The sequence below is a fragment of the Onychostruthus taczanowskii genome, unplaced genomic scaffold, assembly GCF_017590055.1.
Source record: "Onychostruthus taczanowskii isolate IOZ18803 unplaced genomic scaffold, ASM1759005v1 scaffold43, whole genome shotgun sequence".
NCBI classification, from domain to species: Eukaryota; Metazoa; Chordata; class Aves; order Passeriformes; family Passeridae; genus Onychostruthus; species Onychostruthus taczanowskii.
In genome coordinates this window covers 6893961-6966049 of record NW_024501792.1, presented here as the reverse complement: position 1 = coordinate 6966049, position 72089 = coordinate 6893961, and the positions used below count along the sequence as shown (strand labels likewise).

General features: G+C 43.5%; 1 protein-coding gene across 1 annotated transcript; it reads right to left on the bottom strand.

Annotated features, from left to right (window-relative positions):
- Positions 1 to 25325: 25325 nt before the first annotated feature.
- Positions 25326 to 58354, bottom strand: BARX2 (BARX homeobox 2). The gene is made up of 4 exons (XM_041413889.1): positions 58009 to 58354; positions 29833 to 30130; positions 27382 to 27466; positions 25326 to 26618 (listed from the first exon to the last, which is right to left on the bottom strand). The coding sequence occupies exons 1-4, from the start codon at positions 58217 to 58219 to the stop codon at positions 26364 to 26366; spliced, it is 849 nt and encodes a 282-aa protein (XP_041269823.1). The 5' UTR covers positions 58220 to 58354; the 3' UTR covers positions 25326 to 26363.
- Positions 58355 to 72089: the final 13735 nt, after the last annotated feature.

Genomic DNA, 72089 nt, shown 5'->3' with positions numbered 1-72089 from the left:
AGGATTTCTCCCCAGTATCCCATCTAACCCTGCCCTCTGTCAGTGTAAGCCATTCCCCCTTGTCCGTCCCTCCAGGCACTTGTCCAAAGTCTGTTTCCACATCTCTTGGATCCCCTTCAGGCCCTGGAAGGGGCTGTCTAAGTTTTCCCTGCAGCTTTCTCTTTTCCAGGCTGGACAATCCTTGTGCCAGCAGCTCCACATCACCCTGCTGTTTGGGGCTGCATAGCTGAATTCAGCTTTGCAGGAGGGGTCTCCCCAGAGCAGATGAGCAGAATCCCCCCCTCACGTGCTGCCCCTGCTGTGGGATGATTTCAAGTCATGGTTGGATTTCTGGGGTCACGTGAAGTCTCTCACTCTCCAACACCCCATTTCTTCATGTTGCTTTCAAAATCTGCCCGTTTCCTTACATGTTATAAATCACCTATTTTCTTCCAGACTGCCCCTCCTGCCACTCCCAGGGCTGGGAAACCCACCACCAACACAGACACTGACACTGTGAGGACGGGCAGAGCCAGCGCCCCTTCCCTCCCTTCTTCCCTCCTTTCCTCTCTCCCTCCCTCCCAAGACTAATCTCTCATGACCTGCTGGTACATTTTAGCAGGTGATGGATCCAGGGACAGATAATTCTGCTTTCTGTTTAATTAATCCAGCGTTACAAGAGCAATGAGAGTCTAATGCCCAGTCTTAATCCCCCTGCAATAACATTGCATTCCGCCTTCCAAGGCAGGGCCACTTGTGGGGTGCAGCTAGGGGATTTGGGATCACAGGGGCTACTGGTTCCTAGTGCCATTCCTACTGCTCATGCTTTATTAGACATAATTTGATATGCTACCCACCCCATACACCCGATCTAAGCCCAAAATATTATTTTACAACATTAATTAAAAAGCATTGACACTGAATGCTTGGTTCACATGCTCCAATGTGATTTACGGGTTGTGTTTAATTACCTGACAACTGTGATTTACCACATCTACCTGGTAGGTACCATGTGGATTTAAATCAATTCATGTTTGGTGGCTTTAATGTACCTTGCTGGGAAAGGAGGGAGCACTAAACCCCAGACACATGAAAGAAAAAAAAAGATATTTCAGGCATCTAAACTGCAAACAAGATAATGTGACCTGGGCAGAGTCCCACAGCAGCTGTTTGTGGAACATTGCTTCATTAAGGATCTTGGTGACTTTTCATGGAAGGTTTAACTAATTAGTTGAGGAGGCCCTCAATAAACGAGACACCAAGTTATGTTTAGCTTTAATTACACAGAGCCCTGTTCAGTTGCTCAAAGTCAGGCATGTGCTTAAGTGTTTTGCTGAATTAGGGTCAGTGTGAATACACAACTCCTGTAAGCATCTAGGAAGCTGTGCTGACATTGATTTTATGAACGCAGATTTGCAGCTGGGGAAAAAAATGTCCCAAAAAATAATGAAGAAAGAAAGCAGCTGGAGCCTTAGCTGAGAAGGGGCACTGTGAGAGGCACCTCCTGTTTTTGATCCCAGTCACTTTAGCAGGATAACATTCACATTTGGGGAGAGGGGCAGCTCGATCTGGCATATGCCCTGGTGCAGTAAGATTTCCTGTTCCAGGAAGAGAAGGTTACTGCAGAGGGCCTCGGAGGGTGGAGAATTTTGCCAGGTGTCCTCTTACCAGCTTGGTCCCATCACAGTCCTTCTCTTTGTCCCTCTCTTTCCCCTTCCCCGCTTTCCCCACCACAGGCTCTATGTTCTCACACTCACATTCTCTCCTGCTCCTATTTCCACCTCCAGTCCAGCCCCCTCCTTCCAGCACAGCAATTTTAAGTGCACAGCTCTCTTACCCCAAACTCCAACTACTCCTTCCAGTTTAGCCTCCTCCATCCCACACTGCAAATAGTAATTTGCTCCTTCTGATTTTCACCCATCACTTTCCTTCCCTGGGAGCCCTGGGAGCTGGTCAGACACAACCAGCCTCCTAACTCTGTCCTTTCTACACACAGCTGCAGGGATACCCTGTATACTTATCTTTTACACAGGCACTGTGTCCTAAACCCAGCCAGGACACAGGGAATGGGTTCTCCTCACCACTGCAGATAAATCTTCTCTTCCTTGTCACTCCTCCACCCACCGCCAAAGGACCCCTGTGCTGAACTGATCCATTCCTCCCTCCAGCACTAAGTCCATAACCCATTCCCAGTCCCTCTCATATTTATTCTCATGTTCCATTCTTTTGACCCATATCTATCCTGGATTTTCCTTTTAAGTGATCTTCCCAGCTCCTCACCTTACTTTTACCTTTAACATCTCTCCTTTACCTTCTCTGCTTGATTTTTCCCAATTATTTCACCCCAGTCCAAGCACACCCTAATTTATAACCCTTGTCCTTCCCAGCTCCCACCCATCCCTAGTTCCTTCTCTTTAAAAACCTCCTTAAACACACCTTTGGCAATTGCTGCCCCATCTCCTCTCTTCCCTCCTCTGCCATTTACCCTCCTCTTCAGGACACAAAGTATTTCAAACCCATTAAATCAACATTTCCCAAAACAAAGAGGGCCAGTATTCAGGTGGAAAATTTCTTTAAAAAATAAACATCTTTGCTGTCCGGATGAACACGTGTTACCCAATTGTTTCCCAGCTACTCTGTTTATGTAACCTTGAAGCTATTTCGTACAATCCTCTAGTTCTGACATATCAAGATTTGTTATGAACTAACATTTTAAAGTCAAAATATCTCAAGGTACAAGAGCTTGTTACAGATCTCTCAGACAATCTGTACAGAGAGAAGTAACATTTATAATTTGTATTTTTTTAAGAGAAAAGGCTTTTCCTGAGTTACCTTCTCTTCAACTCTTGAGTAAAGCAGACCGACTCCCTTTCCAATTTGATGTCCTTTAGGAAGTTGAAAATATACACATGGATACACACACATTGTCTTTCTAACTGGCATTTCTGTGTGAATAAAGGGCTTTAAGCCAAAACCAATCAGATAAAATCTTTCAGGAACTTTTACAATGTCACATACTTGTGCAAATCACCAGCGTGTTTATAGCAACAGGCACCACAACAGAGCTCTGTGCTCAGTCAGAGCAGGCAACCTCCTCCATCTGTTCTGTGCCTGTATTTACATGAGGCACCGGGCAAGACATCACCTGGCACAGCCCCGAGGAGCTCAGAAGGGTGGGGAAGTCATTGTTCTTTACTCACCCCCCACCCTGAGACCCCAAACAGGCCATGGGCACATCTGCAGGAACAGATGGAGTGGCACGGCTGTCACACAAACCAAACATGATGGTTTAGGACAAGAGGAAATGGCCTCAAGTTGTGCCAGGAGAGGTTCTGGTAACATATTAGGAAACATTTCTTTCCCAGAAGGGCTGTCCTGCCCTGGCACAGCTGTCCAGGGCAGTGGTGGACTCACCATCCTTGGAGTGAATTAAAGCTGAGTGGATGCAGCATTTGGGGGACATCATTTAGTGGTGGGATTGGCAGTGCTGGGGAATGGTTGAGCTTGATGATCCCAGAGATTTTTCCAACTAAATAATTCCATGATTCTATGCATTGAATCCTCTTGTAGCAAACCGCTGAGCTGCTGCACCAATTTTTCCCTCTCTCTATGAAGGAGAGTAAACAAGACTTAATCATGTCACTGAAGGTGCTGTGAACTGTCAAAGACCTGGAAATCTTGGAGCGTAAGATCCAGCCCCAGAAGGAAATATTACTATGCATGATGGTGTGTAACTATCTTGGTGAGGAGTTGCCCAATGCTGGTATGGAGAAATTTTCTTTCAGGTTGTGTTAAGATAAAGGAGAAAAAGACACTTTTGGAATGTGAATGTTCCTACCGAAGTAATTATTCCAGAATAGCTAATCTGATAAAATAACCAAAACCAGACAACTTCTGTGTCCTGGACAGATGGAGTTTCATAATTTTTGGGGATTCCCAGGCATGTTGTTGGCTGTTTTGCCAGACAGCACCTAAAGTGGTGGTTTTCCACCAAGCTGGGCCAGACAGAAGCATAAATAACATCTATGAGGATGAGATGGAAGTGATTAATTTGAATTCTCTTTCACAGAAAATAGGCTGGAAGGATACAGCAAAACATTTTAACCATAAACACCTTCCTACCACCAGTGGGAATTTTACCCAATACACTGATTTTTTCAAGGGATAAATGACCTGCTTTAATGTTTCTGTTTGTCGATGGAAATTACTTTCCAAGAAGCTGCATAGAGTCTATTTTTTTCTCAAAGGACAAGTCCTTTCCCTTTTGCACCTTTCAGCAAGGCAGAAGGCGGAACCTTCACCTGCCAGGGGTGAGTGCTGCCAATGCAGATATCTATCAACAGGTAAAATGAGTCCCTAGGCAGTGCAGGCTGATGGGAGCTCAGCTCCAGGCTTTAAAATGGGATGGAAAAGTGTCCAGATTGCATGGGGGAGCCTGGGAAAGACAAGCGTGATTTATTGCATTAAATCACACAAATAAAGGTAAGCGAGTGACTCAGGCATGTGCTTGCCTTCACAGGGGTCAGCACAGTAGAGAGGCACATCCCTCTCCCACCTGGTGGAAAACCGCCCCAGGGGATCCTCCCAGGATCCAGTTGCTGATCTGGGGAACATCACTTTAAGCCAATGTATTTCACTTCCAGTCCCCTGGGATTCCAAATGAGCCATCAAAGGGGTGAAAAGGGAAGCTCCACCCAAGTTTGTATTTTGCAGGATGAGGCACTGTATGAACTGACAGTGAAATTGCCCGAGGTGCAGTGAGGGCAGATACAGAGCCCACATGAGCCCTGAGTTTTGATTAATTACCCCAGCAGAATTTTCTGTCTCTTGCCATTGAATTAACTGCATGTACTGGATGGAGGAGATGCTCCTGGCCAAGAGGGAAGATGAGAAAGAACCCTCCCCTGCCCCCCAGCCTGCAAACTCCTCTCCTACTTGAAAATCCTTTGCAAAAAAAATTTTGAAGGGTTCTGCCAAATAAGCAATAACTGGCTGGGGATGGACTATGAAGCTGCAGAAGTGCCATTAAAAGGAGAAATTATTCACTCCATCACCTCTGGGAGCAGTGCTGTCCCAGTGTAGGAGGAGACAAGAAAGCACCAAGACCCCGTTGCCAAACCCCGCTCTCCTTACTCAGAGGAAATTTTCAAATTGCCACCCACACAAATTCAACCCCCTGTGACTCACTGCCACAGAGAATGAGATCAGCTTTAAAGCGACCAGAACTTGAACACAATAAAGGTTTCTCCCAAGTTCTTCATTCATAGACGGCACCTTTTCCAGGTTTTCCCACCTTCTGCATGAGGTAGAAATGTTCTGATTTCTTTATTTCTTCACTTCTCCCAGGAAACAAGGCTCTCAGGAGATCCCATGACTCTTAGAGTCAGGGATTTCTGGATGAACACTTATTCTGAACATACAGCAAAAAGAATCTCAGAGCTGGCAGAGGCCTTATGTTGTGGGACCATTGCCGAGTGGGAACAAGAGCTCTGGGCTATGATCAGCTCCAGCTCGGGATGCTTCACTCATTTCTGGCTCTCCTCCCCCTGCTCCACTCCCAGCTCAAACCCGATGGCAGAGGACAGAGAAAGGATTTAACACCTGAATCAACCTCCTACCAGCTGCTGTTGTAGAGCAGGATCAGGCTATTAATCATGGAGCCTTCTGGATTAGGAACTAGAAAACAATTCCCAGAGGGATTTTGAAGCTCAGCTTCAAGCTTAGGGTCTCTCAATCCCTGTCTTGTTAGTTGGGTTGTAGGTTTGGGGTTTTTTTACATTACCCCTTTGGGCTCAGGGTTCTAATTACTTTTCATTCCTTTTTTTTTAATGATAATATTTGAGTGACAGATCTTTTATTAAAACATTGTTATCAGAAAGCATCTGGGAGTGGGCAGGGCTAGAGCTCCACTCAGGGTTTCCATGCCTCAGGGAAGCTCTTCCTGGCTCTCACGAGGCCTCTGAAGAACAGAGGTTTGGTGTGCAGGATTGGGGAACGAGACAGAAAGACATGGTTGCCCCAAAAGTTTGGCAGGAAAATGAATGTCCATCACACCAGAGAGGGAAGTGGTGAGGCAAAGGAAAGATTCTTTAAGAGCTTCTTCCCATCCCTTCTTCTTGGCAGGAGAGCTGTGGTCAAGAAGGACATGCTGATGCTGTATTCACCTTATTCCTTGTCCATGTGGTGACCACCCACACAGCAAAGAGCTGTATCCTCTCCTCCTGATCCCATGCTCCAGGCACCTGACCAAAACTGGGAGTGGTCATGTCTTGGAGCCGTCTTTTGGAGCATGGCTTTGCAGGAGTAATTTTTCCATGCTTCCCTCTCTCCTCCTGCTTTATCCACTGAGACCATGAGCTCCCTAGAACAAGAAACCTGCAGTGGTCCATCACTCCTGGTACCAAGTTAATGCCATCATGGCATCTTCTGACACAGACACTGCACAGAAAATTCTGTGGAATACATTCCATGGGAGGTCAAATCAGTTGCTCATGGATCTGAAGCAAAATGAAGTTTTACCCATCAGTCTTTTTATTTTCTTCCTCCTCCCTAAATGCATAATTCTTCCATTTTTCTTTAAAGATCATTCTAACATGAGACTTGAAGAACTGGGACCAGAACCTGAAATAACCTGAGGTTGTTATTGGGTTGCTGCATGTCTTCTTCACCTCTCCCATCTTCCATGGCACATTCTGGCTGCAATTTCCAAGAAACTGTGCAAGAAGGAGCCATCCACTCTTCCCAGCTGGCCTTGCCCAGGGGTTTTGGGATGGTGTGATCAAGTGCCCAACACCAACTGCTCTGTGCCAGAGTACACACTTGACATGGCCCCACATTCCAGCCCTCTCAAACTGATGTGGTTTCTGTCCAGATAAGCCAATATACACCAAATGCCTGTGGGAAAAGGTTAAAAAACACTAATGTGCTCTCTCTTGCCTATTCATGAAGCAATTCCAATTATTTAATGGATTAAATGAGCCTGAAAGCCACAAGGAGGCCCTGTGAAAGGAAAGGAGACAGCACATCACAGCTGGAGGTATTTGGTGGGTCAGGTTTTGGCAGAGGGGCATCACCAGCATCCAGGGTTGGCCGTGCCATCCCTCTACTTCTCTTCTGCTGGAGTGGAAGAAAGTTGGAAAGAGGGGAACTTCTGATTTTTTGATTTGGCTGCTGTGAGTCTCACTTTTCCTGAAAGTGGATGCAGGGTCTGGTTAAGGCATGGGACTAAGCCTCTTTCCTGAAGGCCACCTATCTTTCAGGAGATCATTTTCTTGGGGAAGCCAATGTGCATCCTTAGCAATGAAAGATATAAGCAGAAAAATTCCACCTGACATGCAGGGACCTTGCTGCAGTCCTGAGGCCGTGTCCACCCCCAGCAGCTGCCAGCCATCAGCTCCATCCCACTTTCTTGCTCTTCAGTGTGTGTTTTCAAACAGTTTTTTTCCAAAACAAAAATTATTATCAGGGCTTTTTCTTCCTTCATTTTGCTTGGCTGGGTCACCTCTGTTTATTGCTCATTCCCCTGTTTATCTCTGCTCCCATCTGGGGACAGGTTCCTTGAGTGGGGAGTTCTGGACAGGCAGGATGTGGCACTGCTTTTCAAGGCTCCATCTGAGACCCAGATGGTGGGAAAAATTCAGCTAATACACCCAATTTTCTGTGAAGTTCCTTTATTATCATTATTATTATTACTACTAGTATTAATATTACTTTTATTAATACTGTTGTTCTCTTGTACTGAAATACCCACTTCAGGATTTTTTCCCAACAGAAATACCATGTCTATTTTTGAGGAGAACCTGTGGACTAAGCAAGCAGTGGGGCAAAAACCACTTAAAAATTTCAGTGTGAGGTGAAGCAGTTGGATGGGAAGGAGCTGGGAGCAAGGTGGTACAAAGGTGCTTAGGCTTTGAACTTGAATGAGAGATGTCAGGGGAGAAATACAAATAGAAAGGGAGAGAAAAAAAAAAAAAAAAAAAAGAAGATAAGCACTTTTCCTGCACCCTTGTTAGCCCATAAAACCAGAGAAGCAGAGTCATGTACACCACATGTGCCAAGGGAAAGGGGAGGAGAGAAAAACTGACAGCATCGCTGGCTTGACGAGATCTTCAGTAAAAAAAAACAAATTACTTTTTGTGCTGTCTGGGGAGAAACTCTTCCATCATCTTCCTGAATTTCCACCTTTGGCAACAGCTAAATAGCCTTACATATCTACCATCAAGACACTAACAACCATGCCATAAATCTTAACCCCAAACTATCATTATTTGCTGGAGAAAATGAATGCTTTGCTCTGCACATGAAAAAAAGAGTAAGGCTTCTGAAAGAGGAGACCTTCTTTCAGGCTGAGTGTTCTCCCTGGGCTCTTTCCTACTTGTTGGTGAGGATGAACACTTCTTGCATGCTCAGGTCTTAGAAATATCTGTGGAAATGTGCTATTTTCTATCTCTTAAAACTGTTATTATCTTTATATTATCTGTTGCTTGCAACAGTGAGTCAGTCTGGGAAACACTGGACGGTCAAGTCTCAGCCATTCATCTGCAAAATGGAGTTAAGGAATAAACATTGGAGATTCTTGGGGTCCCATCAATTACAATAATTGGGGTTAAAAAATTTGATACAGTCAGAAAAAGTGCCCAGAGCTTTTGCTTTCCCCCTCTGCCCCATGGAAGACACAGCCCAGGTAGAGGTGGGAGCCAGTCCCCAGTGCTGGCTCTGGGGCAACTGGAATGTGATTTAATTCCTCCCCTCTCATTACCACTTCCTGAGCCCGGGTGCCTACAAGCCCTCAGGGACAGCAGGGGATGAGGGGAAACATTAGTTTCTTAACAAATTCTTATGTCATCTTCTTGACAGCACCTTTAAGCACTGGATGACACTCAGGAATGATGTGGCTTAACCTCAAGGGTTCAAGAGAGGGAGCATTTCCCTTTGCCAAGGAGCAGCAGTAATCGCTGGAGAAGAAATCCATTCCAGCTCTCCGTCAGTAGCCACGGAGTGCTTCACCCACGTGTCAGGGACACAGCTGGGGCTCCTGTGCCACCTGCCTTGGGCAGCTGTGCTACCTCTGGAGTACCACTGATGTTAGAAGGGTGTCAGGATGGTTGGTCTCCATGAGCTTTTCCAACCTTAATGATTCCCTGATTCTCTGTGTGTGTATGAAGGAGATATCATACATTCCCCAAAGTTAGTATCTTTCCATGGAGGTGATGTGATGGACTGTGGGCACTCCCTTAACCTTCTGCAAACAGGAAAGCAAAGGGGTTAAAGCACAAGGAAGGTGAGCTTAAGTGGGGGGACTCTGGGGAACCAACATTCCAGTGGGATGAAGGTTGTCAGGCTGGAGGAGCTGGATGCAAAGGCTTTCCCCAGCACTCCCTTTATACACTTATTATCTGGAGATGAATAAAAAGCCACAGTATTATTAAATCCCAGAGATTAAAGGTTTAACATGACCAAAAAGAAGAAGCCTGGAGAGCATTAATTAATGTTTATATGCGGTTTCTATCTTCTCTTCTCTTTTTCTTTCACCCTTTGGCTGCCTCAAAAGATAATAGATGGGAAGAGCTTCTTCTGCCAAGGCCATGCTTCACCAGTTAAGACTCTTCTTTTTCCACTCTAGAATATTTGTAACAATTCAATTCACAGGCTCGTGATTCATGGGGTTTTCCCAGTGTTTATCTGCAATTACAGGTCCCATTGTTCCCCAGCACCAGACTTTCTTGAAGGTATATTCTCCACACAATGATTTCCAGCCCTGTCCCTCAGCCTGGGAAACCCACGGCATCACTGTCTCCACTGCTGGAGCACTCTCTTTTCCCCTCCCTCTCCAAAACAGAAAGACAAAGGACTTCCCATGGATGTGGCATCAAGAGCTGCAAATTCCCACCCTCAGTGGTTCTTCAGGAGCTGCTGTGTGTGACCCTGACCTTTCTTGGGAACATCTCCAGGTCAAGGCAATTCCTTGTTCATGGGATGAGCCTCTCACAGGGAGGACAGAAGGTGACACATAATCCCTTCTGAGCCAGATGCTCAGAAGGTATAAATGTCTCTCCACTGATTTATGCCAACTGAAAATACAACTTGACCACATCTCTTGGTTCCTGTACAGTCCTGCACTGTGCTGCTCTTGAACCCAAGAATTCTAGATAAGCAAAAATTTCAAGTTACTACAACAGGTGAAAAGAATGAGGGGCTGTTCCCTTCTCCTGTCCCAATGGAATGCAGATTACCAACCTAACTTTATAAAACCCAAACAAACCAGAAAGCAACAACCCCGCTCCCAGATATACATTCACTATCAGACCTACACTTGGAAAAGCATTCCTGGTTCCTGAAGAAATTTGAACCATAGAATATTCTGAGTTGGGAGGGGGCCCATAAGGATCATCAAATCCAACTCTTAAGCAAGAAGCCCGTACAGGGATTGAATCTGCAGCCTTGGCATTATTAGCACTGTGCTCTGACCAGCTAGGCTAATGAATTTCATAAACCTGTCAGTTTGTGAACTTGTAAACTCCAGGCCTTGGGTGCTGGGAATGCTAGAAACTGGGTGTTGCAAGATAATGAAATGATAAATTAATCTCTCTTTTTTTTTTTCTTTTTTTTTTCTTTTTTTTTTCTGGAAACATCAATATGGGGCGAGATACAAACCCCAATAATAATAGATGTTGCCTTCTCTGCATTTTCCATCATTCCAATCTGCCCTACCTACAGATGTCTGTTCGTTCCCTCTTTTCTTCTTGCTGTTCATCCTGAAAAACCTGATGGAGATGTGCCATGCTGGAAGATGAGAGGAGCTCTGTGCCATCCATTCCTCATCCTTGGTGGATTCACATACGGTGGCACCATGTCACAGACCCAAAACTCTCTTTGCCTGTGATTTTGGCAATCCTGCTGCCTCTATATGTAAAGCAAGATTGCCAGGGAGGCATGCCTGAAACAACACAATGCTAAGACAGGACTAAGCCTCTCTCATTGCTGCAATTCCAGGCTATTCTGCAGGAAAAAGGAATTGTGGATCCCCTACTACATGCAGCTGGGAGCTTGGGACTGGCAACAGACCCAGCTGAGAAGATCCATCAGCTCCTGGGAGTTATCCCGTCCTTTTCCTAAAGAGTTGTTCTTATCCCAGCAGTGCCAGGCTGGGAGGCAATGTAACACCATGAGGGGGAACCAGTGTGATTCCCTCTTTTCATCTCCCTTAGAATACAAGTACAGAATTAATTTTAACTAAAGGAAGTCTCTTAAGAAGAGAAGTTTACCCTGGATATCAATATTTCCAGTAATGGAAACTCCACCAACCCCGAGCACACTCTCCATGCTCAATTAGCCACGCTGTTAAAACATCTCCCCTGATGTCTCTATTATCCCTCCTTTCCATTAGGGAAAATCCAGTAGATTTAAAAATTAGACGCATGTAATTTCAGATTTTAATGCAAAAAGAAGAAAAAAAGTGTAATGTTAATTAGGAAAACCCAGTCCTCAAAGACACAATTCTCCAGAGACTGCAGTTGCAGCTCTCTTTTTCTGACTGGAGCCCAAGAGCTGACAAACTCCCTGACAGAACAAGTGCCCTTCTTGGAGGGGAGTTGGCACAGTCCAGCCCTGTGATAAAAGGTTTTGTACATCCCTGACCATGTTCACGCTGCCTCCATTCACACCCCTGAGCCTGAGCATGGGGGAGTATTTCCAAATGGAATGGCTTTAACAGCAGATGATTATTACCTCAGTAAGCAACCTCCACTTCTCTGCTCTTTCCCCAAGTTAAAAACAAAGGCTGAGCACATCACCACTCATAGCCTGCTCAGTGAGTTCACCATTTTTACTGTGACATCTGTCCATACAATAAAGTATTATTAATAATCAAGAGCTCCTGAAAAGAAAAAAAAAAAACCTAGATAAAAATTTATTTTTATTAATTATAAACCCTAGCAATTACAGAGATGATGGTTTCTATTCTCCTCTCACCCACTGACAGCACAAGGACACAGTGCCAGGTGAGTGAAGGAGGGCAGGACTGTGACCCAGAGGCACATGAGGAGTTGCCCAGGGCACATCCTTGTCCCCATCCTCGATGAGTAAGAAGAAGAAGAAGAAGAAGGTCAGCACAGGAGGGAGGGTGCACTGAGAGCCTAATGAGGCTGCAGGACTCCCTGCCACATGATGCTTCTGAAACCCAAGAACCAAAGTAATTTCTGTGGATAATGATACCAGTCAGGAGTAAGGAGCATTTGGAAGGCAGATACGGTGTCACGTACTGGGGTTAAGCCAGCTGCTGGAGGTCAGGAAAAGCAGGAAAGATTGCTCTCCATCTGTCTGAACTGCTCCTCGTATTCCCCTTGGCAGCCAGTGTGACACAGGCTGGACACACAGGAGTCAGCCACTTTTCTAAACTACTCCGTATTACTCCATATTCTCCATTTCCACAGAATGGTCTGGGTTGGGAGGGACCTTAAAACCCTCTCATTGAATCCCCTGCCATGGGCAGGGACACCTTCCCCATGACCATTCTGGGTTAGTCTTCAGCTAAAAACAAACTCTAAGACATCTGCTTTTGCTAAAAATGCCCGATGATCATCAATTTCCATGCAAATCAAGGTCGGTGTCTTCAGCTGCTAACTAGAAACATGAAGGAGATTAGGGAAAGGATCTCTCTGTGCACAGTTAGTGGTGTCTCCAGAGAATGACTCCCCTCTGCAGAAGACAGCATAAGTTGTCTGATTTTTCACACTGGCCACAGATGGAAGGAGATGGTCAGCTCAGACTTAACAGCAAACTTTAAGATGGTCAAAGTCAGGTGGGATGAAGCCCATTCAAAGGAAGAAATGTTTCAAGCTGCTGTTGTGTAGCATTGCCCAACAGACTATCAACATGATAAGAAAAATATCTGCTCTAATTTAAAAAAAGTGGAAAAAAGTGCATTTCCTCACTTTTGATTTGTCAGTCCTGAAAGGGCTCATTTTTTGCATACCACAAAAGCAACAAAAATTTGACAAAGTGAACCAACTACCAACCAAAACTGGAGAAGAAACAAAATTGTGTAAATCATCAGCAACTTCCATCAAAAAATTATTATATTAAATCCATTAAATCCTGGTGAAATCCACTGGTATTGGCTCATTGGGCTCAAGAACATGACTGACAAGGTGATCTGGAGGCGAGTTACAGCAACAGAGTGGTGGCACTGCAGTGTTTGAAGTGGCTCAGACCCAAACTAGACAGCAAAGCCAATCAAGGCTTCACTGCAGATGGAGATCCAACATTAAGAGCTGGTGGCCTCAACCTGAACCTCTCCAGCACTGAAGAACAGCCTCACAGGAGCACTTGGGTGACTTTATTGACTCTCAGCTTTGGGTGCCTTCCCCAGCTCACCCCTGACAGCAAATTCTACTCTGCTGTGGGGTGTCATGGTCCAGCTCCGGATCTGAATTCTTCTGTTTGCTTCCATCCTGCACCTGCTGAATTACAGGTGGTAAAAATAAAGGCTGTTAAAGTATTTCCCAGTGCACCAACAGCACATAAATTTGGGAGAATTTAAGAGAAACTCCAGTCTTAGCCTCTCAAAGGAATTAAAATACATTTCTTATGAGCAGCTGAACTCATGTGCATACTCTTACTGCTCTCAGAGAGGACCCCTGGGGTTTGCACTCCTGCCATTTTCATCTTTGTTATTTTCAGAACTGTGTTTCGTCTCTTTGTGCCTTTAGTTTCCATATCTGTAAAATGGGCACTTCCCCTAACACAGAAGTTCTCCATTAACTAAAGTTGTCAGAGCATTAAAATCATAGCCATGGAGTTCTTGTTTTCTTGATTTCACCCTGTAAAGAGAATAAAATCAAAGCAGATTGCTACAAAAAAAGAAGCCTTTGTGTCTCATCTTCCTTTACAGATAGCGTTTCTAAGGTATGTTAAGAAACAAAACCTCATAGGGGTTAGTGGTGTCCATTTAAATCTCTCAAATACATACATGCAAATATTCCTAGTCCAGGCGGATTAACTCCAAATCTAAGTGGATTAGTCAAAAAGCTTCCACAGCAATGTGGAACTGCTAGAGAAAAATATATAAAATTGTCACTTTTGTCAGCTTTACAATACAACTTGATCCCCCCATGTATAATGAGCTGTAAGTCTGGCAATATCCTGGGATCAGGTGGAGAGGAAAATTTCACTTGGGAACAAAGCAGCGGAATTCAGAGGGTCAGGAGACCTGAGGCCACCTTGGTCCCTCACTCAACACCCCACAGTCCCCCGCAGCTGCACTCCTGGAGCTTGGCCAGCCCCTCTGCCATCCTATAGTCACACACACACACACACAAATATATATTTACAAACTCCAAGTAGTTAAAGACAACTCCGAAAGATTAGGATGTGAAGGACATGATAAACACATGAAATCACATCAGCAAACAAACAACCTTGCACCATTGTTTGAAGGTTATATACAGTACAAAGCTAAAAAAAAAAAAAAAAAAAAAAAAAGGGGAGACAATTGCCTTGCGAGAGGGACAAGGAAAATATAGCAAGTACAGCTTCCTGCAAGACTTCCCTGGGCTAGGAGACTGAAGGAGGGCAGAGATAACCACTAGTAACAACCATTCTGACAAACAGAATTAATACCAGGCTCCTTGGGTGGAACAGGAGGCCAAGGGAAAAGTCCAGCTCTGATATAGAATCCCAGAATGGTTTGTCTTGGAAGGGAATTAAAGCTCATTTCAGCCCCTTGCTCTGGGCAGGGACACTAGCCCAGGTGGCTTCAAGCCCTGTCCAGCCTGGCCTTGGGCACTGCCAGGGATCCAGGGGCAGCCACAGCTGCTCTGGGCACCCTGTGCCAGGGCCTGCCACCCTGGCAAGGAGGAATTCTTGGGAATTTACTGGCTGAAGAAAGAACACATCACTCTGCACTTGTGGCAGTTCTGGATCAGAAATATTAAAATATAGTAAGAATTTTTTTCAAGATTATGAAGGGAGACCTACTCCCCGGTGCCCATATCCAGGATTGCATTTGATCCGCAGAACTCTCCTCGCTTTTTATTGAAAAAACTTCCCTGACTGGAATTGGTTGTCAGTGCCTGCATGACTGGTCACAGCTTATCCATAGCCTAATTTAGCAGGTGTGTGACTGCCTGTTTAGCTATATTTTTAGATCTCTGAGCTCTTGCAAGCTGTCAGAATGAAAAAGGCATTATTTTAGGAAAAGGAGCACTGCAAAACAGAGTGACAGTCCATTTGACATGTGAGGATAAATTAAGGATGAGAATACATTAAAGAAAATTCTGAGCACCTCCGTCATATTCCTGTATTCAAGGAGAAACACAGCTGAGTTTCAGTTGATCTTGGCTTCTTCATTGACCTGGAGCAGTACATTTTCCCCCCTTTTAGTGTTTAAATAATTTGTCAGTGAAAGATCCCATTCATAAAGTCCTGGTGATGACAGTTCTGCAAAGCTAACTGGCACTTAACTGCGTACCTAATAAATCTGCAACAAAAATAAACAGAGAGGATGAGAGGGGGAAAAAAGACTAACAAAGGCAGAGAGCTAAAAAGAAAAAAACAAAAAAAAACAACAAAAAAACCCCACTGGCAGGTATGAAAGGCCAGTGTCATTAAAACTGTTTGGAATGGTATTGAACAGCATTGCTCCCACTGCCCTCCCCTGTTTGCCTGACCTCTGAATTCTCAGAAGAAACAGGGCTGGGCTGATGTCTGGGTACTCTGTATTTGGTAAGACAAACTTGCTGTGAACAGTGCAGATCCATCTCTCCATCCATGCAGGTGTCCCCATCCACTGGCATTTCCTGGGTAAGACAAAGGACATCTCCATGCTCATGGAAAGCAAGATTTGCATTTATGAAATGAATGATTCCATATAGGAAAAATTATTACAAATCCTCAAATTGTTGAAAGCAGGACTCAGGGAGGGAAATTCAGGCAGAAAATCTGGAACAATGACAATTCTCTAAGAAATTAATCTCATGTCACAAACAAGATAATTTATCACAGAAACCCCAGAGCAAAGGTTATAATAAATCAACTTAGCATGAAGAATTGTCACCTATATTTAAGAATTGGGAAGAAAATTTGATAAAATAGATTTTAACAGCTTAGGAAAATAGAGCAGAAGAGATACAGGGAAATGGGATAATGGGAATAATTTTGCTGTGGCTAATTTCTTTTCAATAAGATAATGGATTTTCTAGACAAGGGAAATGTCATCCACCAGCAATTTGTATGAATTCTCCACTTCTGCAAAGAGAAGTAGTATCTTCACTAACAAAAGCAGGGCTGGTATGAGAGGGTCCAGAGGTGGTTGGAGATACAAGGAAAAGAGAGAGAAGCAAGTGGGCTCAAGGAAGTTTATTAACATAGTTGTTCAGAATTCCAACTGAGATTAATTTTATGTAAGTCTTTAATTAAAACCCTGTGCAGTAAAAGCAGAGTTGAGCCATCAAAGTTGGCTAATGACAAAAAGCTGAGTCAGATTGCCATTACCAAAGGAATTGTACAACCTGCACGGAAACAGGAGATTGAGAAATGAGATATGGCAGAAGCAAACCATGTAATCACTGAATAATTGAATGAGGTCTCTGGCTACCAAAATCAGGTGGCCCACCTTAAAAAACCCCACCATTTTAACTCCAAAATGAGCCAGACATGATATCTGGAGTAGAGGGGGTGCTGCTGTAAGACCTTCACTACAGCAGTCTGTGTGGTTTTCATCACCTGTGTTCAAGAAAGATAAATCCAGCCTCGAACAGAAACAGCAGAAGGATATGGGAGTGATCCTGGGAAGGAGATTATCTCATGGGACAAGCCTCCAAGAGCCTGACAGGATGAAGATTGCATGGAGATCTGATCCCCAGCTTTAAATACCTGAGGAGAAGAGCAGTAGAGAGGGAGATCTGCTTGTGGACAGTAAGAGGGAAAAATAAAAGGCCATAGAATGGCATACATAGAGGCCTAGACAGAAACTTTAATGAAGGGCTGCCACAGGAACTGGCCTCTGCAACAGCTTTCCAAGAATAGTGGAAAACTAAAACCCTCTCCATTTGTTTTTAAACAGACAGAAATATTTGAAAGTATGAACAACATGGAATTGCAACAACCTGGACTTGTAACCCAAACAATCCTGCTAATCCTGATTTTTATTTCCTGCCATGATACCAGCTTGAGAAGGCACCCCCAGCGTTCCCTGCACAGAACCTGCACAGGTAAAAGGGGAATATTTGTGTTCTATTTCATAAGCATCCATTTCCTGCTCTGTTGTTGTTGTAACTACACTGAGTTTAATCAATGTAAACTGTCAGGAAGAACAGGCAGGAAATTCAACTGATCAAACCAGGATCCTCCAAAGAGGACACCTGACTCTGGGAAGCATCTGGGGAGCATCAGTGGTGGCAATAATCCCCTGTTCACCTGCTCCAGATTTATTGTGCACAACTAGAACTGTTTCTTTGCTAAGAGCAGATCTTGAAAAAGAGCTAAAATGTAGAAAGCTTTGGGTTTCTGAAAGAAAGAACAGCATTATGCCTTTGCAGGCCAGGGGCTGGATATGCAGTCACTCCTGATTTTGGGAGACCAGGGCTGCAAGGAGAAGTGTGTGACACCCTCCAAGGAGCTCAATACCTTCAGAGGAAGCATTATCTGCTGCTTCCAAATCAGTGTTTCTCCCAAAATGTCTCCAATTCAGACTTTAATTCCTGATATTGGCCCTTGTTCCAGGCCTATGCCCCACATAAGGTAACCAGGGTGCTGAGTAAATAATGAAAATCTCATTTTGCTGCCCCAGGCTCCCAGATTGCTGCCGGAGCAGATGGGTTCCATGCTGTGCCCAAAAGGTCAGCAGGGCTGGGCGCCAGGGAGCTGAGCATTCCTCAGAAAAGGGTGTAGGAAGACTTTTCCACAGCTTTCAGTCAGTTCCTGTCAAGGGGATGATCAAGTTCAGGGCTTTTTCTCCTCCCAGGGTGGTAACATGGCATAAGGAGAGGGGCAGGACCTGGGGAGGGGAACAATGAACTCAGATTTAGCAGGAAAAGGGCTGGCTGATGCATCAGAAATGAGCTGTTCCCTCTCGCCTGGGAAGAGCTTGGAACAAATGCCAAGCCACCCTCTGATTTCTGACATCTTCATCTCACTGTGCAAGATGGTGACTTCTCAACGCAGGAACAGACCTAATTATTACCTCAGGGGTAAATATTCACTGAGGCACATGGAGAATAAGGCAGGTAACTCCCAGTCTGGGCTTTTAATCCCATTATCAGGGATTATTATCAGCATCATTATCCTACATAACACAAAATGAAACACAGGGGGGAAAATGCCATTGTCTTTCCAGTAATGAAAAGCATGGAGAGGAGAGGAAATAGTTTCTCTGAGTCACGGTCGCCACCCAAACATAGAAATATCTCCGTGTGGAGGAGCAGGTGATGTTATGGATTAGCTCCTGTTAATTTTCACCATGAAACATCTTCTTTGGGCAAATCCCAGCACGGAAAGCTGCTCTCCCTCCTTAGGTGGCGCAAACTCTAGAGCTTTGCTCTCTTTGAGGTTTGCAGAGAGCTGATGCTCTGCATCCCTTGTTTGGCGATTATCAATCCTGAGACGGCAGGCACGGTCCTCTGATCCTCCCACACCAATCCAGGGCTGGGAACAGCACAGGAAAAAGAGAACAATTGTTCTGGATGTGGCAAACAGCCCTGGTGTCGCAGCCTGTGGTTTGAGAGCACGCTTGTGTCGCCGCGTCCTCTCCGTGCCCGTTTGGTCACTGCCCGGGCAGCCCAGCACGGCCGACCGCGGGGACGCTCCCTGAGCCCGGGCTGCAGGACAGGGCTGTGGCTGCCAGCCCAAAACCAGAGGAGAGGCTGGCCGATGCTGCTGCAGGAAGAAAGGGCCGGCTCACGGCACGGGTAAAGCCAAGGTTTATCTCAGGGCAGCTCTGACCCTCAGGGGAACCTGCTGCACAGAGCCCTGCACCAGGCGTAAACGGGGGTGGAAACAAGGGAAAGATACATGGAACAACCAATGGGGGAAACGGGGGTGTGCAAAGCGGGGAGATGGACATGAAGGATCACAAATTAGGAAGCACCTTAAGGGAGGGCCCTGACCTCTGCCCAATCACTCGACGCCCCTGAGGGAAGATTCTGGAAAGAGGGGAAGGGAGGCCAAGTGATTGACAGGGCTGCAGGGAGGAGACTGGGGAATGTCTCTGCAGGCACATGGAGGATGGACATGGGGGACGAGGGAAGTAATTTGGGACAAACCATTTTCAGGAAGGAAGTGGAGGTACATCAGTGAAACCATTCCAAACTGAGAACAAGGATCATAAAACACAATGCCACAAATAAGGATAATAAAATACAACACACTTGGGTGTCTGCTAAAACTTCCAGCAGCATTGGTGGACTACAGGTCTGGGAGTCTTAGGAGGTGCAACTGCCCAGCTGCCAAAGCCTAAAGGACCTGCTGTGGGAGCAACATTGGTCAGGAAGTGTCCAAGGTAGGAAGGCTGGGAAGAGAGACACAATGATGGGCAATCCAAAGGTCCATAAGAAGATGGAAATTCCCATCCCTCCTGGCAGGACCTTGAGCCCAAAGCACCACGGCTTGTATGCACACTGACATGCCAAGGACAGGGATGGATGATAGAGAAGTGTTTCCACACTGATCTGGTGCCACCACCTCTCAGCAGAATCACTGTGAGCAAGAACTCCCAGCCTGTGACCTACTTGTGCATTTATCACTTCTAATCCACCTCTTTCAGCTTGTTTGCTCTTCACTGAGCTACCAGTCCTATAGGATAATGTGAAATTTCCAGAGGCACTAGGAAAGCGCCTCAGGGAGCTGTGTGACCTAGCTTTACAAATAACCCTCCTTCCTTCATGCTGGCTTGCTAAAAAGTTTTTGAAAGCCACAAAAACCTGCAGGGTTTGTACCCAGCAGCCTCAAGGATGGAGCCCTGCTGTTTTCATGGCAGTTTATTCCTCTTTTTTCCCATTACTTTTATAAGAGTAATTAAGAGCACTACTATACACTGTAATTACAAGGTGATGCTGCTGGGACAGCCACCCAAGCTGGGACAGGAAGAGATGCTGCTGAAAACTTTCTCACAGTGAGCTCCTTCCAGCAGAAATAGCAGGGCCTGACTGATTTCAGACAATTCTCAGACCTGCTTTAACTTAATCCCCTTTCTGCGACAGCCTCTGTGACACCTTTCAGGGCTTCAGGATCCCTTGTACTCTTTGTCCTCACCAAACCTGCCTGAACTCATCATGGTCTGCAAGGATCAGCATCATAATTGGGTATTGCAGCTCTGATACAACTAATGAAGGTTTTACTTCAGCTTAAGTGAGAGCTGGCTATGGGTGTGGTGAGAAGGGTGAAGTCTGCAGTGTCCAGGAACTCAGAACCTTCTCCACCTGACAAGGCTGGCTCCTGCTTGGGAAGGGCATTAATGGTCCGTGTGGGAAGCAAAGAAGGCCTAAAGTATTTCACTATTGTTTTCTCTACAAGGATTTGGTTCCTTTGGTTTTTGCAAATATTAGAAGCATTTGCCCAAGGGGTACCATCACTTCCACTGCTTTTGTTAGTGCTTGACAGCCTTCGCCACCTTCTTCCCCAGGAAATTTTGGCTCCTGAAATTTTACCTTGATAGATTTGTTCCTCAGTAATCTCTGAAGGGAAAATTCCCACTCCCACCTGCATGCAGGAAGGCAGGCTGTCAATGATTTCAGGAAATCAATGAGTAACACTTTCTGTTACCCTCAGTTGTTTGATGAAACAAGAGCTCCAGTGTTTCCATCAGTGAAGGGACCTGTCAGAGCAGCCTGGAGGGGTTCCCTGCCCATTGGCAGCTGCCCACACTTCTCCCTTTGGGAGAAGATCATTTACCCATGGATCCCAGCAGATCCAGAGGCTTCCGTTTGAGCAGTGACTATCATTCCACTGCACTGGGACACTATGTTCAAGGAGGTACAGGAAGGGACTGGAATTAGTGAGGAAAGCCTAGAAACAACAGGGTGTCTGGTTTAACCAAAAACAACAATCAGACAATCTATTTCTGCCAGGAAAAAGATATTTAGATTTTAGGGTTCAGATCCCTGCATTGAAAATCACTCATGGACTTTAACTCCACGACTTTAAGGTGTAAAACTTGTACCCAGTTGTAGATTCCTAGGCACAAGACAAGGGACAAGTTGAGGGGTTTTTTTCCAGTTTTTAGATAGTAATGTGAATCAAATATCACTAATATAAGAGATGTAAATTGCAGCTACAATATAGTAATGGAAAGCTACTGTGCTCCAAAGATTGATGCCCTCAAATCATTTCAGTTTACAATAAAACCTGATAAATCCTACCTGCCGGTACCAGACCTTGAGAAGAAAGAGGAGTGAGGTTCTTAAAGGATATTCATGCCAACATCTAAAATTCTACAGGATCTAGACTTCATCAAACTTCTGCCTTTGTTGAGATGTGGGCCCAAATCCTTAAGTCTATTCCAAGAACTGTTCTTTATCCAGCTATATTTTAATTTATAGTGCATAAAAGGAAACATGAAACATGAAAAACATTCGTCATCCTTGCACATATAGCTAAACCACAGAAAAATATCTCTCTACAGAACTAGTGCTGCATCTGTCCAAAAAATAGACGTTGACTTTTTTACCATAATTATTTTTCTTTCTAGTTTTATTTTTCATGTAGGTTGATACAGTTAAGCTGTTCCCCTTTGTTTTTATTTTCAGCTACTCTTCTCTCCTCTTTTTTCCAGTCCATTCTTATGTGCTGTCCTTTTCCATTCTGCTGCTGAGGAAAGATGATTGAGAGGGGGGAAACTGAAAACCCTCTCAAACACCAAATTTATTTGTACTGGCCTGAAGTTAAATGAATAAAGATTTTTTTCTTTCCTTATTTATCCTTTCTGGGACCTGGGGAAACCATCCTGCAGGATGAGCTCAGTGCTTTGCAATATTATCTCAGGAGTGGGTACAATAAAAGGTGGGTCCCAGCCAGAACTCCAGATATGAGCACTTCCCATCCCTGTAGGGGAGTTGGGATTTTGACATCGGGGCTTGTTCCTTTCTGTCGGGACTGGAAGCCAAATACCCCTGAACGTCATCAGGGCTCAATCCCAAGGGCTCTTGTCTCGGGTCAGATTTCTGGGATGAGCAACCAGCAGTCCTGGGACAGCAGATCCTGAGAGTCAAGAGGCTTTTAAAGGAAAGAAACCATCTCCAGGGCTGGCCCAAAGGCAGCCCTCGGCTGTCACTGGGGCTGAGAATGAGACTGTGCAGATTGCCTCAGGGAGCAGCTCCCTGTGTTTCTCCTCAGGTGCCTAAAATCAGGCTTCTGCTGTTTTCCCTGGGTCTTAGGAGCAGAAGCAAACACAGCTCTCAGCCCACAGCCCCTGTTAACGGCTAAATCTCAGCCCAGCCTTCAAACCCAACTCAGCTCAGCTCAAAGCCAGTGGAAGAATCGCTCAATTCTTGTCATTTCAGTGACCAGACGAAAAATAAGCCCAAAGCAGAAAAACCTTAAAGCAAGAGGAAAAGGAGCACTTGCCTCCCAACAGCAGCTAGGATCCCTATGTTTAGTTCTACTAGAATTTGTAATTTTACTCCAGTTGTAATGTAAATGGGTTTCCCCACTTCTTCTTCATGCTGTTTTCCCTCCTTCCAAACACATTCTGAATGTGCTCTCCATGATCACTCAAGGGATTATCAGTGAAAGTAATTCAGTGTAAGCAGCAGCAGAGAGCGTTTCAAGAGCTAATTCTGGACTTAAATAATCATGTTGAAAAATAAGATGTTAAGATTGCTCCTCAGCCAATAGAGGAACAAAAACATCTTCAGGTCTTGTGGACTCATGAAAAACTAGCCCAGACAGCAAGATAATTGCATTTTTACCCAGACTGACTCATAAATTATTAGAATGGGATTAACGAGGGAAAAAAATAATTAAAAAATCACTGGAACTGTTCCCACTGTAAAGTGGGGCTGAGTCAGAAACAATTATTTTCATCTGGGAAGTGGGAAATGCCATTTTGTAAAACTTACTTTACCCTTTGTTAGAAAATGGCCAACTTTGCTTTCCTTGGGACTTAGAAACCTATCATTAAATTTTTTGTAAACTTTGTATTCTCATATTTGTCAGTTTCATTGAACAGCAAAGACACCCCACACACCACTTCCTATCTCAGGGCAAGAAAGTGACATTTTTTCCTGTTTCTACATTTATTTCCCCACCCTGTTATGTAAATCTATCGGAATTCTTCAAATTGGACAAATCCAATGGGTACCAACTACAAAAACCCCAGCAAATGCATCTGCATTATCCATTTTATGAAAAACCTTTTGGTTGAAGAAAATACTGAAGTTTCCAAATGATGTGTTTACAGTACATCTCTGATTGTTTTTTGGGGGTTTTTTGGGTTTTTTTAAGTTAAAAAAGTCCCAGGAGGGTTTGGGTTGGAAGGGGCCCTAGACCTCATCCCCTGCCATGAGAAAGGACATCTTCCACAATCCCAGGTTGCTCCAAGCCCTGTCCAATGTGGCCTGGAAGAGAACAGATTCACTACAAAATATTTCACTTAGACAAGCTGAAATATCTTTGATAGCTTGACAGTCAGTTTTTTGTTTCTAGAATCATCTGCACACAATATTCAGTTTAATCAGCTGTTCAGGCTTACAAATCAACTGAATAGAAACTCTTGCAGAGTTTTTTTGCAACTTGATGGTGAAACTCATTACTAGACAAATGATTTCCACTCCGTTGCTCTCTTCACTCTCCCTGAGTACTGCGGCATTTGAGACTTGTGGAAACATTTTCTGTGAAGATAGGAGCTCTGATGCCACTATCCAAGAACAATAGAGGCTGATTACAGATTTCATAGACCATGTAATCTAATTCCTGTATAAACAGGCCATAGGCCTTTTTAAATTAAATGTTATTTCTAGTCCAACAGATACAGTTGAAGTACAGCACAATTCTGGAAAGAAGAGGAAAAAAAAGACATCCAGAGATAAAGAATGTGCAACAACTCAGACATTGTATCATAGCTCCAGCAAAATCCTGCCTTTGCCTCTCACAGGGGCTGTCACGAGCATGACCGGGCTCTGTGAAAGAAAAAGGTTCAAAGACAACTAAATTTTGGTGCATTTAATGGCAGATGAAACACTTTGCAATTCACAGCCTGTGTATACAACAGAACAGGCAAGAGGGAAATGTTTCAACCCCTTTCTAGTTCACTATGACACAGAAAAAAAGGAGGCAAAAGGTAACAAATACGAGGTATTTTCTAAGCTCCTTGCAAATGAGCGTTGTCCAGTTCTGGTAAATTTGGCTTAGGCTCAGGTGCAAACTGCCGATGCACTTACACCAGCGGCTGCCTTTTCCCTGCTGATTGTTGTGTGCTGGACACACAGGGAATGGAGCACGTCCCTCCCTGGCTTGGCTAAAGCTGCAGTTTCGCCACATGAAACTGTAATCTCTGTCTCACACACTGTAAATACACACAGTGAGCAGCACAAAGAGGATTACCTCAAAAGTATTTATCTATTAAGCCATTTCAAAAATCAGTCCCCAGGCAGGATTATACAGATGCATTTCTTGAAGAAAAGAAGAAACCCACATTTTATAACATTAGTACTGTTCTAGGACAGGATGTCCCACAAACACCACTGCTCCTTATATGACTTATTTATTTTTACCTTTCTGAAAGCTGTTTTCGAGTTTTAAAGCACATCTTCAGTCACTGACTGGATGGAGAACAAACTATAGGAAGGGTGGGATGCATGGCAGCTGTGGAAAAGCCTTGCCAAGCTGGGAGTCAACCATGAATACTGCACAAATCCTTTACCAAATACCTGTTTTAGGTTACCCAATGGAACTCAGAGCTAATTCAGAGCTGGAATTAGACACTTCCAAACACCACGGAGCAAGAAACTGGGGGAAAAAGAATCCCTTTCTCTTCACTCAACACTGCTTGGATGAACCGTTTGAGATCTGTGTCTGAATCCTTGCCATGACAAAAAAGGGATATTTAGAAATCATCTTCACAGGGCCACAAAGAGCCACTAAATATGTGTCCAAAACTGGAGGAGGTGACAGAAAATAGTGCCCTTGTTCTGACACATTCACCCCGTGACAAGGTGGCATTTACAACACCCTCACCTCCTTTAGCAAGTGCTACAAATAGTATACACAGAGCTTGTTGTGCAGTGATGTTAAGGAAAATCTGGTGATTTCCATTTCCTCCAGATTTTGCTGGAATAGAAAAACTTGTTCCAGAAAAGCCTCTGCCTGATATTCTGAAAGGAGAACCTCTGGAAGAGAAACAACAGCAACAACTGTTTGATTTATATATTTTATTTTTAATTAAAAAATAAAGGTTATCTTAATACATCTCTTGCAGCCTTTGGGCAAAATGCACTCTTAACAAGACTCTATGAAACATGGTGCACATCTTTTCTTGGCACACATCTTAAACAAATGCCAGCTTCCTGCAGCAACTTTGGAAATCCACCATTTTCCCCAAACCCTGAAAACATTTAACAGTTCATTTTAAAAATCCCTACAAAAATTAGAAGTGGGCCCAAAGCAAAAGTACCCAATCCAAGCACCCAAAAGCTTTTGGAGCAGACTTACATCCAAATGCTCATTTCATTCCAAGTTTTATCCCACATCACTGCAAATTCACAGACACAGCACCCAAACCACCCAAGGAGAGGCAATTGGAGCTGACCCAGGTACGGATCTCCCTTCGGAAGCTTTGATCTTACCTGGGCCAAAGCAAACCTGGGAGTCTGAACCGTTTCCTAAAATTGTTTAAGTCAGGCCCATCCCTAACAGAATTAAGTGCTGGTTACACGAGGAAATGGTGCTGTCAGAGGTCCCATTCCTTGTCTATCCCTGATCTGAGCCCAGGCCAAGCTCTTTGTCCATTGGCACCACACAAGGCAAGGATAAAGCCAGGGGAACACACTGATCCTCCAACACAGCCACACACCTGCCTGCCACTGCCTGGGAGAGCCCCAGGCTTCTCAAGGAGCTGTCTTGGTGTGGTTTTCCCTGGAAATGTCCTGGCCCCAGCCTTCTCTGCAGGAAAGCTCAGGCCCCTGCCAGAGGAACAGGCTGGCATCACTCCCACGGGATGTCTGTGTTCCACCTGGCCCGTGATGGCTGAGCTGATTTGCAAAGGCACAACGTGACCAATCTTTCGACTTATACACAAGGTCTACATACATATATATATATATATATTTATATATATATGTACACACACACCACTACATACATATTTAAATATATATATACATATATATATTTGGGGTTGATTTTTCTCTGTGATCTTTTTTTTTCCTCTTCTTTTCCCCTCCTTTCATTCCCTTTTAACTTAATGGTGTAGTCTGCTCTGAGGAAGGCTCTGGTATATGTTCTGGAGACTTCTCTGTCTCCAACAGGACTTCTTCTGGGTTCTCCTCTGTTAGTTTTGGCTCCTCAGAGGCTTGACATCCCTCCTGCAGCTGACTCTGAGCCTGACTGTTCATTTTCTCCTCTGCTTCAATCTCCTCTGAGGTGGGAATGGAGTTTTTCTTTGGACGGCCTTTGGGCTTCGTTGGAGCTTCCTGTCCACCCTTCAACACCTGGAGCAAAGAGATGAACTGTCAGGATTCTGAACTCTGCTGGTCTCAGACATCCTGTTCTGCCTAACCCCCTCTCTCTTCACACCATTCCTGAAGCAACAAGACACTCCAGCCAAGGATCTATATCCAAGGTAATGCCAAATTTGTTAGAAGTGACAGTAACTTCTGCAGGTGCCACATGCATCCAAAGGAACAGCCTAGAACTGCACCTTGTCTCCCAAATCAGAAAACATAGACTCCTGCACTAGAGAATGTCACAGCATCATATTCCCACCAGTATTTATTGAGTGACTGTCCTTCATAAAAAAGCACTTTAACTGGAAAAGGACCATGAAGATGAGAAAAAGTGAAAGGTGAAATGAAGATATGAGAAGCAAAAATTAATATCAGCTCTCAAAACTGCTCTGTTTCCATAGAGAAACAGTCTTTTTTTTCTATGCACAAAACCAATCCCAGAAGCACTGAGATCACAGGAATGCCAAAAATGCAGAAGGAGATATTTTGGTTCTTCCCTCACTTCTATTCTCATTTCTTTCACCTCTTTGCTTTGTCCTCCTCCTACTGCCTTTAGTCCCCTCTAGCCCACCACATACACCACAGTATGAACACATTAAAAAAAGGGACCATCTCTGTGAAAAATGATCAGGAATAAAACAAAATTTGGTATAAATAGACACAAGTCACTCCACTATGTTCAGCTTCCAAATCTGTTCTTTGCAATCAGTTTTTAAGAGCCATGGAGAAATGACAAGCACCCACTCACCATTTTCTTCCACTTCATCCTACGGTTCTGGTACCACGTCTTCACCTGGAGCTGAGTCAGCCCCAAGGACTGGGCTAAGTCGAGCCTGGGAGACAAACCAGACAACAAAATGAGTTTACTGAAGCCAAGAGGAGCTCAGGTGCCAGGCCTAGGCAGTGCAACACTGTTAGAGCATTCAGCAGTGTCTCTCTGATCAGTTGTCTCAAGAGTAGTCACACAAAAGTGGTAAAACCACGGATTTGGGATGCAAAGACAGATGCTCCTATGGAAGATGCAGTTGTTTGCAAGCTCTCTTTTCTAGACATGGCAGGGTTTGTCTGCCCTCTCTGAGACATGAACCTGCTGCACCCCAGCTGCTGACGCTCCATGTCTGTCCGTGAATTAGGAGCTACTGGTACATCACATCCCCGAAAAACAGGTCACTGGTGTCTGAAGCAAACAGGTAGGAACAGACACACAGCAGCAGCAACTCTTTGTATCATATTTCTTCTTCACTGCTTTCAGAATGGGGATCATGGTACTTGCCAATTTCTCATGGAGTAGTAGTACATCTAAATCTATCAATTTCATATACATTCTACTATTTAGGCAATTTAAGCTTCTAAGTGAATTTGGTTTTTGTTTGTTTAGCTGCAGGGTATATGTGGCAGACAGCCCATAATCCTGATTCATCCTTCACAAATCTCCAACCCATGCAAGTTTGTGTGAACCCACTAATTATTTCTATATTAAAGCCCAGGATATGAAGGAAATGTGGCTCAGAGTAGCTCCTGATCCTTCCCCACAGGTGACAGCACCATGCAGCTGGTGGTTTTGTAATGGAGCTGCACAAGGGATAGAGTTGGAAATCCTCAGCCACGCCAGGAAAGTGCCCCTCGGAGTCATGCAAGTCCTGCAGGTGGAACAGGTCCAACTCAGAGCCACATTCCACAGTATTCTGCATTCTGTGACTTTTTGGCAAGTATCTCCTTGCCTTTGGATGGGCGAACACATTTGTCAAGGCCAAGTTTTTCATAATACAACCTTTGTTACAGCTGGGCTCCTTGGGCAACCAGATTTACAATTGTAAACACCCACATACTTCACCAGCTCTCTGTGCTCCACCTCACACTCAAGGATTCATGCTTCTCCCCTACTCCAGATTCACTCTGGACCAGCAGGCTTGTTCTGCCACTACATCACATCTGAAGCCATTGATCTAAGACACCACTACTATTAAGATTAGCACATGTCAGAGTCATTACCCTGATGTACTGCCCTCCTTCACTATGGATAAACCAGGGGTTTCAGGTGTCCTCCCAGGGCTAGAATCTCCTATCCAGACCAAAAGCTGCAGAAGTGAACACAAATCACAATTCACTGCTTTGCCACATTTCCAACCATGAGTTGACAGAGAGAAGCTCGGCTTAGCCAACGCTTCATGCCTTAGTGCTCAGGTCTGGTAACACCTGGATTACCTGCAACCAGCTGCCATCTCTTGCCACATACCTCAGTGCAACCAGCACTGCCTGGAAACCCAAGGAAACAAACACAGGGGAAGTGGTACATGGGCAGGAATTGCTCATCGGCCTCAATGAAGCCAAGCAACAGTCATATGAGATTATTAATTACCAGCCTTGAGTGCTTCAGCAAAGTGTCAACCATCTGGTGATGTGAAGCTGTGAGGAGTCAGTGCAGGCATAGCAGGAACTCTGAAACTCCAGGAGGCAGGTTGGCTATGGCCAGGAATTTTCATCTTGCAGCAATTTGGTGACAGGGAGTAGGAGCAGAAAATGCCATCTTCAGAGTCAATTTAAATATTGGGACACTGCCCTCTGTGGAGTTAAGGGACTGATACCTTTCAAACTTTCTCCAAGTTTACAAACTTCCTAGGAATTTGATGGGTCATTTTTCCATAACTTAAATATCCAGAGAAGGATTCAAAGCCCTTAAAAGAGCTAAAATATCTCTTAGTTTGGTTTGCCCGTGTCGCACCAAGCAGTGCCTAAGAACTTGGCTGTGCCTTTGGAAGGCACTTTTCAACTCCAAGCTTATGAACAGGCCACCACCTTCCCACTGAATTGCTGCCCAAGGTACAGGATCCAAGCCAGCTCAGGAGCAGCTGAAAATAGCATGAACACACAGCCATGAACCAGCAATCCCAGGGAGAGACAGGCTCCATCGTTTTTCTAGTGTGCAGCAGGAGTCAGAAAGGCAGAGATCCTTCTTCTCTGAGGAGATCTTTGAGCCTGGAGAACTGCTCCCAGCCATGTGTATCATCACCGGACATCTATTTGTGTCACCTTTGATCCCAGGAAAAGTAGTCTTGAATTTGACTCAGATTACCTGCCATGGCCACAGCCAATGGCAGAGGCAACATCCCAGCCAGAGAATGTTCAGAGTGGAACAGTTGAGCAGGGCTGGAGCATCCCTTTCGCTCCTCCCTGTTCCTGGTGTGAGCAACCAACCTACCTGTCAGGGGTGGAGAGGTACTTCTGCTTCTGGAATTTCTTCTCCAGGCCCATGAGCTGGATCTCGGTGAAGATGGTCCTACTTCGGCGCGGCTTCTTCGAGCGTGGCGCGGGCTGCTCTGCCTCTGACTCGCTGCTGCCCTGGGCCTCACCGGGGGGAACCTCTGTGCCCACGGCCCCCAGGCAGGGCTGGGCTGGCAGCACCCGGGAGCTGCCGGCGGCCGGGAGCAGCTGGGGCAGCACGGGCGGCTGCCGGGTGATGACGGAGATGAGGGGGTACGCCCGGAGAGAAGGGGAGCCTGGCAGGGAGGAAGCACAGGCAGATGAAAGTCGGATCTGAGTATCTGACTGACGTATCTGAGCAATGGGAGCGCAGGGCAGAGGAGGGAGACAGGAAGGGCTCTGCCATTTGCTTGTTACAAAACAAGCAAGAATATTCCCCTCTTTGGACCTGTTCCTTCTCCCAAACTGCGCATCTTTTCTTGGGCTGGGGAACCCTAACCCTAACTCTAACCCTAACTCTAACTCTAACCCTAACCCTAGGACTGGGGAAAGGAAGGACTGCCTTTCCACTCCTTTTTTAGGAGATATTATAACCATTGAAATCATCTGCCTAACTACTGCAAGAGATTAAACTCCAAGCAAAGGATGAAATATATCCCCAGTCTGTTCCCAGCTTTGTTTCCCTGGGGAAACTAGGACAGGGTTCACTTGAGACAGTCTCCCTCCCCTTGCAGGTAACAGAGGTAACAGAGTCTGGTTCACAGCTCATTCCATCCCCTAACAGGCAACTGCATCAGAACTACTGTCACCCTCCATTGCCCACAGTGATCCCGGTGACCCTGCAGGAAGATGAGGATGAACAGATCCCAAGAGTTCTTCACTGACTGAACTCTGCATCTTATACCACCCAGCTGATACCAGCCCTAAAAACAAACCAGTTCTGCTCCAATCTTTTCAGATTAAGGCTGTTCTGGGATGAGAAATCCAAACATTCCCAAACACTAGAGGAAGTCCTGGTCCACATCAGGCCTTCTGATTTACAGCTATAGCAAATTCCTGCTCAGCCTTAGCCCCAAGAAACTGAATGTTCCTTTAAAGTTTGGGCAGGGAAATTGAGCTACATATGGGAAACATAAACTCACTGTAACATATACAACCTGCAGAGTCTTGGGCAACTCACTTTCTTGCTCTGTACCTCATTTTACCTAATTTGCAAGATGGAAACAATCCTCCTTACCTACATCACTGGTGGTAAAGCATGGATTAAAATTTAATGTGCACAAAGTATCCGGAGATCTTTAGATAAATGGGACTGTGGAAAGGAACATATTACACCAGCAGGCCTGATTGTGAAACCCTTCACATGAATCACCACTAATGAAAATAACAATCTCTAGACCTCAATGAGTGTGTTGGGGTGAGTAACTCCACACCATGGAAGAAAGGAGTTCCCAGCCTGGCCTGCTGATGACCCGTATTCCTCAGCCCTCTCTCCAGGTGTAGGGTTGTGATCACAGGGACCAGGTCCTAGGTGAGCTGGGTACATCAAAGAACTTCATAGCTTATTGACCGTTGCTTCTCTCCTCAACCACAGCAAGTTGTGCAAAATCCAGTCACTTACAAGCAAGCTGGAGAAACTATTGTCAAAACCCCAAATAGCTGTGACTACAGACTGGGGTTTAGGCAGACTAAGGCTTCAGTCTTGCTTTATCCTCCACACCTCTGCAACACTAAAAATCAAAGTATTTCCATTAAATGTAAAGCTTTCCACTTAAACCACCAAGGACGCATTTGAGAGATGAGATCAGAATTGCCAAGCCAACCTTTAGCTTGTGTCAAGCCTGATCTACCTTTTCTTTCTGGGTATTTTTTCCAGCTGAAGGCTGTGCTGAGCTACAGCACCACTGAGTAACTGATGGAAATTTTGCCTTGATTTACAACTTCAGTGGCTGTTCAAAGATCATAAACCAGGACAGAGTGTGCTGTCCTTTGCTTTACACCACTGTCCTTTGCTTTACACCTCTGTCCTTTGCTTTACACACTAAATCTATGCTGGTATTTATGCCCCCTCTGACACCACCCAGCTAGACAGAAGGTAAAGCAGATGCTGCTCCCATAGCCTATGTTCTCCTTGTCAACCCATCACTGTTCATTTCTGACAGTAGGATAACAAAAAACTTGCTGGCTCACCCATAGAACAGATGATTTCTTCTCTTTCAGCCAAATTAGCCCAAAAATCATCCCCTCTTGTCCCCTCACAGGGTGTCTCAATTTCTAGAGTCCTATGAAGGAACACTGAGCCACCTCCACCATGAGAGGTGTTCCTGGGTGTGCCAGAGATTCATGAGGACATTTTGTGTTGATGTCTTCATTTGCAGCAGTCCTGGCACTCAGCCCCAGGACACAATTGCTCTTGGTCACTCAGGTTCCAATAGACTTCTTGGATTCCAGTTCTACCCTGTTCTGAATAAGGAGACTTAAGTTAAGCTTACTCCAGAAAGGAGTGGGTCCAGTCTTATTACATCCCTTTATCCACTGCTGTGGTTCAACCCTGCCCATCACAGAGCTCCTGCTCCTCTACAGGTTCTTCCTCCAAACCTTATCCCACAGCCCATTCCTGGTCTCGCTCATAGGTAGCTTTTGGCAGCAGATCTCTGATGAATCAATACTTTTGTACCTCCATACATTTCCAGCAGGGCTCTCCATAAAGTACAAAATTACTCATTAATAATAAATCACCAGAGCTCAGAAACCCCTGCAAGGCTCCAAGTGACTGACACCTCTGGATGAAAGGATTTTTACAAGAAACTCTCTTCAAGGTTGGTCAGCAAAGTTATTTGACATCAGGGATATCAATATTATTCTTATTATTATATTGATAACCAGGGATATTTTCTGTTCTGTATGGCATGGCAGCAGCACATGGGAGTGCTTGAAGGAGGGGAGGATGGTTACAATCGTCCCAGAGCATAAGATCTGCCTTCATCAAACAGAGAAAAGTCTCTTCGAGTTATTTTTCCAATAGTCAGGAAAGATTAGGATTACAAGAACTGCTTTTCAAGATCACCAGCAACGCCTTGGCTATTTTTGCAGGCTAACAGTGGTTATTAGAGAAGCAGATGACACTGGAGTTGTTTGGGTCTGGGTTTTCAAGTGCTGAGCACCTGAATGAGGGGATACATTTTCCAAAATTCTTAGCAGCCAGCAGCTGTGCCCTGGTCAAACAGTTAGAAAAGCTCAGCACATGCTTATTTTTGGAGCCCACGTCAGGACACAAATTTATTTACAGCCCTTCTGAAACCACGGTGCTGCTTCTGCGCAAGTTGTGGTTTACAACTGCCAAGCTGATTTGAGTTCCAGGTGCTGAACAGATTTGTGAGGCTGCTGACACTAAATGTCGTGTGTTTGTTTATCATTTGTGCTTGTAAGAGTAACCTTTGCTTATGGTTTGACACCAACAGTTGTGACAGTGATTTTAGAAACCACCATAAATAATGAAAGCATCATGATCAGCCCAGCTTTTACAAGATTGCTCAGCTTTGTGCCCTCAGCCTGGTGAGGACACAGGATGGATGTGGCACAGAGTAGGAAAGAAGGATGGCATCTAGAAAAGACATGAGCCTCAAGGCTGCAGATTTTTTGGGAGACAGCTACAGGTCAGAAAGGGGTGATGCTTTAGCAGCCTCTTGCACGTAGAGCAAACCAGAAATAACTGACCTCTACATTGCACGAGGCAGCTTTCGGTTCCCAGAGAAAAAAGCCCAAGTTCAGTGTCCTGCTCTGGATCTAGCTATCCCAAAGTTTGAAGCAGCTGAAGGTGAGCCAGCCCACAGTCTCTAGGTACACTGTTAACATGACTCCCCTTACACCATCTGTACACTTCTCACCCTGATAAAGCCTTGCCTTCCAAACGCCACAAAATCTGAGGCAAAATCTAAACTTCGCATCCCCCAGAGTTCAAAGGTACTTCTAGACTGACACGGTATTGAAAGAATGGAATAATTTCCTAATCTTCAACAAATTAAATGCTGGCAGGCAGCTCTTGTCTGCTCAGCACTGTTGTGACACGCTCTGTCTCCCGAACTGGGATGAATGGGAGTGAAGAGCTCTTTCTTTCCATACCTGCCTTTCACAATGGTTCCACTGAACACGTTCTCACCTGCACTGTTGCGTGAGCACTTTTCCTGACCCACTGCTCTTTTGTACAGGAAAACCCAAAAGATGCCCACATAAACCAGAAAATGAGGAATTTGCTAGCCTGGGAGCACACCTAAAGCATTTTACTATTTCCATCACAACTGTAAGAGGTCCCATACTCCCGTGGTGAAACCACCAGTGGTTTAGGACTCAGGAGGTCTCACTGCTCTTCACAGGGACAATGGTGTCTTACCATGTAGTTTTCTATAGAAAAGTCCCAGTTTTATCTACTACAACAATCTTAATCACCCCAAAGCCTAAGGTATTCTTGGGCTCACTCTGCTGCTGAATACTTCTCAAATACTTGGGAAAAATAAGTATAATCCCATGCTTCATACTGTGCACTACTGAAGGAGCACTGCCTAAACAACAGATTTTTCCTGTAGTTCTTTTTTAAGGATTTGAATAATCTCAGTTTCAAGCAGCAAGAACGCTCTTATTTCTGTCCAGCCCACAAAGCAAACATCTGGCCTCTCTTGCTACAACTAACCAAGGGCTAAAAATAAAAAAGCCATTGGATCTGCAGAGTATTTTCTATGATCTGAAAACATTTTGCTTCGCTATTTAAATCTGCATTGGCAGCCACTGTACAATGAATAACAGATCTGTAGTAAGCACTGCCCACATCACCTTGGCATGAATTGTCATACTCAAGCCACACATAGGATAACCCTGGACTCCTGTTCTCTAATTATATGTCAGATATTTCTGCAAAAAACCTATCATGGTTTGATGTATCCAAAGATATTTTTTTTTGTCATTTGTTTTTCTTTTCAGCAGCAACAAGAAGAAGATGTTACATCAAGAAGACCAACCTGAAGCCATCTCCACTCACCTTCTGGGATGTTTCTAATAAACTTCTTTTAAACTTCTTCTGACTACTACCTAAGACACAGTGGATACACTACCACTGCACCAGATCACCTTGCAGAAGTTGTAATTAAAAATAAATACTTGAAACAAGTCTTTTCCCCTTATTTACCCCTCCTCCCCGGCTTAATTTCAACCCCAGCAGACACAGAATAGAGGGAAGAGAAAACGGAAAGCACTAATTAGTTGCACGGTTTGACTGCCGGCAATGGAAGAACAGTTTTCCTTCCAGGCAAACTCAGTTTCCAAATGTTGTTTTGGAAAGAAAGAAAGAAAAAGGAAGGAAAGATTTATGGATCAGCTCCTCTTGGCATGTCAGACCTGCTCAGAGGCAGAAAGAATCTCACTCAGAATGGGCTGCGGCAAAAGGTAAATAATAAAAGAAAATGAATTTACGACTCAGGAAAGTCTATAAATCTCTCATCTCCTGAGTGTCAAAACAAAGGGAACCAAGAAGGAGTTGAGTTCATTTAGGGAAGAACTGGATTTTGCTAAAGGAGCAGGCAGTCTCCCGACAGGAATAAGCAATCACTGAGTGAAGTAAGGAAAACAAAAGCATGGAAATCTTGAGAATTAGTTGAACTACACACAGTTTCTTAAGTGGGGAGGGCATTACATCGACTTTTTCCACCATAGATCCCAAAAAGCAAAGATTTTCCAACAATACCAATTCCATGGATCTCAGCTAGACTTTACCACCTCATCCAGAGCTGAGCAGGGACCTGGTACAATCCAGGAACTCAATGAGGCCCAGGAGCCAAGTCCTTAAAGACACAGCCAGGTACCCAGTGTGTGCTGCAGGACACATGACATCCCCTCAGTCAGAGTGGGACTTTGCCTTATGGTTCAGACCTGCCAAAAGCTGACCAGAGAGAACACCTGACCCTTGAACAAGGGCTCTGTTCCTTGCTGAGCTCCCTCAGGCAGCACATGGACCTGCAGCACCTCTTCTTGTCCATTAGGAGCTCCACTGAGGGCAGGAGAGCAATTCTTGCACTCAGGTTAGACCTTTTTTCATCTGTTTTTGACAACATCAAATTTAAACCCTCTCTGCTCCCTCTATACCAGGCTTAGGCACCAAGAAGTGTCCCAGACATGGGAGACTCTTTCTTATTAACTATTAGAAGGCATCAGGTTCTTCCCAAGACCAATGCTGTGCTCCACCAAGCACCCTGATACAAACATAAAGGCAAGAGGAAAGGAAAGAACAGCGAAAGGCTGTGCATATACCAGAAAAATTCACATTCTTTCAGGAACAAGTGCTTAGGAGAGGGTTGAGGGGAATTGCCAGGTCTCTCAGACTTCCTTGATCCAGCCATTTCCAAGGCGCCTGGCCCACTGAGCACTGTCATGAACACTTGAATCCCAAGTTTAAAAAATGACCTGGGTGATGTTTCTGCCATGCAGCATGGTGGGAACAGATCCCTCCGCTATCTCCAGAATGGGAAGCAGCAGAGCCGTGCCAGGACATGGCTGCTCCTGAGCCAATTATGGCCTGGGCAGAGGTGGGCTAAAGAGGCTGCAATCACAGTGCTGACAGCTTGGCACTTCCCAGCTGTGAGTCCATGTATTTGCAGGGAGCAGCCCTTGGAACACACTGGCACACACGGTCCTTCAGAGCTGGAAGTCCAGGCACGGCAACAAAGCCTCCCTAAGCTGCCCCTGAGCAAGGCAATTGAGCCTAAGGTGGTACCTAGGTATGGAATTAGATGTTTTGAGCACCCCTCTCAAACAAAGCTTGGCCAGAAATGTGGAGACAAGTAATTGTCAGATTCCCTTTTATCAACCAGTTCAGGCACTGATTCTCTTCTCATCCTTCCCAGTCTTTCTGAAAGACAACCCTCAGATACTCTTTTACATTTCCTATACCTCTCTTAGTATTGGAAGCTGCAGCTAATCCTCTGAGCCTTTACAAGGGCCATAGCTCAGATCTATAAGCAGATTTTTCTGTGACTATTACATATCAAATGGGAATCCTGGAACTGGGAGTGTTTGAAAATGCTCTTTGCTGCCATTCTTCTTCTCCAGCACCTCAAAGCCCAGTGAGAAGACTTAGCCCTGTTTTGGGAGAGGAGAAGCGTCTGTGGTTTGGTTTCTTTTTCTACATGCTCTCTATCTTTGGATACGTGTGGAAAATGGTAGTAGCTAAGCTAGACCTAAAGTCTCTGCACAAGAGCAGAGGTGAAGGGCACTTCTGGGACATTTTGAGAGCTTCCAAAAATAGTCTCAAGACTCAGCCAAAATGCACAGAGACAAAATTTCCATAGGAATTGTGTCACAGAAGCTACAGGAAGGCAGAGCAATCAACCCTGAAATCTTAAGCGAGAGCTGGAACGTGAACAGACACTGCTGACACTCTAAAATAGCACCAGTGAGGTTCCTTGGAGTAAAGTTTTAACTGCTCCTCAACCAAAGACTGCAGATACATTAACACTAGATTCTTTTGCCACTTCAATGAACCCTATTAATCTGACAAGGACCACGAGTCTTGCAAACATTAAATACAACTCAGCAACACAGCAAAAAGTGCAGCAAATGGCTTCTCTTTACTGTGGAAAAATCCAGACCTAACTGATGTCCATGGCAAAATACCATCAGCTTCAGTGGATCTAGGATTTCACCCGCATGTGCCCACAAAAAGAAAACAGAAGACAAAATAAAACAAAGGAAATTAGTGCAGCTAATTTTAGCACAGGTAAAATGATCCCTTTTTTTAGGTATTCTGACTGAAAGCCAGTTCTTCAGGAGCCTAAGCCTCTGTATGAGCCAAGTGAAAATGGGAGAAAAAATGGGCATCTAATCAAATGGCAATTTTTGACCTCAGATTTTCAGGTGGGAGAAAACCTGGGCTCAACCAGGAGTCGTGTTTAACCTTCCCTAAGAAAACAGTCCCTTTTCTCTTCAATTATTCTTTCTGGGGGGAGCAGGTTTTTAGCTAAATCTGTTGCAAACAAAACCACTGATGTTGGTGGAGGTTGACTTAAAAGATACTCCTCCCCAAAGCATCTCCCATTCTGCAAATCCCAGTACAACTTCCCAGGGATGATTGGGGCTGGACACAATTCCAGCTTCTGTTCCTTGTGGTCTGGGACACTTGGAGCTGTGGCTGAGTTCAGCCCAATTTCAAAGTCACAGGAGAAATTTACTCAGCTTTTGGAGCTGCAGGATCCATTACAAATCTGTCCCCATTAGCAATTTGTCAACACATTGCTGTATTTCTTCTCAATAATAACAGCAATGAATAAGTTTGAATGATGCAAGGTGTGCACGCTGCAGGCCTCCACAAAAAAACAACAGGAAAATAACTAATCCTTACTTATTAATGACATTTGATATTCATATTGTACTTTTTTGGTGTGTTTGAGGCCCTGCACACAGTAAGTAATTGGCCCTGAACAGCTGAGAAGCCTGAGAGCCTCCCTGAACAAGACTTGTCTCACTCCCTGCTGCCCAGGCACCTTGCCTTGGACAGGGCTGGATGGGGGCAATTATCCATCTTAAAAACACAATCCAAAACTCACCTAGAGCAGCAGTGTCTCCAGGGATGCCGGATCCCTGAAGGACGGCACCAGGGATCTGCCGGCAGGGCTGGGATCACCATTCTGACAAACTGGCTTTGTTCAGGGCCATACAGGAGGGAGGAGATGGTAATGCACCTTTTGAATCTGGAGTGGCTGTGCTGTCCTGGGGCAATCACTGGAATATCCTGGGATAACAATGCTCAGTGCCGAGTTTATTCCCAAATGCTGGAAAGACACAAGCCAGCAGCACCTGGTGCTAAAGACTGCTGCCCCTGCACAGAGCAGCCCTTCTTCCAGGCCGTCAGTCAAGCAGAGGAGCATGCCAGGACCTTGTCAGATCCTCAGTGAAGAGGAAAATTTATATATAAAGAAGATTTATTTTGTTTTAAAGAAGCATTTAAAGAATCTATTTGGCCAGCACTCAAGAAACCCTTTGTGGAAAATGTAATGGCACTGTGGCTTCATCAGCAGAGAATGAATCAGAACAGACACTACTTCTGTACTTTGAATTATTCTGCTTCACGTGCTCAAATGACAGCCTGCCTTTTGGATGGGGGCCCCCTTGACTCAAACCTGCCCCCTCCAGCCAAACTGAGCATGGCTCAGAGAGGTCCTGCTCATTGTCTAAGGCTACACAAAAGGGTCTCTGTCTGGGATTCCTCATCTTTAGCTGATGAGTCCTTTAAATCCTACTCAGTGGGAAAGGAGGTGCTCTGAACACAAGCAGATATGCCTTAATATTTATTGGATACATGGGCCCATGCCCCTAGTGACTTCAAACAGCTCCCAGGGGAAGTCAGGCTTGGAAGTGAACCTCCATTCCAGACCTTTATTGCTTGGACTCGGAGGGAGTTGTAAACCCAGGCTACATCAATCCCAAAGAAATAAACACCAGCACATCTCCACAAACAACAACACTCAGGCAGTTCAGGGAAGTTCTGGGACACAGTCTGCCAGCTCCTGCCCAGATCTGCACCGAGACACACTTTGGGTCCACTAAGCCAACTTCAGCTTGAAACTCTTTTCTTTTGAACTGAGTCATGTTAAATACTTCAGCCAAGAGTTCCCTCCATCACTGAGGAGAAGGCTCAGCAGCAGAACTCATCACCCACTGGCCCAGACTTCACATGTGGAGCAGCCAAAGGATGAGAGAATGGAACAGCTCTAAGGGGTGGATTTACAGGAAGTTTCTGGTCTTGGCTATTGGGGTTGGAGGGGGAACACAGCACCAGAACTCTCAGGGTGTCTCAGCTTAAGTTGCAACAATTTACCAGTGACAGACATGACCAGACAGCATGGGACACTGGGAAAGGCCAAACTGATTCCTCTGCCCAGGTGGTGTCACTGGTCAAGGAGCCAGATCTCGACTTTGATGGAGAAACAGCTTGTCCTAGCTGAGAGGGTGGAGTTTGATAGAAGGGTAAGTCCTGTCCTGTGCTCTGTTCTGCTCCCCAAGCACCTCTCCCTGGCCACTGCCCAAGTTTTGAGTCTATATGGCCCTTGGGCCAACACGTTATGGCCATTCTTAAATCCTCATGCATCCAACAAACGATTCTGCCTTCTCTGAGGATTTCACAGTTTCTGGCCAAATTCAAACATACAATGCCATGGACGCATAAATCAATCAGTCCCTCACTTCCTGCTCTGTTAATTATTATCACAGCATCCATAAGCAAACACCAGCCTTGGCCAGCTGACTGGCTGTGCACACAAAAGCACTCTTCAGGTTTCTCAAGCCCACCCTTGTGTGAGCTCCAGCAGAAAGCTGGCCATAAATATCACTACCTCTTCCTGCCTCAAGGCTCTAAAACACACTACTGAGAGTGACACATAGGAAGAAAGAGAGTGCAATTGTTTCTCAACACCAGACTGTGTAAATTTTGCCTGATGGATCTTTTGGAAAACACTTTTTCCTTCTCAGGAGAATAGTGGATCAGTGTTTAAAATACAAAGACATCCCGCTCTTTTCCTTCCCACTGAAATGAAAGGAGGACTTCAGCAAGTGCCAGTGTTAACCTGAAATGGACCTGTCACGTCTTGGCAAAACTTCTCCCTCTTATAGCTGTGGCTTATAATCTCAAGGGTTGCTTTATTAATAATTTTGCCCCCATCAGGACACATTTAGCAGAGAGCTTAGTCTCTCTGAGCTACATATATGATTCTTTGATTTTGCATCTGCCCTAACACAGAGAAAACCCATCTCTGTTTCCTCTATGGACAAAAATAAACTCTGCGGACAATTTGGCTGAACAGCTGCACAAACAATGGAATTTAGAAGGATGCAAATGATACACGAGCAGGTTTTGTTCACAGCCTGCCTGTCCTTTGTGGTTGACAATTAGATCAGTGGTCTTAACCCAGCTCTGGTGGCTGGGGTAAGGAGGAGAGACATGCACAGGGAACAAATCTGAGCATAATGGACATCCCAGCGTCATTCAAGGAAGCTGAAACCCTGTTAACAGAATCTAGAGCACCCTGGAAGAGGATTTCCTCCAAACCTGATCTTTTTGTTTGAGTAAGCTGACTATGTCACAGCTTCCATAAGCACAGGGCATGGCTATTTTTATCCTCTTCACATCAAATAACAGCACACCCATGTCACCTCACAGATCCAATCTTAACCAAAAGAGAATGAATTTAGGACAACTAAGCTTTCATGTTTTGGATGGGGGAAAATACACAGCTGGATTTCCAGGTTACAGAAACTTTTCACTGCCAACGATTCTACAGCATAAAAATCAGTCCTGGCAACTTCATTCCTGAAGCAGCTTCCTTGACTTCAGGACTCTGTATTACATGAAGTCACTCATGAGCTGAAGATGTTGCAAGAACCATCAGTCATGGTTGCATCTCCACCTCTGCCTGCAGACACGAGTGTCCCATATGGACATAGGGAGGTGGATGCTACCACCAGTAATACCTCATTCTCCCAGCAGACTGATTGATGGGAGCCAAGACCCATCGTGTTCATTCCAGGGTCAGTGGGTTTTTCAGCTGAAACACAAAGCAAGTTTCACTCTTACAGAAATTCATCTCATCTCAAAAAATAAGCTGAAAATGTCTCAAGGATGGGCAGTCCCCAAATGGACACATACAAAATAAGCAGTTCCATGAGAAAAATGTCAGCCTCAGAGTTGCAAAGTGCTTTGGAGGGATGAAAGCAGGTATGTGCCCAAAAAGTGATGCTAAGGTTTTCCCTGGCGTCCATACCACAGCCATGACAGGAGGATGAGTCAGAGATTCCAGCTGGTGAGCTCCAACTGTCCTGACCTCTGCCTGCTCAGAGGAGCTGAGGCTGCCCCATCCCTGGAAGTGTCCCAAGCCAAGGTGGATGGGGTTTGGAGCAACCTGGGATAGTGGAAGGTGTCCCTGCCCCTGGCTGGAACTGGATGAGATTCCAACGCAAACCATTCTGGAATTCCCATGATCTGATGATCTCCAAATGCAAGCGCTCACTCATGTCCAACATTTGTCTGTGTGATTTTTGATGGAAAGAAACACTGTTTTCACATCTCCAGACAAATTTAGATTAGACTTCAGGTGGAGATAAGGCCCTAATTAATCATAATGGATGGAATTAGGTTTCTACAGTGCTCACATTCAGCCTTAATTGTGAATTAATGCCCTTATGGGCAGAAATGTTAGAAGGACAACTGTTGCAAAGAAGCTTCGACCCAGGACTACAAACATGCCCGTGGAAATGCTCTGATTTAGGGATTGAGGTGGGAAATTTAGGGATCCAAATGGAAAACGCTCCTTCAATCTAAGATTTGAAGTTAAACCTTTGGTTATCACTCACATCTGGTTTCATCACTCGTGGATTCTCCTCTGATTTTCCTACAGCCCCTGTCATCACACGTGGCATTGCTGTATTCCGCAGGGATGTTGGGGCTTCATAATCTCATTCCAATGGCAGTTATAAAATAGGCAAAAAACAACACAGCTTTTTCTTTCTTTCATGTGTAGGTGGGTGTATAATTCCCACTAGCATAAGAAACAGCTCCAGGCTAATGGCAATATTGTCACATTCCCACTGACTTTACTCTGTCCCATAAAAGAACCAAATGAACAAAGTTCTGTTCACTTGGATGTAGATTTTGGGGAAGGAGGACCTCAGGCACAACATTTCCATCCCTGGCACTGCCTTAACAGTCAGTCTCAGCCACTTCCCTGAATCCCACTGGACTTCAGTTTTCCCCACATGCAAAACAAGGGCAATAACACCAACCACACCAGTGATGTGGTCTGGAAAGGACTCAACAGCAGCCATGAGAGGAGGCAGAGGTGTTGCTATCTCCCAGTTCACTGCAGACATTACCCATTAATACATTGCATGAGTGCTGTGTTGAGAACTCTCTTTTGTGTCACACGATTATGAAATTCCTTAATGTGCCATTAATATGTATGTTAATTTTGAAGCAATGCATGTGTCCTCTTGTGCAAGCAGTAATGTTTCCAGGGGAACTCCTCCAATAACAGGCACAGATACAGCGTGTGGCTCTTCCAACAAAAATAGCTTTTTTTAAGCTCAATTTTTTAAAAGTTCTCTTCACCTAAGAAAGACATTCTGCCCAGGATCAGCCATCCCTGCCAATTTTAACACGATGCTGATCTAAATAATTCTGCAGGGAATATTTTACGTATCTCCCAAATCTCACCACTACCAGACTCTGATTTGGCTCTGCTGGGATCATATACATGTTAGATTTGGCATTTCGACATGCAAACAGACAAAATCTTTACATTGACAGTGTTTTCATAAAGCTCTGAAATAGAGGCTGTATCCCACCTGGAATGTTATTAAGCTGTCCAGAGAATTTAGGCAATTATTGGCATTTACTGCTCTCTGATGAAGACACCCAACACTGCTGACCCATCATGGGAATTGGTATGCTCTGCTCAGCAATGGCATGATAGTTCTGAGGGAGCTTTTAAATTCTGAGACACAAAAGAGCCTTTAATTCACATTTGGTGAACCTCATATGAAAAACTGTTTCAATTTTAATTTTTTTTTAAATTCTACTAATTTTTCCTCTCTATTGAAGTATTGATGCATTGCCCACAGCTGTCCCCATTTCCATCCCAGGAGATCTGATGGGAAGGAGATCCAAGAGCTTTCATTTTATGTAGAGCTTTCAAAAGATTTGCTTGGACACTGCATCCCATTTCACTGCCTTGAAACAGATTTTCTCCAATTAATTAAAAAGTACTTTTAAAAGTCTTTTTCCTCCTTACTTAAAGCCATTCTACAGAAGTTAAAGACTTGCCATTAGATGGATGCAATGCTGAACCCATATGGATATAAATATATAGTTGGTTAATTAAAAGGTGAGTTCTAATTAAAAGGTGTATTCCAACCACCACACTCTACCACCACATCCTTTACACATACAAAATGACAAAGTACAGGGAAAAGTGCAATTGAAACTGCAGCAAAATCAGAAACTTATAATCTGACACAAAAATTGGCTCAAATACCTAAAGATTTCAAATTGGTTTACTCCTTTATTAAAAATAAATTTAAGAAAACAAAGTTGAAGCCATCTGAATAGCTTGCCCCTTCCAAATACATAAATTATCAGAACGACAACACATTCCTACTTGTTTCCAATTTGGAGGGAACAAAGTAAGAATCTCGAAAGAAAAAGAAAAATCCCGTATGAAAAAATAATTTTATGAGTTGTCTTCTCACACATTAAAAGGAGGCAAGAGAAAGGCAAATTTAAATTATTTTCTCCTCTCGGTGGGTCACCTTTCATTAAATTGCAGAGAATGAAACACACTCCCACCAGGACGTTAACATCTCATTTTCAGTGCTGCTGGGGTGAGGAGCCTGAATAAAAATAAATGGCTTCTCCAATGAGACACATCATCCATCGTCAGCATGTAGAACACAGTCATTAATCACAGCACAACCTGCTTATTACGGGTATTCAAGCACTGGCAATACAAATGCTTATAAAACAGGGACTCCTTTCACAATTCCCTGCCCTTGTCTCTCAATAGTTTAGAGGATTAACCCTTTTGCAGTGAGGGATAGGCAAACTGGTTTTGCCTAATTCCAAACCAACCTGACATCACGGGTTCAAAAGTTCGACTTGAACTCGAACATTCTCAGGTGCAGTTTGTGCTGAGGGAACAAAGAGCTCAAGGGGAGATAAGGGAAGGAAGATAGCAAAAGAGCAAATTGAAGAACCCTACAGGGCATGGACTGAATGTAAAAATCCAGTATGAGACAAAGGATGGATAAAAAATGGTGATGAAAGAGTTGAAACTCTTGCAAAGTAATAAACACGGTTCTGTCTTAACACCTATCTTAAAGTGATTTGTGGGGAAGTCTCTTCCTTCCTACAGAATTCCCTCTGCTGGGAAAAACCAACAGAATTTTACTGGTACTTAATTAATACTCACGAAGAACACACAAACATACACAGTCCCCACTGATCATATGACTTTAGGCTTCTCTTACATTTCCTAGCAAAGGAATTTAAAATGCTAATGTGTAAAGAACCACCATTTTTCTTTCAAAAACGGGAAATATGAAGAATTCAGCTGGCTCCACGTCACATATGAATTCAAGGACAAAGCCAAGCACGGATGGCCCAAGCACAAAGCGCTGCCTGCAAAGCTCTCAGCTCTTCTCTGGCTCTGCAAAACCCAGCTCCACTCAGTGATCCCTGCTCCCAACACAGCGTGTCCCAGCTGCCAGATAAATGAATGCTCAGAAAACGCACATTTATTTGCAGTCTGATGCAATTCCTTTTCTTTTCCTACACACCCAAAACTTCTATTGACTTCAAGGAGAAAATAAGTGGGAACACAAGGAAAATCCAGAGGTCCTGAGAAAAGCAGTATTTGGACATTCATGCAGCAGGCAAAAGTACCTAAGCCCCACTATTTACTGACAGTTGTAACAAGTGAAACACCCCCAATGAAGAAAATTCTTGTGGAGAAAAACTAGATGAGGTCTGTATTTGAATTTTCTCCTGAGGTGTTAACTGGCCCCAGTTAACCAGAGTTGATAATTTGTCAAACACTTAAGTTTGCCATCAACTGGACAAATATTTCCAGTGTTGGTATCAATTACTGGAGGCAAATGACCCGTGATTTGCTTTGGGGATTTGTCTTTGAGAAGACAAATTAATAGTCCCATATTTTAAATTACACTAAAGCTACATACCAGGTACTGGAAATGAACATTTAACTTTCTTCTCGGTGGATTTTTCAATTAATTAACATTGCAGCAATGGGTGGTGGCAGTAATTCCATTATGATTTACTCCATATGTAAGAAATACTAAGTGAATGCTCCATAGGCATGACTGGTTCAGAGTAGAGTGGGATATGTCCCAGCAAATCATCAGCAAGGAGTTAAAATCAAAAAAATGTATTGAGTTAGAGATTTACAAGGATCAAGTTCAACTCCCAGCCCTGCACAGGGCAAAATCACACCTGAAGTACTCAGAAATTCAGCATTGGCTCTACTTCCTATAAGTAGAAGCACTATCAGGAGTTTTCCCAAGGTATTTCTTCTAAAGGAAAGCTTTTGTTTTCTTCAACTGAAGTCACCATCAACACACTGTGATGAATGAAAAGCTTCTCAGTATCCTTCACTGCCAAAAGAATTTTCTATCCTGTAATCTACTACAGGAAAGCACCACTTTTGTTTTGTGGGTGGAAGGTCAGAGATAAAAACCACGAGCAGGTGAGAGCTTTATTGAGGGGTTTGCTTTTCCAGAGGAACCCCCAAAGCTGAGCTTGGTGCTGAGCACGGTCTGTGAGGAGGGAACAGCAATGCTCACCTTTTAAAAAGCTGCCAACTGATTTCAATGCATTTTTACAGGTTGTGTCATGATTAATTGTGCTAATACTGAAAAGGGAGAAATAAGGCAGGCATCACGGAAATCAGCTTTTTCAAACATATTAAACCCACAGAGTCACCAGTTGCCATCAAAGTGCCTTGCTGCTCTCCTGGCAGTGGTTTTGCTCCGTGGAAGAAAAAGGGCAGTATTTTTCCATGGTTGAGTATGTGCCACAGAAGTCCTGTACTAAGGTTTATCACAGTTCTGTCCCTTTTTCCTGATTAAAGCTGCTGGATGAGTACCATTTTTCCCCTTCTCTGAAGGCCAAATTTCTATTTCAGAGTTGCCAACTCAGTAGAATGCGACAGTGGAAGCTATTAATTGATCCTGCTATTAATAGAAAACAAGGAAAACAGAAAGGACAAAACAATTACAAAATTTGTGACAGCGCAAATGATTTGCCAAACTGAGTTTTCCAGACCAAAGCCCAATCCATGGAGCCAAGTACACAGCAATAAGACACTCCAGCACTCCCATGCCAGCTGGGCATGCAGTCAAATCCATCTTTTCCATTTCCACACATGTCCAGCACCTCCGTCCTCCACAAAGAACCTCTCACAGAGTCCAAGTGATGTCATGCCATGAAAACCAGGATCAGGCCCTATCTTTCATTTTAGCACAACTGCTACAAAGACAGAGACCAAGCCAGATCTATCCCACACCTGCAGACTTGGCATGGGCTGGGAGGTTGTCTGTGCAGAGACGAATTTAGCTCACCCAGAGATGGGAATGATCCCAGTGCACAGACATTCCCTGCTGTCTGCACAGCTTGCCATAACTCAAGGTTTTGATGGGATGGCACTTGGGATGTGGAGCCCTGGCCTCCCAAGACAGTCAGACAAATGCAAGCCAAGAAACCCTACATCTGCAGCTCAGAGCTGCTCCCTGCCTCTGCTGGAAAATGGACAGGGAGGAAAATTTCTGATGATAAATGAAAAGAATCAATCCTGAATGTATTAAAAATACATAAATCGTCTTAAAGGAGCCATGTGAATTACAAGATTTAAAAGATAATCATGATTTAAAATATAATCTGCCCAATTTTTTGAAAACACTGCCGTACTTGAACTCATTTCTAAATCCACCATTTTGCCATGTAGATTATTTATTTTTAAATAATATTTTGGATGCTGTACTTTGTTCAGTTGAGAAACAGATGAACACCCATAACCATTCCAGCTTTGGAATTTGGGATTAGCTCATGTAAAAGTTTTCTCATTAATTTATGAGCTGATACTTAAACAAGTAAGCTCTCTAAATCTTGACAATTAGATGAAGCAGCAGTGGGATTTCTTCAATCTCCTTTCAGTCATCTTTGCTGCCTCTTCTGATGCAATCACTTCAGCAGCAAGTCCGTGATGGACAAATTCATCTACAGTACCAATGGCTGTGACATCTCTTCACAACAGACAGGTGCTCTGGGGATTAGGCACCAGCCAAAGAGGTCTCTGTCGCAGCCACAAGAAAAAGGCTTTTAATAGGGCTGTACAAATAAAATAAAATCAGTCGGGATTTCATAAATGCTTTTGTTTTAATGCAATTTAAGTGCTGAACTACCTTACAGTAATGTGCTTTAAAATGTTTACAGTTAAGGCATAATTGAATTTGACTCATTCTGGCCCTGATCCAGCTACGATTTAATTGACTTCAGTGGGAGTTGGACTGGGCTCTAAGTAATTTTAACTAAAGTAATCCATCAATTGTTCCTCACCCACTCCATCAAACTCCTTCCTATCATTTATGATTGCTCCGTAATTTATTGCAACAAGGTGAAACCAACCCTTTTAACTTCTGGCACGGCTTCCTGACCCTTGGTGGAGAATTTCACCATATGCAGCCACCTAAACCAGACCTGTTTGAGGAAAGCCAAAAGAGCATAATACAGCTGAGCCCCAAACCTCCTGGTACTATCCACAGAAATCTCCAAATATCAGCTCCTCCATCACTTAGTCACCACAGGAACAAAATGAACTGTTAGCAAAGCTGTCAGGAGGAGGCTTGCAACAAAACAGGCAGAAGGGTGAAGTGAAATGCGTTCACAAGCACTAATTTTTTTTGGCCAGAAAAATCCCATTTGCTTCAGTCTTCGCACCATTTTATTCTATCCATGATTACATTACTGTTTTCTATTTCTTTTCATATTTTTCCTCTTTGAGCCACAGGATGAAACACCATCCAGAGCACTAGGCCTTCCGTAAGGCATATCATGTTATGTGCAACATACATAATAAAGTACCACTACTGCTAATTTCATTTCAAAGATGACAGGTTAATCTGTCATAGAATACCCTGTTTAAGTAACCAGAAACATATCATGCACATTTCTCTATTTTTTAAAAGAAAAGGAAGTGTTTTTATTAAGGCTTCAACCCTTCTATGCTTACACAACAGAGCTCTGTTTTTTAAGGGATCAACGTAGGCAGCTCTACGTTGGATGTGGCAATAGTCACCTGCATACTCAAAGGTACAGGAACTTGTTGCTTCAACATTAATTCTCAAGATGTCTATGAAAATTAAATTCAGATGAAATTCAATCCCTGTACGGTGAAATAAATCCCAGTTTGGAAAAAAAAAACCAAACAGCTCACTGGCAGGAAACAGAGCCATTAACTGTTCTGTGACTTGCAAAATAATCATTAAAAGAAATATCCAAAGGCAAATGGTGGCCAAGTATTTAAAGATGACTTAGTGATTACATGGAAAATTCTCTTATTCTGATGAAAATCAAAAAAACAAGGCAAATATTAATACTTCCAATTCAACCCCTTCTCTGCAAGTAGTCCTGTTGGAGTCAGACAATGAACTACATGAAGAGAAAACACTGGCATGTCAAAAAAATTTACTAAGACCTGAACATACGCATCCAAACACATTAAGGTCACTGAAAGGTTGCTGCTAGGAGAAAAAGACCATATATCTGCAAATTTTCTGTTATCACATCTCCAAAGGGAATTGCAATTTTGTTGCATGGGAAGATCTGGAAAATGGTTTTTTTCCTTTTATTAAAAAAAACAAACAAACAAAAAAACAAAAAAAAACCTGTGATTTTTTTTAAAAAGGGAAAAATAAAAAACAAAGCAGATTTGTCTCTTAAAGTTCTTTCAGGTTCTGTGTTTTAGACAGAGCTTAAATATTCTGGATGTGCTACCCGCAGTCCAAAGATTTAGGATATGAGTACAGAGGTCCGTATTCAGGAAGATGGGGTTTTTTTTGAAAGACTGTTCTTCACCCTTCTCTTTAGTTACTTAAACGGATCTCAGGTGTTCCCAAACACCTGAAATACCTGCAGCTGTTATCTGGTGTTGTTCTGAGCTGTGTTCTGGCCAAAAATGGGTGAAAACGTAAAGGTGCATGAGAGGAAAAGGGAAAATACTGGAAAATGGAAAATATTATATATTATTGTCTTGTCCAGGTCCTAATACCAAATCTCTGTATTTTTAAAGATGTCATTAAAATGTAGCTTTGGGAATTCTGGGCTAGAAATCTCTCAGGTAAATTCTCCCACAATCCTGGGAATCTAAGAAATAATGGATAATACCAGACTTTACTGCTCAGCTCCCATTAGCTTGTCCTTGTGATCCTATTCTATTACAGACGTTACACAAATACAAGGGAGATCACAAAATAGGTCCCAAATTTTCCAAGGAACTGTTGCTTCCTAGCAAGTGAAGCTCTTGAACATGTTCTGGATTCTGCAATGTAGCTTGAACAATTCTTACATAGGAATGACTAAAAATGTTCGGTTGTAACTCTCTCTCCTTGAAAAAGAAAAATAAATAAAATTTTGCAATACTGAAAGCAACTCCATTGCTTTGCTGAATGTCTCGTAAAAACGAAAGTGCTATGAAGTTTTGCTTCAGCCTTTAAAAGACAAGTTTTCAGTATTTTATTCTTGATCGAGTATTTCCTCTGATTTTACACATACACACACTTTTTAAACCTCTCCATTGTCAAGCTAAATTCATAACATTTTCTTTGTACTGAATTGAAAAGGATACATAATGATTATTTCTTCATTCTACCAACAATCCAAAAGATCAATTTTTCTGACATCTATTTTCACTTGGATATGATGAGATTTTGTACATGGCCTGCAAACCCAGGTTTCCCGTGGCTCCAAGCAGGGCTGCAGTCACTTCTGACACTGGACAACTTATCAAGGGCTGGGCAGAAGAAACAGATCAACAGAATCAAGCAATTAAATCCTTGGAGCAACCAAAGCAGAACCTTTCCCCAGCCCAGCATTTTTTTTTTTAATTGAAGCCACTGTATTGAGCAAGTGCCTGCAGAGCTCAGTTCCATCCTGAGATCAGTTCTGGCTCTGCCATGCATTGTGTGCATTCCATGCAAATGTGCCTTCCCCCCAGGCCTGCACCGAGGCATGGAAGTAACTTTGAGCTGGAAAGGCACTGATTTTGTTCCATCACTCAAACCTGCTCACAACACTCCTATCAGCAGAAAATCCATCCTGGAGGTGGATCAACGCCCTGATCCATACATTGCCAGAGCTGTGATCCAGGGAGCTATCCACCACCGCACCCAGATGGCAAAGAAATGTACTGCTCAACACAAGAGAAGAAAAAATGCAAAGTCTCCTTAGTTACTGCCCTGCTCTGCTCCCCAGGCCTGATGGAGTGATGGGAGCTCCACACAAGACAGTCTTGATTCCTTTTCCTCACCTTCCTCAGCAAGGATTTTTGCCCCTGTTCATGCCCAGCTTGTCCCGAAGGCAGCAATGCTGAGCGTCATTGATTCTACAGGATGAGATGGTCTTTTCCTGCATTCTACAGAAGAAAGTCCTCAAAATAATGATGGCATTTGGTCTGCACTGCACAGTCTCCATGAGCAGTGGCCAAATTGAGGACACTTTTAACACAAGTGCTACATTTAAACTCACTGTGCAGATGGATTTAAACTGTGCTTCAGTGCCAGCTGTGAGGCTTTAGAAAATGAGGCGTAGGTGTAATTTTCCCAGTGGAATCCCAGATTCATTAATGCCTCCTATTATAGCATTCCTCCACAATGCTTATTCATGCCCAACCACAACCACAGCGCTGATTACTTGCCACAATAGGTTTTATTGCAATCACTGGGGTGTGATCTTCTGGTTTGTTCACTGTAGTTTTGCCATTCATTAAATCCTTTCATTCGCTATTAACAGTACTGAGATAAGACAGCAAAGTCAGTCTTTGTTACAGATATTTTAATATCTAGCCCTGGAATTTCTTTAGAGACAGATTTCTCTGCTAGTCCTGAGATCTGCTTTCAAATCCAGATTCGATTCTGGGTTTCCTTCTGAAATGCCACATCTAGTACTGCATATAATCCAACAGAAAAAAATTAACAGGCATTTCTCAAAGTATCCATTTATCATCACCCAGCCCATTATTATTATGCCCCATATGCCACTTTTGGGCATTTCTAAACTAAATTCGGAACTAAAGACATCAAAACACTTAAAACTCAAGATGGCCACCCTGAAAAGCACTAGGCTCCTTAAAATTAACTGTTGTGTCCAGTCTACAGCACTTAGAGAGGAATCCACTTTCAGTTCATAGGTTTGTTTTGTTTACCTCAGTTGATGAAGTCTTCCTCATCCACAGACAGGCTTTTCCTTGTAGGGCTAAAATAGACAGGGAATTTTGGAGAGTTTGAGAAAACTCAGATTTTCCCAATGTTGCAGCTGAATAAATCCTACTGCAGGAGCAGGGACACAGTTCTGACAGGAAATCCTGACTTTTCTGGGTTTTCAGAGGAATGCTCAGAGACAGCAGCGTAACTGTGACTGCACCTTCTTCCATTTCTAGGCAGAAATGTCATCTCTGAACTATCTTGTATCATTAAAAATACTCAATAGCTTCACAAATACTGGATCAAAGACGTCTCCAGAGGAAGCACTTTGTATTTCTCAGGATTAATAGAATTCCTTTCTAATTTTGCCTTTACTTTTTGCTACTCAGCTATAGAATTCTACTGATCTTTGTAAGCTAAACCAAATAAATACAGGCAGTTATCAAAGTATCTTTTTTCTTTTTCTTCATATGTTTTTACAAATAATCAGCAAAAATCCCAAACAGCCTTGGCAGCAATGCGGATTTCCACACGGAGACATTTTCATCTTTCCATTTAGGTTGGCGCCTCTTGTATAAAAACACAGATTTATTTCGGCCTGCTTCCCTCAACATTTGGGGACACAGGTTTTTCATGGACTCAGGAGCCATGAGATCCCCTGAGCATTCACTTCACACAGTACAGAAGCAAAATTCTTTCTGAGACCTTGCACTATTGCCTGGGCTGCCGCTGCATTCCCGACAGCGTCCTGGGGATGACAATCCAACCCCAGCTGCAGATGCCAGGCTCGGGGAATGCAGGACACACTCGAGTCCAAGTGAGCCTGGCAGAAGGTGCCCCCACCACTCCACATCAGCTTTATTCAGCGGGATTTAGCCAGCTGTCATGCTCCAGACTGGAAGCATGATGAATGGATGGCATTTCAGTTTTCCCCGTGCTGGTACACACACACTACATGGATTCCCTTTTCCTTTCCTAAGCGTTTTGCCTTCCCTCAGAAATTCCATTACAAAATCTGTTCAGTGTAAAGGAAAAGATTCAGCAGGTATTTGAGCCACAGAAATGGCTTCCACCCCAACTTTAAGTTAAGTCCCACAGCAAAATCAAGCCTTGCCCATATCAAGGCCTTTTAGAAGACAATCAGAAGGAATCTTTTGTCGTGACGTTGCACATAAAAATTGAGCTATTTTAATTCACAATAAATCTACTTTCTCACCATGGTTTCCTAAAAAGGCTGAGGAGACTGGGTGAGGACCAGGAGCCAAACCTTGTTTTTCTCCCAAGCAAGGATTCCCCAAAGGCCCCAGCGGCTGGAAGTACCACTGAGTTTAATCCAGAAAATATCATTTATATGAGGAAAATGACGGTTCAAAAGACCCCTTTGGAAAAACCAACTCCCAAGTTCATCCTAAGATAAAACAACAGAAGACAGACATGGAACTGGAAGAAAAGAATTCAAGATTTGAACTATATTAGACACCTGCCTACATTAAAATCCCAACCACACAAATCCTGAGCACTTTAAATTAAAAAAAAAAAAACAAAACCAACAAACCCAAGCAAACCAAAAATCCAATCACTAAACTAAAAATCCCAAAAATTATTTCAAGAGAGCAAATAATAATACTAATAATAATAATAATAATAATAATAATAATAAATGTTCTTTAAAGGAAACTTTTTGCACAGACCAGCAAGAAGAGCAGTAAATTTTCAAAAAAGCAAAAAAAGAAGCGGAGAAACTTAAGATTGCATTCACTTCCTGAAGTTACGGCGCTTTTAAATGTACATACAGCAGTAGAATCCTCTTCAGCACAACTCCCCTAAAACATGGATACATATTTCTTATCTTAGCAGACAATATTCTCACAAAACAAACAAGGCCGCACTGATCCGAGGTGTATTTTTGCCTCGTGAGGTTTTGTTCTGGTACAGCAATTAAAGAGAAATCGGCACAGCCCTACCTGAGACATGGACTAGTAAAAAACCTTGGCATAGACATAAATTACTCTGCTGCTCATTAGGATTTAAATTATAAACCACTAAGATACATTCAAATTTGAGGGTTTTTTAATGAGCTGGAATAGGGCCTGGTACAAATGAATACACATTACAGACAATTAACAATTTGTATTACCAACTTTGCTGAAATAACTGAACTCTGCCATTGAAGGCAACTCGATTCTTTCTAATCCAGCCATCTCAATTCATTTGGAGAGTTTAAAAAGGCCGTCCAAGACCAATATTACTGATTACAACACACAATGTCACAAATTCCACTAAGACCAAGGATCGTACACTACTCCCTCCACACCCCAGCCTAGTTTTAATTTTCAAACAATTTTAGTTCCTTTGATAAATAAGGAACTTTTCTAATTAGACCTCTTAACACTGCACACTGACAGCATCCTTTGATTTTTTACCATGCCCTTACTACCAATAAGGCAACTGGATTCTAAATCTATCACTAAACAAACATAATAATAATAGAGGAAACAAATTAGAATTTGAGTAGGCTTGCCTACAAATATTTTTAATTGAAAAATTAAATTTTAAATTGCAATTTGAAAATTGATTCCTACAGGACTCTGCTCAGTGAAAAAGCAACCGTCAGCAATCACCGTAACAATCCAAGCATATGAACAGTGTATCGTTACTTATACAAATTAATTAATGGTGACATAGTATGAAAAGCCAATAAAAATATAAGTACAATGAAACAAGATAAATATTATTTTCACTCAGCCGTCACAGCCAAAAAATTCATAAATCAAAGTGGTATTAATCACCATCGGAAAATATTTCTAGTCTTTAAAATTTTAATCATAATGGCTCTGAACCCAGACTAGCATTTTGTTAGAGATTTGGTACTGGTTTAGCCGTGTTTTTTTGGCTAAATAAACATAAATACATGTTCATATACTGAACTTTAAACTAATGATGGAACAGCTTCACAGGAAACTGCAGTTTTCTTAAAAATAAAAAAAAATTTTAAAAATTGGGTTGGGGCTTATTCCAAGCTCTCTTCAATGGGAACCTCCCTGGCCACATTGGTGAGCTCTGCATTAGACCTCACAAACGCTCCTCACAATTAAAAAATCAGTCTTCGACCTCAAGATTCACCAGAATAGTCCCAAATGCTTCTTCCACGTCCTTCTGCTTCTATTTGACAAATCTGTTTTGTTCCAATTCAGATGCACTCAGTTAAATATTCAGCAATTCATCAGAGCCAAAAGAAAAACTCTTCTCTTTCTATTGGGCTAGCAAAGTTTTCTGATCTCTCTTCACTTAACCAGGGATGTTGTTGAACACACACGCTGCACAAGCACAACATCTTATGTCTTTCAGCTCCAAATAAATTATAAAGGCATATCAGCCTTCTCTGACTTCACCCAAGATGAAAGAAATATTAACTCTTTAGCCCATGAAAACGTCTCAAACCCTGACTCCTGCCTTGAGAAAAAGCCACTGAGGAGATGTTCAGCTGGAGTAACTCATTATTCATCACTGTTTCAAACGCTCCCAAGTCCAAGATATGATAGTACAGTAACAAATCTCTGTGGTTTAGGTTAAGACACATTTTCTTAGATCATGGAGAGACTAAGTGCTCACTCCCTTCCTGATTAACTCTGGAGGCAGATTAAACTCAGGCAGTAAGTTAAATGCCATATAGTATTTCTATAATGCTATATTTCTACAGCCTTTCGCCCCCAAGAAGTTTGGGAGGAGTTTAGTTTAGATTATTTTCACTCTGTGTGTGTCTTTGTGGGTTTGGTTTTTTACTTCATTTTAGTTTAGTTACAGACTTATATTGGGTATTTTCCAAATTCTTTCACATTTAGATACCTTTTGCGGTATTGTCCATTTCTTAGCCAATAGTTTCCTTTCATAAAAAAAATTCCCACTGCCTAATACACATAAGACTTGAATTATGCCTATACACCTTAGAATCTGACAGTTTGGAAGTGTGGAATTGATAGTAATTTCCCTTGTGATTTTAATTCCACAAGCAAATCTCTTTACTTCACTTCACAAATGCTGCAATTCCATACAGCTTAGTCCATTAGAAGCAGACATTCACAACGCGGACTCACACAGGGACAGGCCAGAGCTTGGCTAGAAACACAACCTTGAGGGCAAATTCATTAAAGATCTCAGGCACAAAGAGAAATAAGGCTTTAATTGAAGAGCAACCACAAGAGACTCACTAGCATCACTCTCAATCCACTGCTGAATCATATGAGGATTATTAATGGTTATTTACTGAATATACATCACTCTTGCAAAGACCATGCTTGCTATACTTGACCCAGAACTGTGTATTTAAAAATTTTCCCTCTTTTTTTTTTTCTATGGAGGGTGGTGGGAGTCAAACCAGCTCCTAGGAAGCACCTCATCCATCCAAAATCCAGAGGATCTATCAGACCGTAATTTTTATGCTGAGGTAGTTGAACATGCTTCTGGACATGATATCGAGGTTAATATTCCTTTTGCGGGCTGAAGGGACTTTCTTCTCTAATTCCTCCTCTTTCTGTACAGAAAGAGAGAAAAGCCAAGAGGCTTGGTGTCCTTACCCTGGTGGATTGAGGTCTGCAGGCAGAATCAGGCACTCCGTGCGTCACTGCCACACACCAAACCCCTTCAGGACGTTTTGGCCAAGCACTGAATTTCACTACGCAGTAGTGAGAGATCAGCTCTCAAAAATTCCCTTGTCAGCAGTATCTTGATTAACAACCAGTTCTTATATAAAATATGTCAGCAATTAGTTAGGGAAGGCAAGGGACGACACGCACAAATCAGTTGGAAGAAATAAATGTTGATGGAGGATCAAATTGTCCATGCAACTTCTTCCCAAAAGCTGGTCATCATGGGTCTTAATTCTGATCCAGCCTCCTAATCCCTCCTGGATCTTTAATAACTAGTATTTACAAAATAAATATTGAGGTTGAAGGAAGATTTATGCTTGGAGCAAGGATTTACTCTACTTGTCAAACTCTAAGGGTACGCTAACAGCAAGTTTTCTATCAGCACAGCTCTGCTAAGAGCTGAAAAGATCTTTCTTATTTATATTCAGCAAATAAAAAACCTCAAACTAAACCAGCAAACCTAAGCCAAAGGACAGGCATTGAGGTTTTAAACACAACCTAATACAAGGGCAAAATGAACATTTCCAGCAAAGAGAAAGAGGAAAAATATAATTCTATGACCTTGAAATAGGTATTATTTTTATTGGTAATTAGTCCTTTACAAATATTTTTCAATAGATAAGATTTTCTGAAGAACCAATTTTTAAGTTGCAGTTTCATCACCTCATTTCTCTTGACACATTATGTGTCACCATCGGAAGTATGGCCTTATGGGAAGAACAGAAATCTGGAAAACTGCCTGCTTCACCAGAAAAGGGGATTTTAAAAAATATTTTTTAAAATCTGGAATGTATTCTAAGAATACCATTTTTACTTTTAATGTGGATTTTTAAACGGCCACATTAGACCAATCTGCTTGTGAAATTTTATAATGCCCATGGTCAAGACCCGATTGCTCATTGTGTTGCCTGTGCAGGGCAGAGCCATTTGTGCGTATTTATTCATGGTGTCTGCAAAATCTTTACAAGTATTTCCCCATCTTTGCTGTTAGAAATAACCTACATTCTTTCAAAGAAAACTATAATTTAGGGTAGAAAAACTGTGCCTCTATAGATTTTTTTTTTCCTTTTCACAATATTTCTATTAATTTCTTTGTACTCGCTTTCATATGTCACACAGACATATGAAAAAAACACTGGAGGTTTCAAAGAGCATAAGATGAAGGACAATTTTTACAGGAGCTGGACTCCGGTAGATCTCCTTAACTCGTTTTCATTAGCACTGATATATTGGCTCCAAGGCACACCCCGGATTGGACTGAACCCCACCACTACACACTGATAGTAACTAAAAAGTGATAGTAACTAACTGATAGCTGCTGGGTACTGATAGTAACTAACAACGATCCCAGCGCGGGCAAACCCAGGGAGTGGGGATGGAGTGTGAAAGCCGGGCTTCGTTCCGGCGGGTGTGGGGGGAACGCAGTGGGAGATGCAGAGCGCTGGCCCGAGACCCCGGCTCCGCGCCCGCCGCGCCCCCGCCGCGGGCACCGCTGGGGTCAGGCTTACCGGCGCAGGAGTGCAGCGGCTTGGGCCGGACCAGGAGCGACGGGCACACGGAGTACAAGGAAAGTTTCTCGAAGTAGTCGCAGGTCTCCTTGGAGAGGATCTCGTCGATCATGAAGGTCTTGTAGCGCCTCCTGCCTGCCTTGGGCCGGCCGGGCGCGGGCAGCCGCGCCGGGGGCTGCGGGCCGGGCTGGGGCTGGGGCTGGCCGTGCATGGCGGGACCCCTGCGGGGCGGCCAGAGCCGCGCCCGGCTCGCATGGGCGCCCGGCTCGCCGAGCCCGTCCCCGAGCCTGTCCGCGCTGCGTCCGCGCTGTCCCCGCCGCCTCGGCCGCGCTGCGCGGCGCCGGCTCCCCGCTATATAAAGCCGCCGATAAGCATCTCTCCCATCGCTCCGCGGCCTTTTTAGGAGGCTCGGGCTGTCAATCAGGGCGCCCGCTGCTCCCCGCCAGCACCATTGTTACCCTGCGCCGCGCTGGGAGGATCCGCCGCTCCTCTCCCCTCCCTGCTCGCTATTTTAAGATACTGGGGTGTGTGGCTTTTTTTTTTTTTTTTTTCGTTTTTGTTTTCTTTTTTTTTTTTTTTTTTTTTTTTTTTTTTTTTTTTTTTTTTTTTTGGTATATAAAAAAGATTGTCTTTTGCAGTTTCCTGTACTCTATGGATCTTAGTGATGCTATGCCTGGGAGATTTATTGCTAAAACGCTACTTTTGAGTTTATCTGGTATTTTGGCTCCATACTGAAGTCATTACTCTATTTCAATGATCATCTGATGGATACAATTAAAAACAAGATAATTATAATTCTTTCTCTGAGAGGTGGTTTTTGTTTGGTTGTTTTGAGGAAATAGAAAATGGCACCTTTGCCACGTTTTGTAATGTTTTCTCCCTCATTACAACAAATTCTCAGCATCCAGACAATCCTTGGGTATTCAAAATGCTTTTATTGGTATTTCTTAGAATAATAATGCTGAGAAGAAAAGAGCAGGCGGCCGGCTTTGCTTGCTTGCCTTTTTTTTTTTTTTTTTTTTTTTTTTTTTTTTTTTTTTTCCTTCTTGTCCCCCTCCTCCTCTTCTCTAGATTGTAATTATCTAAAAAAGTTAAAATGCGGGCTGCCGGAGGAGAGTGCCCCTCCCCGGCCCCGACAGCTTTCCCCGACCGGCGTCAAACCTATTCCCGAGCCGCAAAGTGCTGGAGAGTGGCAGACGGGAAAAAAATCTGTTTGTAGGTGCCTTGCCTAGGAGCACTGTGCAGCAGTTATTTTTCTGTGGAGCGACGTTACCTGCACCCCACGTCTGAGATTATTTTCTGGCGGATCCCTGCTTAGTTCAGCTGGATTTTTGCAAAGCTGAGCTTTCAGCCCCTTCTGCTGAGGGGTGCTGAGGCTTCCTCACTGGAAGTTTTCCTACCAGGATGTGGGCTGAATTTTATTTCTCATCTCCGTGGCCTCTGACAGGAATCACAGGGCACCCTACTCAAGGAAAGGTGTATCAGGAGGAATCCTCTGGATTAACTGGTTGCTGCAGGTTTTCCAGAACCCACAGCCAGCTCACTAACTTTAAATGGGTAAAGAGAGGCTCATTATGGAGATTTACCACCCTCCAAAAAATATTACTTGCAGGTTTCACTCAAGGATTTAAATATAATCTGCAAAAAGTTATCAGACATCCTTAGTTTCTCATGTTTTGGCAATCCAAATGACAGCAAACACTTATTTTATTAACAGAAAATTCAATTTGTTTTTGCAAAAGGCAACAACCATTTCAAACTCTCATCAACGATTTGAACCACTTTTATTTTTTCTACTGTATTTTTTTAAATCCTTCAAAACACTTGAACCTCTTTTAACCTCTTTTTTTAAAAGCACTACTTCTTTTTTCAATTCAAAGTTTCATTTAATTTCAGCAAGACAGTTGTTCATTTACAGAGACTCAAAATCAAAATAAGACGCTTGCATTGTTCACACACTATCAAAACTGGAAGGCAGATGCAAGAATATATCAGACTTTCGATATATCCATTGAAATTTTTTTCTTAAAACCTCATTACATTTTTTTTTTAAATCTAGCACAGCAAATTATAATGAAACAAATGTAAAGCAAAGTGTTTTGCTAATTTTAAACCATTGCGATTACATTCTCATTTAAAATAAATAGTTTGGAAATTGTTTTATTTCTTCTTATTTTGAGAAACTAAAGTGATCTTACTATGAGGAATTTAGAATGATAACAACTAAGGAGTTCAAGAACTCCTCACCTCCATGACATTATAACTCCTCACCTCCATGACATTATAACTCTTTCTAAATTACTTAAACTGCTGCTTTAATTCCTAAACAAACTACGGCTATTTAAGCAGACGGACTGATTTTGTTATGACAGTAGTTTTATGAGTACTCACCTCTTCATTCAGACATAAACCATTTCAGGAGCACATTTTCTTCGTCTTTTTCAGACACTTCTTTTTCTTTTATTTAGGAAACAAATTAATTACCAGCAACATTAACTTCAGCAATTAGTACTTGCTGATAATTATTGCAAAGAATATTTTGGAAGCAACAGTGAGCAAGGCACTGATTTAAGCCCCAAAGCAGCAGCAAATGGCATTTTACTGCTTATGTTTCCTCGGGGTCCGGCCAGGAGCCGCAGCCCACCCTACCCCCACTTCAAATTTATCCTGCTTTTCTTACCTCTGAAAAACCTGACACAACACAGCAGAGGAATGTTTCCTGAAGAGTATTCCAGGAGCTTGACTAGATCCAGCCCAGAAATCAAGAGGGGAAGCAAACTGTGGGCTTTTCAAACTCACGGGACAAGAGACTCTGCTTGTCTTTAAATGTTTCTTTCTCACATCTGAAGGGCTGAATATCCAGAGGTGTGTGGCTGGCACCTCTGTCCATACTCTAGAAATGTGATGCCCTCACCTGAGCCCAAGCAGATGAACTGGCAGGTGGGATTAGCCCACACTAACACGGCTCTAGAAACTTTATTTCTTTTCATTAATGGTTTTTTAAAAGTAAGTGGCCAGAGCAATATGGTGGGTTATGTCGGATGAAACACACACTGGCTGTCAATCAAAAAGGGGGTGCTTTGGTCAGGAATAATCAGGGGTTTTGTTTCCAAAATTAATGAAGTGGCTGGAATAGCGAACATCTGCCAAGGGGACTCAAATCCCGAGCAGCTGTTGGAGCCCCAGGACTCTTCCCATATAGGACAGCCTTGCTGATAAGTGCTTCTCCCTGAGGTTTCTCTTGTGGTTGAAAGCTGGGACCGGACGGGAGGCTGGGAAGTGAAAGGAGCATTCGGGAAGGTTTGGAGGGCAGGAGATTTGACACAGTCTGTGTGCCCCAGGCTGGCACCTGCACACCACAAATGGCAGCCGGGCGGCCAGGGACCAGGATTTCTGCCTTTTTCCAAGAGGGAATTAATCCAAGGGACACGATCCTCCATTTTACTGACTAAAGCATTTTTGCAATCAGAATTGAGGAAAACAGAACTGCTGTGAGTCTGTCAGTCAGTAACAAGTAATTTCGAAGGAAAAGCAAAGAGGTCAGCCCAGCACCAGAGAGCTGGAAATAGACTGTCCAGGCGGGCAGTTGTGTTCAATCAGAAGAGATATGGCAGCACACTCTCTAAAGCTGGGTGTCTGGAGACAACTAGTTTTAATTTGGAGTCAATTTGTGCTACCAGGCCTTTTGTGTGCAGTACCAGAGCCCCACATGTGCGGTGCACCTTGGGAAAATGAAAAACCTTCCAGCTGACTTGTTTAGTCCCAGCACAAACATTACCATGAGAGACAGTGATTAAGGGAAGAGGAATTAAGTTGCTGCTGTAATACTAAATTTGTAATTTAGGTAGTACCCAAGTGGCTCTGCTTAGGACAGAGTCAGCTGGTTGTGATCACTTTGCTGCTGCATTTGTACGTTGCCGAGCACACTGGAATTGTTTGCCTGAAAAGAATTCTGTCTGTTGGATTTTCAGCTTCCAGTTTCCACAAGAATTTAAAATGCAAACCTATTTTGACAGAATGGGCAGGATGAACTAAAGTGCCAAAGACTGAAAGTGCCTTGGCTCTTAGTCTGAATTCCTGTTTCTATATCGAAAGGGCAAAGATACCTTTCACAAGTCCCTGACATTACCATTTTTAATCACTAGAAAAGTCCCTTTTCCAGTGAAATGCAACCACCTTTGAAAACAGATCTGTACAGACATAATCAATCCTGCTAAACACCAACACTCTGATCTCAACTGTATGCCTTTTTCAGCATATTGGGCTTGATACTTGATCCAGTATAGAAAAATCAAATGTCTGGCTAGAAAGAGGAAGGCACAATTTGGGCCAATGCTTTGCTCCGGGGAATCCAGACACTTTGTCCTCTCAGCATGAGAGGTCTCAGTGCATAAAAATCCCTTTGAGTAAAAGATCTCAGCATCTGCCTCACATAAATAAAGTGAGTTTCTAGTATCTGCCCCATGCCAGAGTAAAGGGCATTGCCCAGGAAGATTTTTTTTAAGCCAGGGAGAGTGTAAAACATCCAACACATGCACATAGAAGGAAAACCCACCTGATGGGTGGCTAAGTGAGCCACTCAGTCCTGTGCATTCACCTGACAGAAATGCTCATTGAGAGAAAGACACCTTTGAGCAGGGTCTCTTCCCCACCTCCTGGAAAGCCTTGTAAAGGCAGAGGATGGAAAAGAAACTAAAGTCTTTGTTGACCCTGAACTTCACCGTGGCACTTTTGCAGATGATAAGATGATACCTCTGAGCAGCCAAGGAAACAGAAACTGAAGAGCAGCAACTGCACAAGCTCACACACCCCCATCACATTTAGGGGGGCTCTTTGCTCCCAGCTTATCTTTACAACCAAATTTCACTCCTGGCCTAAGTGACTATGGAATATGACTGCTCCAAGTCCAGCAGTTTCATTAGAATTCTTTTTTCAGTCCCCAAAGCTATGGAGCTTGTCTCAACTCCTGAATTACATTATTTCCCCTGTCACCTTAAATCTGTCTGCAACCTCTTTGAGTGCCACCAGACCTCACTCTGAGTCCAGCTGATTCCCCTCCTACTCCCTATCCCCCCACTGTGATGCTGCAGAATTTGTGTGGTTACAAACCATTCCTGGCTCCAGTTTTGTCCCTTAATGGACAGCCCTGGGCTTAGGGCAGCAGCACTGCAAAGGTGTCCTTGACATGCTCAGAATAAACCAAAGCTTGAGTTACTTTCTTCAATAAAATTATACTAAAAGCTGAACTATCAATTGGGACACCTTTGTTTTATTTCCTGCTCTGCCTCAAGCCCTAAACCTAATCTCCCTTGCCTAGAGCCAACTTTGAATCATCTAGAAATAGAGTATAAGGGTATTCATCATGTGACTGGAGCCACTGGCCAGTCCCCAAATTAGTTAAGATGCTCTGATTTAAAGTAATAGTACAGCTAATAACCATTTTTATCAGTGCTGATAGCAGGCTCAGAACTCACAAGCCATAAAGTTCATTACACATTCGCAAAACCTCTTAAAAAGGAGACCTATATATGGCCTCAGATTTACATGCAGAGAAACTGAGGCAAAGTTTCCCTCTGTTAATGCTTGGGACAGAAGCCAGATCTCACTCACCATCACATCCTCTCCAGGCAGAGCAGAATCTAAATCCCAGAATTTTCCTCTGTGACCTCATTTTTTCCCCCACAGCACACCGGGGACTGTGAGACAGTGTGTTAATTTTTTTCCAAGTTACCTCTTTACAGGACACACAACACCTGAGCTGCATCCCCTTCCTACCTGTTGCTACCAAAACCCTGCAACCAGACTCTGGCACTGGAGTTGAAGTATTTCCATGAGCTCCCAGGGCATTGCTGCGCCACTACACAAGGCACCAAGGAACTAAACCAGAAGGAATAAGTCACTATGAATCCTGAGACAGACTCACTGGCAGAACTGAAGGCATCTAGAGAGATATTTATGGGGTGGCTCTGATTTTTTGGGAGTTGCACAGACACCACGTACACCACAAGCTATGCCAAGGAACAGAGCCCATCTTTCAGCAAGTGGGATTTGTTTTTCCAGGCTATAGCTAAGAGGCTACATTCTGGACTTATAAACTAGGGCTAAGAAGCTTGGGAGTGGCAACCATTAATGCAAAGGAACATTCTGTGCCACTGAGGGTCCAGTTTGACCAAGACAGAAGCACCTGGTCACCTACTTGTCATCCCAAATATTCCCGGGACAAGAAACTGTGTTCTTCCCCTTTCTCCAATCAATTCCACACTGCTGTGACAATCCACCCTCAAAGGCAAGGAAGTGCCCAACCATCATCCTCCTCCTACCCACATTGCTGTCCTCTCCGAGATGCCAGTGAAAACAGAGACAACTATTTTAATATGGCCAAGGTAATAACAATCTCATTTAACCCATTTTCCTAGAGGGACTGGAGCCAATTGTGAAGGGAAGTATCTAATCTCATGAGAATGAGAGTGTTTGGAATTGGAACATCTTTCAAAAAACACCCCCAATTTTTGGCAGGGAAGGCTTCCCAAATCTAACACTACTTCACTCTTTAATCCATGCTCCAGCCTCATTTGGATGAGGATCCACATGTGAATGCTTCATCCAGCTTTGCCTAAGGCCAATTACTTTTGCACAAGTCTTGCTAAATTTCTGCCAAGCTGGTAGTGTGTTAAAAAGGAAAAAATCAAAATATTTGCAACTCCTTCTACAAAACAGCCAGGATGTTTTGGTGTTCTGTGACTGATGCGTTATTCATTATTCAGGATTATCTCTGCTTTCTTTTTTTCTAAAAACAATTTACCTGAAAGCAGCAAAGATCCCCAACCAATAGATCAGAAGAATGTCTCCAGTCTCCATAGAGGCACCAGGAAAACACCAGGATCATGTGAGTTGTACACAAGAAATCTATTCATACTAGAATGGGTGGTGTTCCAGGACGTTAAGTAATTTTGAAACTCTGCCACTATCTCAGCCTGCAGGAAGCCCAGAGGGAGTTATTGATGCCGTCACATTCTGATCTTTATTAATGGTTTCTAGACAGCCTTCATCATTTTGGGCTCTGCAGGACCCCAATCCAAACATGCAGATAGATCTTTGTACAGTCATCCAAAAGAAATCAGGACCCCCATTTCCAGAGAGCCCCGCGGCTGAGTGTCCTACAGGAATTGCTCAAGCTTCCTCTCCTGACAGGCTGCAGAGAGCCAGGAGCTGCCAGCCAGAAGCCCAGTTATTCCAGTATGCTGGAACAGTCCAGGACTTGCTCTTCACTTACCAGGTGATGTGCTGCTGTAGATAAACTTGTACTTAATTAATACAAGGACAACAAGGAGACACAGGGGCTCTGGGACTCAATAAATAACAGAGCATACCAAAATTAACTGTAGCATTCCTGCATCCACAGGTAAGGCCAGGATTTTCATTGCCTAATGCTAAGGGAAGGACAGAGATGAAGAGCCTGATCATGCCTATAAATAGATTAATTCCTTCTAAACAAGGAAAGAGCAAAACCTCAGCTACAGTGAGAAGTCCTTTCCAGAGGTCCCAGCCAAATTTACCCTCCTGAGGAGCAGGCAGAGGACTGACTGTGTGTGTGGAAGCCAGCCAAGGCAGGGTTTGGGGCTTGAAACACAGAGGAGTCTCTCTCTCCTATTTAAAGTGCCTAGTTTGGCTCCCTGTGATGCTGTGTGTCATTCCTCAACCTTCCACAAAGTCATAGAATCCTTACCTGTGTAAGAGCTCAGGAATAATTTCATCACCAGAGCTGGAGAACTGTGCCTTTCCCAGAAGGATTTGTTGCCTGCGTTGCTGCAGTTGGGTATTTCAACATCAGCTGGGAGGCAGCACCCAGCTCCAGGGGTTAGGGAATGCTGCAGAGGACATTCTGCATTGACAGTGGGGCTGCCTGCAGAGCACTCAGCTTCTTCAGCCCCAGCTCAGTCAGAACTGCTCAGAACACTGAAACCTTCAGAGCAACCCTGGACTAAAAGGTTTGACCCTGAAGAACGACCTGGCTGTACCAGTGCTACTCTGGAAGCAAATCTGTCACACTCTAGATTGCTTAACAGCACTGAGGCACCTGCAGGAATCTGCAATCCATCAGGTTTTGCCACTGCTCAGCTCCAGGCTCTGCCTCACTTCCTTTGCCTGCAATGCAGACAGAGATTTTTGAGTAATCCCAGCTCCATGCAGAGACAGGCCCTGACCCCAGCCTCTGGATCAGACAAACCAGCCAGTGAAGAACAGGGAGGAATCAGCTCTAATTCCATTGCCATTCCCTGTAATTGGGATGTTCAAATACATGTAGCTGTTAAGACCCTGGTGCCAATAGTTAAGCCCCAGAGCTTTCAATGTGTTATCAGTGCAAGGGGGGAGTAGGACATCAAACAACTGGTATATGTGCCCAGTGTGTCCAATCCCCTTATTTAAGGAGCACCCCCTAGTCCCTTAACACAGTTGTCACATCTTTCTGCCCATAGTCTCAGCTTTATGCTTGATCCTGAGCTGTTTTTCTTCTCACCATTACCTATTTCCTTGCCTGCTCTCACTAGTCCTTTTCCAATGGCATTCTGAAATACTTTAATCCTTACTGCCATGGATCTTACAGCTGCTGGGAGCCTTGGGGCTGTCTCAGCTGATAACTGAGCAGTGTCTTTCACTCAGGGCTTAACACAGACTGCACAGATCCTCATCGTGTCTGCTTGCAAGGCAGAATTGTTCTCATTTGCCTTCTACCCATTTCAAAGATTTCCCAGGGTAGATAAAGTTCCACTTTCCTGTTGGAGGAAAAAACAGCAGCAATTGCAGAGTATCCTTAACACAGAAAAGAAAGGTCTCCAGACTCAGCCTGAAAGCTTGTCCCTGCTCCCTCTCTACCACCAATCTGCCATTAACATTTCTTCATATTCCAGAGATGCTCCTATTTAACTGCACTAATATTTTACATTTAAATTCTTCATGCCTTAGCTCCATTTTATGCTTTCATTTTGAGGTAACACCTTCCTTCCCCAGTCAGGAGTTCATGTTCTGCTGTGAAAGTCTTCCGGCTATAAGGAAGAGAAGAAAAAAATATAAATAAACAGAAGGAAAGTTCATCTCCTCATTTTCATAAGATGTCCAAGTCCTTGCATGTCCACATGCAAGCAATAACAAGGGTCATTGTGCTAAGTGCCTTCTGCACTGTAAGAAGGGGACAGGACAGTCTAAAAGAGCTGTAATAGTTATGGTTGCTGGTTTTATTGTTTTAATAGCTCAATGTTAACCTCAGCACTTGAAAACAAAGTGTTTCAACTGTTAAAATAGGCAAGGCTAATGTAAAACAAGTTTATATAGGTTATAGTTGCACAATGTTGGCCTAGAAGGATGCCATGAAGAAAAAAAGGTCTGAACTCTTATAGTGAGGGCATATTATTATAGATCATTCTTTATTATACAGAGCTCTTTTTTTCTCAATTCTAAATTTTCCATTAATGTATTTTTAGCACTGAAAAAAGAATGTTCTAACACTTAGTTTCTGAAGTCTTTCTAGCTCACACAAAATTTTATTTTCATCAGCTATGATCCCTGGTATAGGCAGGAAATCTGCTTATAAGCTACAGGGGTCGGGGAGCACTTGGAGACTCCTTAGTCTTAATCCGTCTCTGTGTCCTATTCTGTGCTTTGTGTATTAAAGAAAATCATGGTTTACCACAGCTGTAGCTCTAAGTCTAGAAGAATATTAATATAGAAGCATTAAAGTAGGTATGTGTATTAACACATGGAACAAAGGTCAAGGCTTATGGAAAGTTTCCTATTAAGAGAGCAGAAAGAAATTATTCAGCTGCAGCTAGAGAATAAATCAAAATACACAATTGTTCATAGTAAACCTTGTTTCTTTTCAACTTATTACTACTCCTTCATAGCTTGATAGTGATTAATAGTAATAAAGTAATTGCAGTGAGATGTTTCTGCAGACCTGAGTGTGAAAACCCCCATTGTTCCAGAATATTGGGATTGTGAACAGGATCCAGTTTTACAGATGATTCCTGTTGCATTGCCTGCAGTGGGATATTACTGATAGAGGATAAATATCTGTCTTGTGATCCAGATAAGGCAAAGCTTGAGAATAATTACCAGCTAATTAAGTCTCCATGGGCCAACTGTTTTCTTGGTTGAATAAGTAACTGGTTAACAATAAAGACCTGCATCCTTAAGAAAAGTTGCTCCTTTCAACTTAGTGTGAATTTTAATTTATTTTTAAAATATCTATACTAAAGGCATGACAATGACATTTCATTCAGGCAAAGGGTGGTGACTGGGGTTGTACTGGTAAGCCACAACTGATTGCTGGGAAGGCAAAGAGCAGGTTAAATAGTTTTCTGTCCCTAATTGTTCTCAGCAGAACTGGTATGGCCACATTTCTCCAAGATGCTCCTACGTGTAGGAGAACAAACAACTCTGCCATGTCCCAAAGGGCTCTCTGGGTCTGAGACACCACTTCAGGCAGAGAGCCTTTGTTCCCCTCTTGCCCAGTTGTCACTCTGCACACACGAGTAACAGCAGATGTGCTGCCTGGCCCATGGGCTGGGCTAAATGGGGCTGGTTCTGTTTGGTTCCAGCGGGCTTGGCCAGCCGATACCGGGAGGTACAGCTCTCCTGGGCAAAGGTTCACATGGGCAGCTGCTGCTTTCTGACCCCTCTGCAGGGATTTCTGAGGGTGATGTGCATCCGAGCAGGAGTGTAGTGGGTAAAGGTGAGTGTTCCTGGGCTGGTGGTCATTGTGAATGTTACCCTTTTGTGTGTCATAAACACTTTCAGCTCTAAAATGAGCAAGCAAATAGAAGAGGATGATAATCACAGACTCACAGAATAGTTTGGGTTGGAAGGGACCTTAAAGCTCACCTTGTTCCAGCCCCTGCCATTGGCATGGAACCTACCAGTGTTACCAAAAACCAGACTGATCAGGAGTCCTGGACTCCCTGTGACCTTTTCACATCACACAGCAAACGTGGAGAGCAGCTTGCAGGTCAGAGTGACAGTAATCCATAGTCCCTAACACATTGCAGTGGGATCTCCAGTGCCTTGTTCCCCACTGGGTATGGAGTCACTGTATTAGTAGGGGAAGGTCAGCAGAGCTTCCTTAGCTTATCAATACAGTTATCAAGTCCCCATTTTGGGAGCGTGCTCCCATAAGGGAGTGGCTGCTGACAGCCTGTCTGAGGCACTAATGACCCGGTCATTAACTGCTGAGTTTGAGAAGCCTGTTTGCCCAACTCAGTGCCGTGTGTGCAGTAGAATAGACAGATTCTACTGCATAGGAATCCAGATGCTGGCTGGAGAGGCAAGAAAACAAATGTGCCTTTGGTGTGCTTCAGATGCCATGTTCAAACACTCAGACAGGGCTGCTGTGTTCTCAGAACAAACTGACCCTCCCTTTGCAAGTGCTAGGTCACAGACACGTGGGTTATTCATGTTAAAAGACAGGCAACACAACTCCTCCATAAAAGTCCACCAGACAGACACTTTAACCCCTGTAATCCCTTCCTGTGGTGTATGTGACGCCACATAGATTTATTAATTAAACCCTGTTATCTGGTGGCCACTGTCAATTAAGTGTTTCCTTGTAACGTGCATAACGAGGGCTCATTCATTAGTAAATGTTTCCATTACATTTAAGGCTGTGAGTCTCTCTGAGCACTCCTCTTCCCCAAAAAAGAGGTACTGAATTGGCTGTGGTTTGAGATTCTGGGTGAAGGGAGGGGAGAGAGAAGTAAAAAACAGGAGGGGCAGATAATGGATCTGCTGCTAAACTGAACAATTAATTAATTTAATTGCTGTGCCCTGTGAAGGCCCAGTGCTGTCTGCAAAGAACTCTGTTTCAGGAGATGGATGCAATTCTTGCTGTGCCACTTGCCACTTGCACTGTGACCCCAGGAAAGTTGTGGCACACCTTTTTTGTTGCTGTTCTCTGCTTTGACAGCTCTCTGGAGAATTCTGTATACAGATGAAAAGGAACAACCTCATATGCAGGGTCTGCATCTTGATCAATACCTCTGAAATGAGCTCTCACTGAATAATATGACCCAATAATTCATTGCAAAATGTGCTGACACTCTGCTAAAAGTACCAGCTCCCTGAGTTCTGTTACTAGAAATAGTCACATCTCTGCCTGATAAACTCTGACTGCTGAGAAACTAAAGTACCAAAAGACTGAACAAAAAAAGCTTTCAGGCAGTATCTGTAATAATAAAATCTTCATGATTTTAAATGAGTACTAAAAGTCCCTTCAGACCTGATATGATGTCTAGATCATTGGATTTCGGTGAAACAGATCTAACAGAATAATTAATCCATTCGGAATGTTAGACAGAGCTCTTTCCAGCAGCTGCCTCGAGAGAAAGAGGGAAAGGACTAACTGAATCCAAGGCTTTTAAGTGCATTCCTGTCAGTCGTGCTGGAGCAGTTGCTGGGAGATGGAGCTTCAGTTCCACCTTCTGGCAAAATTTGCAGTTGCAAGTTTCTTTTAAAAACAGGATTTAAATTAAAAATATATATTTTCAATTAATCCATGACTGGGTTAGGGCTCATTCTGAATAAAGCTCAAAGGTAAATATGTCAGGCAAATCACAAAGTCTGCATGTCAAGGAAAAAAGCAATTAAAGCATATAGGGAAGTAATGACAAATAGTCAAAGAAATTATACTCAGCCAGTAACTTGTTGGCTGATTTAGCCCTCAGAACTACATTTTTATTGCTGCAGTGTTGTTAGGTCTTTGTACAGTGATCTCAAGGCTTTAAATTTATTACACTGGCAAAAGGAAAGAAAACCTCTTGTAAAGATTCATTAGCTGCCAGAGAGCCTGGAAAAAGATGGGAGTGGAAATTTGGCTGTCAGGCTGAGAAGGTCCAGTGTGGTGTCCCTGTGCTGTTGGAGTGCTGCAGCATGGTGTTGGATGCCAGCACTGGGGAGTGGGGTCGGCAGCAAATCCTGAGAGAATCCCACAGCAAAGATTTGAGTCAGATGTTCCCCTTCTCCCAGGTCCTTCGCAGCCAGACTGAGGGAGCTGTTACTGTGGAGCACATGGAAAAGGCAACCTTATCGAATCAAAATCACTGGGAAAAAGAGACAATGCCATCTGGCTCCTCCGGAGAGAGCTGGAGACCATGCTGGCACTACCTCAGGCAGGCTGTGCACTCATCCTTCCCCACACATTCCTGGGACATTTCTAATCATAACTGTGAATGGCATCCCGCAGGGCCTTTCTGGGATCAGGTTCCCCTCTACAAGTGTCAAATCCTGTGTTTGAAGGCAGCAGAGCTCCCACTAACATCCATTGAAACATAGCCTGCCTCACTGCCATCAGAACTGATGGCATATTTTACGGAGGGCCCATTTATAAAGTTTTTAATAGAACATAATTTAGACTTTCAGAGTATCTATTCAAAGCTGCAATTTTTTAGGCATTCAGCAAAAGACAGGAAAGGATAAAATGACATATTCCTTGTCCTGTCTTCTGGATTGTTCTAGTGTAACAAGTGTGTATAATCAATTATGGAGAGCAAAAAGTAGCATTATTTTTTAAAAGCCCACTTTTCTGTCTTTTTAGTGTTGGTGTGTTCACGTAATTCAGCCTGGATTGAAGTGATAACGAGCAACTCAGCACATGGCCCTGTCTGCTCAGTTTATGATCGTGCATTCCTATCTGACTGTCTAATCTAAGATGTTTTTAAAGGACCAATCACCAAAATATTTAAGTGCTGCCACAGGATCTAATTACTAATCTTCAGGAAAAAACACTGGCTTTGCTGCAAATTTGGAATAGACCCCCCCTTAAATCTTTCTGAAGGTTGAAAAGCAAACATGTATAAAACATAAAACTGCCTTTCCTTGTCTGGGAACACTGGATGCAGGATGCAACATAAAACCATTGTTCTATCAGAAACAAGGTGTTGTCTCACACTGCACGAGACCATGAGTCATTAATACTGAGCTGTACCACGGCCAAAGAATGGTCTATATTGGCCTGTGCTCTTCATCACTCTCTTTATTGGTTGGCTTTTCTTTGAGCTTGTTTCCACAGCCTTTGAGTGCCCTGCAAGTCGTTG

Excerpts from the sequence above, each read along its gene's own strand:
- BARX2 (XM_041413889.1), bottom strand. The coding sequence starts at position 58,219 with ATGCACGGCCAGCCCCAGCCCCAGCCCGGCCCGCAGCCCCCGGCGCGG. Across the intron at positions 30,131-58,008 it reads GCCGCTGCACTCCTGCGCCG|GCTCCCCTTCTCTCCGGGCG; the intron begins GTAAGCCTGACC and ends CCTCCCTGCCAG. Across the intron at positions 26,619-27,381 it reads GGATGAAGTGGAAGAAAATG|GTGTTGAAGGGTGGACAGGA; the intron begins GTGAGTGGGTGC and ends TCTTTGCTCCAG.